The sequence below is a fragment of the Mytilus galloprovincialis genome, chromosome 8 (genome assembly GCF_965363235.1).
Source record: "Mytilus galloprovincialis chromosome 8, xbMytGall1.hap1.1, whole genome shotgun sequence".
Taxonomy (NCBI): Eukaryota; Metazoa; Mollusca; class Bivalvia; order Mytilida; family Mytilidae; genus Mytilus; species Mytilus galloprovincialis.
The window spans coordinates 78,432,564-78,504,652 of record NC_134845.1 but is presented as its reverse complement, the minus strand read 5'-3'; the positions used below and the strand labels follow the sequence as shown (position 1 = coordinate 78,504,652).

Sequence of the window (72,089 nt, the reverse complement as noted above, 5' to 3'; positions counted from 1 at the left end):
AAATCATAATAAAGTCAAATACACAATGTAGCTAATCACACTCTAGAATAACACACAGTTTGTCTACTGGACGAGTAAGTACATTGTTTCCAATCTTTACTTTCACTTGATGCACGAGTCCGTTGCAGTCTGGAATTATTTCAGTAATCCGCCCCATGGGCCATGAATTTCTCTGAGCATTTGAATCAACCACAATCACAATGTCCCCAACCATTAAATTTCTCCTCTCTTTATGCCATTTCTGACGTTCTTGTAACATGGGAAGGTACTCTCGCACCCAACGACTCTAAAATAGATTTGCAATATACTGAATTTGTCTCCATTTTCGACGGCAATAATTGTCCGTTTTACTGAATAGTCCAAGAGGTAAGTATGCTTTGCGTTTCATAAGCAACATATGATTTGGCGTCAGCGTTTCCAAATCACTTGGGTCATCTGAATTCATCGTAATCGGTCTACTATTGAGAGTCGATTCTATCTCACAAAAAACAGTATTCAGACCGTCATTTTCCAAAACCTGTTCTCTAATAATACTATTCATTGTCTTGCGTACACTTCTGATCAACCTCTCCCATACACCTCCGAAATGCGAACCTGTCGGAGGATTGAACTGCCAATCTATGTTCTTTTGTAGCATCGCATTCGCAATATGATTCAAATTGCATTCACTTAATGCGCTCTTAAGTTCGCGGTCTGCGCCAACGAAATTCGTGCCGTTGTCAGATTTGATCTTTTCTACTTGAACACGACGAGCAATGAATCGTCGTAAAACATTGATATATGAACTATTATCTAAGGATGCAGCTACCTCCAAATGAATAGCTCTACTAGACAGGCAAGTAAAAATCGCACCATAGCGTTTGATACGACATCTACGTTGTTTCACTTCAATAGGACCAAAATAATCTTCTCCTACTCTCGACAAAGGTGATTCATCCGGCGTAATACGATCTGATGGCAAATTAGCCATCTTTTGTTCACCTACGGGCGCACTTAAGCGACGACACACAACACATTTTGATATCAATTTTCTCACACTGAGGGTGCATTTATCAACCAATAAGTTTCACGAAGGTGAGCTAGCAAATGATTTCTACTACTGTGTTGTAAATCCATGTGTATTTGTCTAAGAATCAATTCAGAGATGTGGTGATCCTTTGGTAATATAATCGGATGTTTACATTTTTCCGGCATTTTTGACTCTATTAAACGTCCTCCTACACGTAAAAGATCACCATCTAAAACTGGGTCGAGTTTCCGGATATCACTTGTAGCCTTGACTGTTTTGTTACCGGAAAGAGTGTTAACCTCATCAGTGAATTCTTGTCTCTGCATGTAAACTTAAATTGAATGTTCGGCGTCTTTAAAATCCTGAAGTGATATTCGTTTAGTATCTTTCGAATCCGATTCCTTAACAAGTGTCATTATGTTATCTTCTTTCTTATTACTGACACGTCTAAGTAACTCCTTGCGAACCTTAAGTATCCACCCTACGCTTCTTTTAAGAGAATACCACGATGAATGATGATCTATGAGTTTGTTCAAAAGGTCAAACCAATTGTCCTGATGTGGTTGACTAGTTACAATTGTACTTACAGATACCTTTTTAACTTCCGGATCACTAGTACAAACGATATCTGAGTCACAGTTCAATGAATCGGGCCATTCATTTGTCGATTTCAACAGAAAGTCAGGAGGAATAATCCATTGATCCATTCTAAGAAGACCTTCTGCGGAAACAGCTCTTGAGGCTAGGTGTGAGGGATTCAATTTGGTACTTATGTATCTGAGTCCACGCACCATTGTACGCCTAATGCTCTATCTATTGGTAAAGAGTCTTGATCTAAATCTAAGTCCTTTATTTCCTTAGATCGTTCTTCAACAGGAACATAATTAATCACATCTCTGTCGTTACTAATCCACTTTGCCAAGCGAAAACCACCCTGCCTTAATAAACTTTGTATGTAACTGATTAAAGCAATAGCCTTGTTTGTGCTTGAAACTGATTTTCGACAATCATCTACATAAAAATTCTTCAAAACTTGATTGTCAAATGTACCCTTTAGTTCTGATGCAGTTTTTCTAAGCGCATAGTTTGCGGAACTTGGCGAAAAGGTGGCACCAAAGAGATGAACTACCATTTTGTACTCTACAGGCTGTTTCGAATGATCACCATTTTCCCACCAAAGTAATCTAAGAAAGTTAGAATCATGAGAAGGCACACGGACTTGGTTAAACATACTATCAATGTCTCCCATGATTGCAATTTCTTCCTGTTTGAAGCGAATCAGCGTACCAATGAGGGTGTTTGTCAGGTTTGGTCCTTGAAGTAATTGATCATTTAATGATGTCCCTTTGAATCTAGCTGCACAATCGAATACAACTCGTAATTTCATTTTCTTTGCATGAAATACACAATGATGTGGTAAATATCAGATACTACCATCATTTGGACAGTTGTCTTTCTCTGGTACTCTTATAGCATAGCCTTCGTTTATTACTTTATCCATGAATGTGACGTACTGTTTGTGAAAGTCATGATCTTGTGTGGAACGTTTTGAGAGCGCAATGAGTCTCTGTTCAGCTTGTTTTCTGTTGTTCGGCATTTGTACATCTTTTGATTTAAATGGCAAGTCAATAACGTAGTGTCCGTTTACCAATGAACTTGACTTTGACACAATGTCTAAAAACTGTTTATCTTCTTTTGACGGTTCATTTTCGTCATCAATTGTCCTCTCACTAAAGTCATAATTAAAATGATTGCGAAGTTGATCCTCTAGACTAGGATTTGCTGTGATCCGATTACTTGATACAAACATTCCAACAACTTGGTCGGTATTTACGACATTAAGGGGACCATTAATAACCCAGCCTAGTAAAGTTTTCATTGCAAATGGGCTATTATTAACACTAGTAATTACATCCAAGGGTTCCATAGCTCTTGGAACATTTATAACAATCAATAGTCGAACATCACAGTTAGCTCTGTTAAGTGGCACATCACACAAATGCGGCCACTTCTGTAAGTCATTACTTGAGACAATGTCGTTTCTGGAAACAGGCAAATTAGGTCTAGTAAAGATAGGTGGCAAGCTAATCGCATTGTTTCCATTTATGTCGCAAACTTCAAGCCCTGAAATTACTGAACTGTCAACAACTTTTTCTTGTCCCATTGTGAGCAGATTTATTTGTGTTCTTTTTCCTTCAACATTGAGAAATCTGACAACATTCTCTGTACAAAATGAAGCTGTACTTCCAGAGTCAAGAAATGCATATGTCTCAACATATTTGTCACAGTTAATCAATTTTAATCTGACTGGCACAATTGGTAAGGCTTGACATCTTGATTCTCCAGCCCTCGTATGTCTACTAGCATTAATAGACAACGTGTTCGTAGAGTCTTCAAACACACTCTTATTTGACTCTTCGTTTTTCAGTTGATCAATTTGCCGTGGGTTAATGTGTAATATTGTGGATGAGTTCTATGGCAGTTGGCACAGGTAGCCTTATGTTGACAGACAGCCTTCTGATGACCAGACTTAAGACAGGCAAAACAGAGTCCTTCTATTTTCAAGAAATTGAAACGTTCCTTTAAATCCTTTTTTACAAAGGTTTTACAGTTGTCAAGCGAATGATTCGTTCCCTGGCAAAATAAGCATGGTGTCACAAATGCAACCCTTATAGTACCTCTTTGTGTAGTTTGTTCATTAGTTGACTCGTTTATTCCTGTTGCACTTAAGTTTGTTCCGCTTAACTCTTCTTTACCATAAATCGGGTCAATTGCTTTTTTGTTGAAGGCCGTACGATGACCTATAAATGATAATTTCTGTGTTATTTTGGTCTCTTGTGGAGAGTTGTCTCATTGACAATCATACCACATCTTCTTTTTTATATTGATATGAGTATATTAAATAAACATGTATATACCAAGCTAAGTCAGTTTATATCTTGTTTTTCGTCTGACTATACAAAAGGCGAGTAGAGCTACTTTGATAGATCAGGTTGACTGATAAGCTGTCTATATAAAGTAATGGAACAATGCATGGCATGACGACATCACCAAATCACCGTATGCAATACTCAAAAAGACATCCAGATCCTATCATATAGTCATCAACTACCCACCAACAGGCCGTGAGCTTTCACCTTGATTGGCTCTTAACTCAAATCCAAGAGCACAGCAAAATGTCAAAATATTCTATTCAAACTGGGTGACCTGGGAGAAAAACATTGAAATTTTCCAAAGAAATATACACACCCCTCAACTTTTAATAAGGAGATTTGGTATTAATGCAAATGAGTCAACTATCCCACAAAGTTCAAATGAAGTGGATGTGAGCAATTATATATAGGCAACCATATAATCTTCAACAATGAGAAAAACATATGGTATTGTCGGCTACAATAGTCCATGAATTGAAAAATATGAAACAGTTCAATTGAGAAAAATAACGGCCTATTTTAAAACAACATGAAATACGAAAAACACATATAAAAGACATCAACAAACGACAACCACTGAACTACATGCTCCTGAGTTGGAGCAGGCACATGCAATATATTGTGGCGTTTAACATGCTTGTAAATAGCTGGGACAGTTTTGTTACAGCACAGCATAAGAACAAACTATACAAATCAGTGGAAAAGGGCTTAAAGCATGAGATCGATACAAAACAGAAGAAAAAAAAAGGTCTGACTAACAAAAACACATACCGAATATGGCAAACGTTTTCAAACAATCAAGGTACTGAAGTACTGAACATCGAATGACTGCAAGTTCTTTTGAATTTTCACAAGTACTTGTCTCAGAAAAAAAAATCACATCTCTATACCTGAAAGTGAAGTTAATGTACAGATATAATTTTTGGAAACTCAGTACACATATTCTATATCATATGATCTTTTTAATTTAATGCCAAATATAGAGTTCTGACCCTCAATTCCACGGTCCACTAGACATGGAAAATGATAGTGCGAGTGGGGCATTTATGTACTATGGACACATTCTTATTCAAATCCTTTATTAAAGAAGTCAGTAAATTTACTACAGATAATACTACATTTGTAAATCAGACGAACTAATCTAATTAAAAGGTATATCTCTGGTTTCGTTATACTTATGTGTATGAGAAAATTTTATATATTAATTTTAATAAGATTGTTGAACGAACGCGTTCAATCTTAGGATTTTATTCTTGTCAATTTTTCCGACTAGAGCGAGTCGAAAACAATTAAATAGACGTCTTTCAAGCCAAAGTTAATATGTTTGCTATACACACATATGTTCTAGATAATAAAAAATCATGAAATATTTGGTCTAGTAATAAAAAAAATCACACAAAAAAACAGTAGTTGTCGTTTGTTGATGTCGTTCTCGCTTCTCGTTTTTTAGCTCACCTGGCCCGAAGGGTCAAGTAAGCTTTTCTCATATGTTGGCGTCCGTCGTCCGTCGTTGTCCGTCGTCGTAACTTTTACAAAAATCTTCTCCTCTGAAACTAGCTGAGCCAAATTCAACCAAACTTGGCCACCATCATCATTGGGGTATCTAGTTTAAAAAACGTTTCCGGTGACCTGGCCAACTAACCAAGATGGTCGCCATGTTTAAAAATAGAACATAGGGGTAAAATGTAGATTTTGGCTTATATCTCAGAAACCAAAGCATTAAGAGCAAATCTGACATGGAGTAAAATTGTTCTTAGGTCATTATCCATCTGCCCTGAAATTTTCAGATGAATTAGACAACCTGTTGTTAGGTTGCTGCCCCTGAATTGGTAGTTTTAAGAAAATTTTGCAGCTTTTGGTTATTATCTTGAATATTATTATAGATAGAGATAAACTGTAAACAACAATAATGTACAGCAAAGTAAGACCTACAAATAAGTCAACATGACCAAATTGGTCAATTGACCCCTTAAGAAGTCGGATAGTCAATTTTTAACAATTTTCATAAACTTGTACATTTTTACAAAATATTTTCCACTGAAACTACTAGGCTAAGTTCATTATAGATAGAGATAATTGTAAGCATCAAAAATGTTAGTAAAGTAAGATCTACGAACACATCACCAACACCAAAAACACATAGACCAAGGTAAGCGACACAGGATCTTTAGAGCCTCTAGTTATATATATAGTTTAGACTTTTGGTTTTCCCGTTTGAATGGTTTTACACTAGTCATTTTGGGGGATCCTTATAACTAGCTATTCGGTGTGAGCCAAGGATTTGTGTTGAAGAGTGTACTTTAACCTATAATATTTTCCTTCTACACACTGTGACTTGGATGGAGAGTTGTCTCATTGGCACTCATACCACATCTTCTTATATCTATATATTATTTCGATATGTTTAATTGGGGTCTGGAGCTGGCATGTTAGTTACCGCTAGTAGTTCTTTGTTACTTTTTGAATCATATTCATTTTGTGTAGTTTCTTTTGTCTACTATTTTGTCATCGGACTCGGATTTCTTTTAAACTGAAATTTTCTGTGCATATTGTTGTGTGTTTGTTTATTCTACATGAGCTAAATATAGTTGTATAGTGGGAGGGTTGAGATCTCACAAAGCATGAGTGGTTGTTAAATGTAGACAGCTCATATTTACCTTTGATAAGACAGCGTTTGTTTGATCAAGCTAACCAAGAGTTACAATTTTTATTAGATTCTTCTTCAAAGTGTAGATTATATAAGTATGTTGTAACAAATGTAGTTTTGCAATTTTATTTACAGAAATGCATTCCTGTACTTTTTCGTAAAATATGTATCACAAGGACTCGTTTGTCTTCACATAACCTTTGTTTTGAACCTGGACGTTATGTTGGTACTAATAGAAATGAAAGAAATTGTATTTTTTTGTGATTTAGGAGTAATAGAAGATGAATTTCATTTTATCCTTCAATGTAGTAGATATACTGATTTGCGAAAAAAATATATAAAAAAATATTACTGGTCTAGGCCATCAACTTTTAAATTAATAGAATTATTGTCAGGTGAAAACACAAAACAGCTTTGTAACTTGGGAAAGTTTATACATTTCTCTTTTAAATTAAGAAACAGTTTATGGTAATAAAAGATATTTTGTATTGATGAAACTTCTGACGTCACCTTTTATTTATAATATTTGTAATATGCCATATGTATACACTGTACATGTACTTGATTATACTGATGAGCCGTAAGGCTCAAAGTTAATAAAGAATTTGAATTTGAATTTGAATATTTGTATTGTAGTGTTAATTTCACCAATGAAACTCTACATTGATTTTTGTCTTAATATTAAATTTCTTTGTAAACTCTAAAATTACCGTCTGATTATAATAAGACACGCCAAAAAAAATATTATTTGGCCTTCAATGTCTCAACCTTTTCAATGTGAGTAACTTCATTGTTCAGTTAGATTTCGATTTTTATATTGTTCTTGCAAGTTTCCATAAAAGATTTCCGGTAATTGTTCTGCATAAAATCCTACGGGAAAGCACATTGACTTAATTTTCCAAACGTTTATTGGAACCCAATGATTTGGCAAGGTGTTGCAACCTGTAATGTAAAGAAGCTACAGCCGATTGCATTGAGTGTGTAGGCAAAGGTAGCATATCCTTTGTTAGCTTGCTTGTATCATTAGGTTAGGTAAGCTACCCTCCTTTAAGAGTAGACTAGTTCGACAGATAACCAATCAATCTGTCTGTAGGACAGGGCTCCTTCTACAGGAGGGTGGTATATCTTACCTAGTTACTTCATAGTTCAGCTAACAAACAAGCGATCCAAAGATATTACCTTTGTCTACACACTCAATGTAATCGGCTGTAATGAAAATGCGGAGTTTGTGAGACCAGGCTCAAGCAGCCAGTCGGTAGCAGCCAGTTTTCAAATATATATAAACACAAATATTGCATAAGACTCAAACGTACTTCAAATGTTTTTATTAATATATAACCACTATATCATCAGTTTTTAATATATAATTAAGCAGTAAAAGACACTATTCAATGAATTTTAAAATTTCATTTCTGGTTCATTTAAGAATTGAATGCTTTTTTTTGTTACTTTATTGAGGTGTAAATCATTGACCGAAATACATTTTGTACGAAACGCGGAAGCGCTTCATTCTGAAAATGTGCGCACGGTCAACGCTTTTACAACCCTATGAAGTTACAAAAAGAAGCATTCAATATTCATAATTACATTTTTTATGAAAACACGATTTTTATCAAGTTTTTATTAAATTCACCTTTGCACTTTATTGTGGGACCTCGTGTCATCATGAATGATGAATTTCATTGTGTAATGCAATTGCGTAAGGAATTACATGAGATGTGCAGTTAGCCAATCAGAATAACGAATTATAATGAAACATATATCTTATGTATTTTTTTTTTAGTTATATAAAGGCAAAATCAATCGCTTTCGATATATTACACAGCGTACTGCCCGCTTTACATTTTGAATAGTCAACACTTTGAGTGTTTATAGAATCGTAAATAATTATGATTTTTGTTTTTATGATGGCAAAATTGCCCTATTGGGTGAAATAGCTTTCCTTATTATCGGCATCCTGTCAAAAAGTTCATGAAAAATAATAATAATTCTGCATTAAAAGAAAAGAAAGTTGCACTCGTGCTTTAACTTTTTTTTGCCACACAAAACTTTTTTTACAAAACATTCTACCTCTGAACTAGTGGACTTCGCTTAAATATGACTGGACAAAAGGTTTATTTTTTGTATTCAAAGTATGTTGGGCAAGTAAATTAATCAGCTTAAAAAAGATAGATCCGTTCTATAAATTAACTTGTAATTTTGATCAAGTTAAACAAATCTCTAGCTTACGTTCTCACCTAGTGAAGATACAAGTATTCCTGCAGATGTTTTTAATAACTGTCCGGTAAGGGTTGGGTAGGGTATACGACCTCAACTTTAGACCTACTTTAGAAAAAAAACTAAGCAGAACAACACCCTGGATTTTTCTACTGTAGACCCCAGCTACCCAGCTTCCCTTTGCACCTAGTGAGGACAATTTTTATTACATTTTCGGTAAGGGTTGGGTGTTCGACCCCAACTTTGGACCTATCTTTGAAAAAATATAAGCTAAACAGCAACCTTGATTTTTTTCTCCAGCAGACATCAGCTACCCAGCTCCCCTTTACACATTGTGCGGACAGAAGTATTTCCGTAGACATTTGTTTATTAACTTTTATGTAATGATGGGGTAGGACGGGTAACTGAGGTCCACTTGAAAAAAATTACAGGGACTCCAATGTGGTGTGGTCTATGCAGAACAATTACCGGAAATCTATGGTAGTTTGCAAAATAATAGTCTTTTTTTATAATGTGATATGTAAAATGTTGGCAAATAATGAAAGCACGCTTCTCAATTAATAAACATAGAAATAAAGAGAAACCGTATGATAACCAATAACAATCTCCCAGAGACAAACTCAAGTAGTATGATGGTCTGGATTCGGGGTTCTTAATTTCTGTATTTTTTGATATTTTAGGCAATATTTCTCTATTCTTTATACTTTTTGACAATTATTCTCTTATCATTATATTTTAACACCATTATTCTAGCTATTTTATTTATTTATTAGTCCATTGTCTCTATTATTTATATTTTTGTCCACTATTCTCAATTCCATAATCCCCCATCAACGGCCTCTAGTTAATGTCACCTTAATATAGTCTTCACAAATAAGCAAAATTAACACCTTATAGGCTCTAATGGCAAACCAGTTGAAGGCTTTAATATCCCAGTTTGAATTGTGAAATTGCGGAAATTTTTAAAAATTGATCAAGCAAAATACATTATCGTCCTCGTAGTTCGTAAAATACTGGCAGATGGACCTTGGTCATCAATTCTAATAATCTTGGATCGACCTTTCTAAACTTAAAAGTAATAAAGTTCACGCACCCTTATTGTTCCGATTGCTAAAGACTTTTGCATCCGTCGACATTATCTTCGATTAAAGTAGTATTGATCTGACAACCGCTGTGCATGTATACTTTAACGACCTTTAAATGAATGTCAAATGACAACATTGTCATTTTTTGAATGACAATTAAACAGTGTGGGGAAAGATAAATTGAATACACTTTCGTTTTTCATTTTTCGTTTTTCATCCATCCCTTAAAAAAAATTGATGAGTAAACTTTTTACTAGGATTATCCCACTAAGACAATGTTCATGCACCAAACTGACTTGTTTTACACTCAACCAAAGCCCCTAATCAAGGCAAGTAAAACAGGATTTTTTTTAAACCTCGCATTCGCCTCGGGTGACTAGGGTATCTTTTGTGTTATAACTGATTTGTCCAGACTTTTCAAATACACAATATGTATTTGTCTATAACTAGTTACTAATATTCACAAAATACACAACCTTTTAGATGCAAAATTAAAAACACTGTTTCAGCGCTTGAATTTTGTTTTTTTCAAAGATAGAACAAAATATTGATTTAATCTGATAAACTGGTGTTTTATAGTTTAGAAAATAATTCTATCATATATTGTTGTGAAACACTATACACAATATGGAATTTTATGGATGTGAAAAAGGTCAAGGCCTATTCTTCTTTTGCTATGTCATTAATGGAAAAAAAATCAGGAGGTTCCAAATCAACGCCATTTTGAAATGGCAGCTCTTCATATAAGTATTCAAATTTGTCGTTTTAGCATCGTTTGTAGCATATGCTTATGATTGAATCATCCTATTGAATAAATATCAGAAAATTTCTTTTTTTTCCCTTGTTGTTGAAATATTGATATTTTTAGGTCTGACCTTTGACCTCAATTTCACAAAAATGTGACCACTCTGGTTTTTTACGACCAAATTTTTCTTATTGTAAACATTTTCCTCTTTCCATCTATATATAATTTATGTGTGTGTTCTTCGGGACCATTAAAGTTTTAAAAAATGAACTCTGGTTGCAGTACTAAAACCGGACTTACCAATTGAGACTTTGAACCGATGAGCTGCAGTCTGTCTATTCTGAAGGATGAGATGCATGCAGTGGAATTTTTTTTTATATTGGATTTATTTAAATGAAAAATGTTATCTGTAATATTTCAGTTCCTGCAATTTTGTTAAACCGAGGTTTGAAGTAGAATTTCGGTTTATTTTCTTGTTATTTATAGTTTCAAATTGTCTTAAGCTTTGATCTTTTTCCTTTCCAAGTATGTGCTTTCAGTCTCTTGCTTATAAAGATTATACTTGAAAGTTATACCCTATCATACTTGTTTGTTTTCTCTTGTAATGTTAAGACCAACCGTTATAATCAAGTTAATATTAGTGCGAAATAAATGAAACAATCCATGAATATTTTTATCAGCCGCATGGAGTATAAGAAACAATTGGATTCTTTTTAACATTTTAAAGAACTGTACCTCATTTGTAAGCATAAAAATAAAAAAAAACATAGTCCAAAAAATTATTCTGATGTTCTATTATTTCATCAAAATTAATGAAATTTTATAATTAAATGTTTCAGCTTTATGTTTGTATACCTCTTTGGACAAAGTGATCAGCAATAATGCAAAGTAATTATAAAAGTAAACACAGAGAAAACTTTTATCGAATGTGTTCATTGATACAATGCAACGGAACAAAGGCATACCGCGATTTATTAAGTCATCATGTGTCAACATTACAAAGAAGTTTACCAGATTTTATCAATATTCATCAGCATGACTTGCTCCATTTATGTTTTCCTTATGCATGTTGTCTCTGTACCTCTGGAAATGCTTCTCAGAAACAAAGAGTATTACAACCAGCTCAACTTGATATTTTATTCGATAAACATGGACAACGACTTCCTAATCATAATGGCAACATCAAGAACAATAAAAATGAATTCTGCTGTTGTATGTCAAAACCGTCATTAACAGTAAACGACTTAGATTTAACTTTGATCAGATGTTTACTCGTAAATTTCTGTGATGATCTTTTTTGGGAATATTGCCTAGACGGGAACAATATAAATCTAGAGGATTTTTTAAAGATTCACAAGCACGAAGTATTTCATTTCTGGAATCAAAGTCCCTGTTCTTTATGTCCATTAAGTAAAACGTCAATAGGAACGTCTGCAAAAACTGGAACGATAACGAAACATAACTGGAATAAACTATATATTTCGAACCCTATACAATGCAATCCCAGCAACCTGTCTGATCCACAATACTTTATAGCAAAACCTGGGATATGTGTTCAAGATTTGCAAGTAGACGGACTATCATGGAAATTACAAAAACATTTTTGTCCGCTTCGCAAAGCAGCTGAAGAACTGGTTGAATTGCGGAATACTTTGTTTCATTGCGGTATTGACGAAATTGATGATATGACATTCAATGACGCATGGATGCGAGTGGAACGCTGCATCTTAATTTTATCTTCCCCATGCAACAGAAGTAATGCAGCAAAACAGGAAATCGAAGACCTGAAAAATCGGAGTTTAGACGAATCTTTATGCAACCAATATCATGCATCAATACTCCAGGAATTTAAAATGTATTTACAAATACATGAGGTTAGATAGTATACTTATGTTATCATATTTAACTACTCCTTATTTTTGAATAGTTACTTAATCAATAATGCATAAACTTTTTTTTTTGACTTGTTTGATTGGAATTGAAACAGGACTGGTATGTCTTCACTGCTGCAATGTGTTACCATCAGCAATCCCGATATCAAATTCAAATGAGTCGAACGTAAAGCTGATGTTCAGCAATTCAGCATTCAATGAAAAGACAATACATAAATTAAAATGTTGAGAACAAATTGACTTTATGTCATAAAAAAAGATACGTGAATCATTTTTATAATATACATTAACAATATCTGAATTGTCTGTTTTTAAACAGATAATTATAATTCGACTGAAACAAAAAACAAAAAAGATTACTTTTAACAGGTAATTACTTAATATATTAAACAATCGGACAAGGTTGAAAAAGACCTTCGTCAGACTTCATACATTCATTACATTGTACGTTAAATGCATAATAAAAAAATAATATCTTATACGTCGTTTTTTGTTTTTTTGCTTCCTCTTTCGTTTACGTTAACGTTTATTTTTTGCAGGACCTCCAGACAGCTATTGGGAAATATGATGTTATTGCTGAAAGAATGGATCAGTTTGAGAAGTTACTCTCGTTTGAAGGTGTGTATGCATTCAAGAAAACTTTTGATTTTAAATGAAACACTTACCTCTATCGAATTACAGTATACATTTCATATGCTGGTTCATATTCTGAACGCCAGTGTTTGCTCTTTTTAATTGGAAATTTGGATGTTTAACCCCGCCGCATTGTTTTGCCTGTTCGAAGTTAGGAGTCTCTAGCCTTTGTAAGTCTTATATGATTTTAATTTTAGCTCATTTATATATTTTGGAGTTTAGTATGACGTCCATTATCACTAAACAAGTACACATTTTGAAGCAGGCGGTAAGGTGTGGGATTTTCTCGCTGCGATATAGACCCATTGATGGTTATATAAACATCATAGGAATGTATAATTAACAATACGAAATTAAAAATCCTCTCTTTTATCATTAGTTTTGGAATAAACCCTCCCGTAAATGATAAATATATCAAGATTCAGGACAGGGCAGTCATCATTGTAAATATTAGCTTATTGAAAGTTAATTCATCAGAATGTATCTCTTTAGTGTACAACTGAAGTTGTCATTATTAAGAGTTAATATATCATTCAAATATCGAAAAGTATTATTATCTTTTTGCATAAGATACTGTTTCGATGGGTATTTGCTGATTTTAGTCATACATTGTAACTCATTTCAATATAGACACATGTCCGCAATAAGTTGTGCACAGTTAGTATGCATTGGAATTCCGATAACTTGCCGATAAACAGAATCTTCAAAGCGAAAAAAAATATCTGGTAAAAATTCAGGGGCAGTTATATATATATAATTTTATTTATAGTGCAACCTGATAATAACATTTTTTACATACATTAATACAAAGTCAATCAGCCAGCCTTCAAAGGCTTACGAAGCACTGTCCATTAATATCTATAATTTGCGCTAATATTGAAAATATGAAATTAATACTTCAAGAACATTTTAAAACAAGTTTATTTAAATATCACAATGAGAAAGTAATTGAGTTCTGATTTTTGAAATATTGAATATATAGTTTGACACTAGTTTACAGTCTGTAGTTAGCAATTTAATGAGTATTTCGTCATCAGAAAGAACGGAAAGGTCTATGTTGTTACGTTGCTGAAAGTCAGCAAAGACATTGTTTCTTTCACACAAATATAAGAACATTTAAATACAAAATGTTTTTCGTCCTCAACGGATACATTGTCATTATAAACTTTACAAAATCGTCTATTTGACGGGATACCACGATAACGCCCAAGTTCTAATTCCAACGGAAAAGTCCCACAACGCATTCTGGCTAAAGTCGATCTCTGCTATCGTTTCATATTAGTGGTAATGTACTGCTGTGTTACAAAGTTTGTTTCAAGAAATTAAAAAGTGCGTAATTTTGGCATGTTCACAATATCCAGTTTTCATTTATCGTGATGTTTTTGAAGGAGCAAAAGTTCTGAGTAATTGGCAATAAATTTTATACTTAGTTCATTTGTGTAGTTACAAAATGTATTGTTAAATAGTTCCAAAAGTTCACATTTTCCCTCATTGATTTTAGCTCGTTGTACCATGTTTTCTTATATTTTTCTGATAAAGTTGAATCCCATTGGAAAATACGATTTGGAATTCGACCTACGTGCATACTTATTATTCTATGCCAAAGTCTTATCATGTTTCACTGGCGACGGATATATGCAGGAGTCCAACCCATGTCACTACAAATAGCCGGAATCGGACTACATTTCCCAACTCCCATAAATTTCCTGATTGCTCTGTATTGGAGTCTTTAAATATTATCGTAAGGCTTGTAACCCCAGACACCTGATGCATAGTGCATGATTGGAATAACTGTACTTGTAAATAATCTTGTGTATGTTTCGAAATCAAAACCATCCACCAGAAAATATTTTGATAATAAGGCACCAAGTGCTCTACTACTAGCTGTGATGAGTTCGTTCACGCACTCGTTGTATTCAAGAGTTTCAGATATTGTAAGTCCTAGGTATCGATATATTGGTGTGTATTGGATAGTTTTGTTCCCCATCTTAAATACTCTGTCTGAGCACGGAGATGACTTTTGTCTTATGTGCATAACTTTCGTGTTATAATTGTTCACTTGCAAGCTCCATTTCACAGACAAGTTATCTAGTGCTGTTAATTGTTTTTGCAGTCCATTTTCTGTATCCGACATAAGCACAATATCGTCAGCATATAGTAATGTACTGATTTCAAAGTTAGTATCTAGACGGATTCCACAATTTAAAGCATGTATATCTGTAGTTAAGTCGTTGATGAAGAGTGCGAATAATGTCGGAGCCAAATTATCTCCTTGTCGAACACCAATCTGTAAGAGTATCATTTAGTCTAACACAGCTTTGAAGGTTTGTATACATGCTTTGGATCTTTCTCATCATATTTCCATAAACGCCCGCTTTAACAAGTTTATGCCAGAGGTAAGTATGGTTAACAGAATCGAAAGCCTTGCTAAAGCCTATAAAACATATGTGTGTATGAAGTTTCCTTTGCTATCTGTTTCTTAAAATGGTGCACAGTGTATAAATGTGGGTCTCATTTTTCTGAATCCATTCTGTTCGTTACAGAGAGTGTTATTCCGCTAAAAATAAGAGGTTAGTCTGCGGTTAAGAATAAAGCTAAACATTTTGGCAACAGTTGACATTAAACTTATACCACGATATCAAAGTGGATCACGATAGTCTTTTCCATATTTCAATATAGAGATGAATAATACTTTAGCACCAAGGAAAAGGAACTATACCATGAGGAAAGCACATATCAAATTACTTTTGTAACGGGACAGACAAAATTTTGTTACACAGAATTTCGTTTGGGAAATTGTCAACACCTACTGCGTTACCTAGCTTCACAAGTCTCATTGCTTCTGTTTCTTTAATTGACATATGTTCATTAAAAAATTCGGCCGCTTAAAATCTCATCATCTTCATCTGTTACGCTATCGAATTGCGCTCCAATTGTTCGTTAAGTTCGCTTAAATTCTCAATGAATGTATCGTTAACCAGTGTATTGTCTAATTTAAATAGTTTGTAAAATTGGCTTTTCCATCTTTTGAGAATTGTTTCCTGGTCTGTAGAAAGCTTCCATCCTTCATACGGACACTGTCAATACCTGGTCTATGTTTTTGCGGCCCTAGCTTATCGATTTTCTTTCCAAAATTACTTCGGATTTGAATCATTTAAAGTCTTAATTCTGTCACAGATCGATTAGTGCGTTCATACTGCCGTTATTGTTTGTCAAATTGTTTTCTTTTTTCGATAAAATTGCTTCTGAGAAAATCCCGTGTCCATTTTCACCCTTGATATTTTAGATAATCCTCTAACCTTAGTGAGTAGCTCTTTTAACTCAGTATTCCAATATGGTTTGTGTATTTGTAACATTTTCTCCGGCATCTTTAAAGGGTAAATGATTATCCATTTCACTATGAAGTACCGTTACAAAGTTTCCGTATAATTTATCTGTTTCGTTTTTAACATCAAGACAATTTTCCATTTGCTCAATAATACTTAAAATAGCTGTCGTGCATCGTTGATTTGCGAAAATATCATTCGGAACATTACATACATTATACTTGCGTCTTTTGGTACATACATTACTGTCTTTTCCATTTTCACTGTAATTGCTTGTATAATATCTAAGACTACATGAAAGAATAGAGTGATCTGGAATAGTTGCTTTTGCGGCCGGAGTTATGTCATATAGTAAAAGAATGTCTGAAATTAAATGAACTTCAAACTTTGAATACTTGTTAAAGTCAGTATATGGAACCGCAATACAATCAACCACTGATTTTCCCGTCTTAGAAACATACGTATAGTTGTCGGAATCCTTTTCTAATCTTCCGTTTAATACACATAGTTTTGCATCTTTGATTAAAATCCAAAAAATAGTTTCCAAATGCGTTTCGGACGTGGTCAATACTTGACTTTTCAGGAATGAAATCAATTTTATCATCGAATTTTGTACATTTCCAATTCTCCCATTACAATCGCCACATACAAATAAATTAGAACAACCACTGTACAAATATATTTGCGACAACAAAACATCATAATACTCCTGTGCAATATTGCCTCTACTAGAGCGTTCCGGTTGCAAATGACACACACATAGGTAAATAACTTAAGAGATATTCATAGAATGTCTTCATTATCATCATTTACAACGCTACATGTGAAGTTCTCAAGGATACTTTTCAATACTAAAAATCCCACACCACCAGAGCCTCGCCAAAAATTTACCATAAAATTGAGAAAGGAAATGGGGAATGTGTCAAAGCGACAACAACCCGACCATAGAGCAGACAACAGCCGAAGGTCACCAATGGGTCTTCAATGTAAGGAGAATTCCCGCACCCGTGGGTGTCCTTCAGCTGGCCCCTAAAACATATATATACTAGTACAGTGATAATGGACGTCATACTAAACTCCAAATTATACACAAGAAACTAACATTAAAATAAGACAAGACTAACAAAGGCCAGAGGCTCCTGACTTGGTACAGGTGCAAAATTGAAGTTTTATAATCCAATGATCAATATAATCATATAATATCACAAGATTTGGTAAGAGCAATTTTTCATACGTCCATTACATGTAACCTCGTTTTCGTTATAGTATCAAAGCATGTTCAATTAGCATACTGTTTTTTTGTTCGTTGTGGTAAAAAAAAATGACATAAAAGAGTTGAACATATATATTCGCATCCTGATTTGATAAATGCGCATTTAATAAGGTGTGTGAAGCTATTTTTTGTCTTTTACTTGAACTACCATTCGCGTCCATATCATAAATATGTATGTTATTTGGTTATTGCTTTTTTCACTAACGTATACTCATTTACAATTTAAATTCATTAAGGTCTTTCTAAAACCGGCAATATATCCTGGGTAATAGTGCAGGCGTCCGGTCAGCTATGTTGGATGTAAATGTAAGCAGCCATTCTCAGTTAAATTGTGGATATGTAATCAGATAACCGTGTAGAAAAAAAATCACATTCTCTGCGCACTAAAACTTTTTTTTGTAATTCACTTTTTCATGGTGCTTTCAGTTGAATTTTGGAAGGCAACACTTTCCGCATCGTTTATTTAAGACGACCTCTATTTGACATTAAACGGAGATAAAAGAAGTTCCTTAATGAAGTCATAAAAAAAATCGATCTTTTCTCGCTCTAAAATTGTTTAGATTAAAATCCCAATTAGCGTAAATCCCCGTTGATAACCGTAAAAAATTAGGCCCAATCCTAAATTCACGGTACGATAATAAAATAAATCTACAGCATTTATTGTTAACATGATTTAGTTCAAATATTGCATGAAACATTTGTCATTGGAAATTATGTTTCTTGTTCGTGTGTCTTTAGAGATGTTCCAAAACATGAAAACTAGTTTATTATTTGAAGACCTTTTAAAATACCAGAACTGTTGAAAAAGGGACGTAAATTCTGCTGAAGCGCGCTGTACAGTATTTTGATTAATATTAAAGGCATCATCGGAGCTTATTAGTACACAGTTATTTACATAGTAAACATTTAATTAAACTGTACTGTAAATGATTATGAAATACTTGTAACTGGACACTAAGCAATTTCAGTCAAACGTTAATTCCTATGCTACATATTGAATTTGCAATTATGATAATCATTAACAATCCGCATTTAACAAACTAATGATAATAAATGACCACTTCATTAACTGTGCCCCCCTCCATCATAGAATTGCCGTAAAGGTTTTTGACGTTAGTGAGGACATACATTTATTAGCGCTAAAAGACGTGAGACGTTCAGGCGTTTAACAGTGACATGTTTTGGCGATTAACAATTATCGGACACGTTTAGGCAATAGTGAATATTACGGACACGTTTGGGGACAATAAACACGTTTTGGAAAATGTGACACATTTGGGGGGATGAACACGTTTGAGAGTGTTACACATATATATATTATATAAATTATTCAAAATTACTCTAAATATCAGCACAACAATTTGTATTCTTCCCTCGCCGGGATATACTTGTTTTATCTATTGGCAAAATTATAACCTATCAATATATTTCTCATTTATTACAAGCATTTACAGTTTTTGAAATGATAATTTGATTTAAAGGGATTGTCTATTTCGTGCCAATTAAATTTTCAGCAGCGTATTTTAAACGTTTACCACATGGGGTCATTCGGAATAATTGCACTGTATATATAACTTATTAGGAATGGTACAATGTTTTACAGTACTCTTTTCAAATGATGAAAATAACTAACTCATTGTCATATTACCTTGGTTTGATTGCAACCTATTGATATATTTAACATATTACAACTGTGATTCAATACATGGGCAAGTCTGTGTATGTCGTGACATCTTCACATAAGAAGAAACATTTCTCCCCATCTTTTATATTGAATTTGATCCAGTCAGTTATAAGGTTCTTTTTTGTTTTTATTAAAGATGGCAGAAGAAGTATTGTCCTGAGATGGGACGGAAACAATGCGAAATGCAGAATAACTAAATTCATTGAAATTGGAAATGCGACAGGTAAGCAGATTTAGGAATAACATATTTATACTTGACGAATTTGCAAAATTCAAAGAAAACGGCGATGAAGCATAAACATTTCAAATTCAGTTATATTACATGCTTACTAAAAACGATATCATCTTAATTCGTATATGACCGATGTTGTATCCACGCTGAACCAGATTTGAAACATACTAACTCGCACGAACAGTCCATCGAAAGATAAGTCAACATCTTCAAAATCATTAATCTGGCTGACTCCGAGTTGACAAAATCTTTTCTCAAGCTTAAATGTTGCATGCTTAGCACATAATTCCCAATCACTGATTTTGAGGATGTTTGATCAATACTTAAGATTTGAGGCAGACGATACTTCCAGAACACACAATACACCACAAAGAAACCTTAAGACAGAACAACATGCATGAATCCCACAGAAAATTGGATCTGATCTTAAGTATTCAGAAAGCGTAAACAAATTCTGTTTAACAAGTGGTAGCTGTGATGTTGCTTATGGTTAGTAGAATTTCAGTAGTAAATCTCATTCGGCGATGAAGAGTTTTCTCAATTGCACTGATACTACATTTTCATATATCAATGTTACAATCAAGCTATAGAGAACAGCGTCGTCCGAACACGGATGGTTTCCGGATAATAAGTTTAGTTAATAGTAGACAGAAATCAATATAATATTAACATACAAGGTTTAAAACCACTAAAGAAAGGTTGGGATTGATTTCGGGGGTTTGGGTTTCAACTGTTAAGGAATTAATCTTCACAAGGGACGCAAAAGCCAAACATCTAATGGGCAATTATTTTTGAATACTATAAAATCATTAAGAGCTACATGTACATGCTCAACGAAGACCTTACAAGTATTGTCAAATTCATCTAGGTTTAACTTTGCCAGTTGGAATTTTAAGTTTCTACTAATTAATCAATGCAGGATTTAATAAGTATTTTTATAGTTAAGTCATATAAGTACCGCAACACTTACTAGTGCGCTAATGATATCGAGGACGTCTAGCCCAAACAACAGCAGTAGCAATCTATTTCTAGTAAACAAAGTTTAACACATTATACTTTTCTTCGTGGATCCGAAGCACGATACTGGATTTACTTTCATCAGGAACTCTACTCAAAACAGAATGGAGTTATTGTCTTAGATACATGATTTTGTTATTGGCTTTGAACTAGCTGTCAGTAACTGCGAGTACTCTCAGATCTGTACTTAGTGTAATTTTGTTGTTGGGATATACAATTTCCTGGCCATGTTCAAGCTATGTTTTTGCAAATGTTTTTCTATTTGTATCCATCTGAGTTCAGCCTTTTTCAACTGATTTTTATAGTTTGATTTGTGTTGTCCTGTCATACCACTGTCCCAGGTTAGGGAGAGGTTTATGATTCCTCTAACATGTTCATGATGTTTACTCGCCACAGGATGTATGTATATGCCTGTCCCATGTTAGGAGCCAATAAATCAGTGGTTGCGGTTTGTTGATGTTTCATATACATTTATTTCGTTCAGTTTTTGTGTACATGAATAAGGCTATAGTTTTCTCCTTTGAATTGTTTGTTGCTAAATATGCGGACTTTGCTAATTGTTAAAGGCCGTACGGTGACCTATATTTGTTGATTTCTTTGTCAATTGGCCTCTTGTGGAGAGTTGTCTTTTTGGCAATCAAACCACATCTTCTTTTTATAGTTATAGTTCGTTGTTGATTTTATTTACCCTTTTGATCGTTTGCAAAATAAATGATGTGGTAATTTCTGATGGTTTAATATTCAAAAAACAAAAGTTTCATATCCCATTCATAGAAGGCAAATTCAGATGTTACACAATTTTTCAGATTGGTTTATTTCTTTTGCCTTGTGTTCAACTTCGTTTCCAATTTGGCTTCACGATTGGCATGATTTGAGCGACACTGATGAGCCTGTGAAGACGACCAGTGCAAACGAAATTTATAGCCTGGTATTCATGATGGTTCCGTTACAACAACTGAGTCGATAATGTTGGATGTAGACGTTCCTTTCCTCAGAGTAACCCTGCTGTTTTGTCATTCTGTAGTGACAGTAAATATATTTAGTGAACATTTTCTTTTCGTGGATGGTTTGGCCTTCCAAATATTTTGATTCGATAGTCCCTGATGATTCGTATCTAAACGAACAGTGCGTCTGTCTTGACGATTAAATTTATAAATGATGATTTTAGGTGCATTTATACCATCCGAGTCACATGGGGGCCATGCAATGCAAACTAGTGTGCCTTCATCCGGAAATGTCTGTAATAAGATGATGAATTACGTCTCCTCTGCTGTATCCTGTAAAACATATGGAAATCAAGAATACGAGATTGAAGGTAAGACTGTTAAGGAGAATAATATTTGAACAGTCGGTTTCAGCCTTCGGGGCAAAACATACCATAGGGACAACACTATATGGTAGTGAGCACATACATGTACCTAATTAAAAAATTTCAATGTGAGTATGAATGCACCTGTTTATCAATTGAGAAATAAAATCGCCACATGATTAATAAGGCAGATGACATGATACTGCTGCGAAATATGAATTTGGCAGTGACAAAACTAAAATCGTCATGCCGTGGTCTCGAATTATAGTTAGAAGTCTTAGATGCCTTTTGGGTTACTTTACAATGTATAATTTAAGTCTGATAATGATTTTGCGTCAATCATGAAAATGTTTAAATTTTATTCCTTTCATACAGTCATAACTACAGATCACATACAGATTTCTGGAATATCTTTTCAGTTATTTTTACTGTTTCAAGAAGTCTAAACCCTTATTAACTAATTAAACAATTTTTATAACATGTAAACATATTTTATATTTTCAGACGAAGTAATCGGAACTCCGCATTCAACATTACAAGCCACAAATATAGGTACTGGATATTTCTTCTCAAAAGGAATAATTCTTGTCAACAAAAATTCAAAATTTGAGTGTATATCTACATCATACATAACATTTGAAAATCCTTTGTGTCTTGCGAATATTGAATATATGTTATGTAATTTAACGCTATTATGGCGATGATGGTCATTGTCAATGTTAGGTGGCTTATAGAAACATATTCTTTGTGACAAATTGATGTGAAACATATTCTGACTGTCACGCTTAGGAGACTATATTGTCTATATAACAGTATACGATCTCGAAAAAATTCTTAGTCATTGTCTACATCAAATTTAGAAAAATAGTTAAACGTATTTTATATACTTAAATGACTAAGTTTTACTCTAAAAGAAGTGAATTTAAACAATGTCGAACTGTTTTTCAAATGAAATCCTTTGTATTATCAAAAACTGCATAGATGGGCAGATGCTGAATTATTGACTTCCAAGACAGTATTTCGCCGATATTTTTCCGTATGCCGTGACCTTAACTACGATAACTCTCGTTATAACTTTGACCATCGAACAGCGCAAGGGATACACCGTGATGAAATAATATAAACACACTTGCTCTGTAAGGTAAATAGAATTCGAAGATTCTTAAAGAACAAATTTAATACAAAAACCATTTTAACAACCATCAAGGCATTATTATAGTTTAAATACATTTTGTAACAAATGAGAACGCATTAAAAATTTGAAATCAAATGGCATGGCAATATTAATTCGATTATCTGTCCCGCTTTCCACGTGCTATGTTTTTCAATGTGTATAAATGTACAATAAATTTCGACAACAAATTCGAAACTTGATTAACTTGACATGAGACAACAACTAAATTAAATATTATTTGTCGATAATACGTTAAAGCTGTGTAACAACTATAGAGAAAACGAACATGCAAGACTTTGTTTAGTAGAAATGTATGCATTGTTTTAATAATTGTGATAAAATTTAAATTTTAAGAAAGTCGTTTCATATGACTTTCATAACTAAACATACACCCTAAACATTACAAGACAGCAGAATGCTCTGATTTCCCTAACTCGTATATAGTATAAAATGTTTATCATCATAATCCATTGATGTAAATCAAAAGAGTTATAATAATAATATGTGTGAAAATCAATGCAACGTGTCTTGCAATATAAATAAACTAAGAAAAATCGAAAATATAGTGTGTATGCATAGCCTTGATTATGCAAAATTGTGCACATTGTTTTATTTCGATATCAGTATAACCGTCGATCTGTTCATTTACCGCCAATTGCTTACTACCATCCAATGTTAATTTTGACTTACTGGTAGTATGTCCTACCAATCCTAGAAAATCGTTTCATATGACTTCCATATCTAAACACAAACCTTCAACATTTAATTTTCCTAACCCATAAACATGAAATGTGTTTATCATAAAATATCCTTATCGGTGCATTCCGAATAGCTCTGTTACGAGTTCATGTGGCTACTACGGATTTCTTTTTCTTCATCTTGATTTGTGTATTATTAATATATTTACGAGATTTTAACATTTGAACACTACGGTTGCCTCTAATTTTAGTTTTGAAATTGATGTAACAATAAATATATATCTTTACAATTACGTAGCCTTTTTTCAATTTGCTTTAATTCGATTTGCACTTTGATTAAACACTGCCATATATATTTTAAATCTGTAATATTTTATTTTAAAGCTGCATTGTTGGTAATTTTGTCTTTAAGATAACAAGATGACACCACAGTTACATTTTGAAGGTGAAGAGGATGATGAAGACATAACAAGTAAGAGAGCTTTACATTATGTATTTTCCAAAAATGTCTCAAATTGTTTCGAATGCAGTTCATTTATTGAGGAAAAGAAAATAATCATTTTCAAATTAATACATGTACGCTAAAGCTTTGAGTGTTATAATTCTGGTGAATTTTTAAATATTCCCTCTGTCATACTTACTCTAGTACATGTACAGAAATTCAACTTATTTTAAGGTGGAGACGAAGACTCTAGTGAAGACAATGACCTTCATATCTGCGGTTGGTGTAACTGTGAATTTGTAGGGCTATCGCAATTTTTTAGACACAAGCTTAGATGTAGCAGTGTAAGTAGTAATATGATTTGTTTGACATGTATTTTATTAGTTATTATTTAATAGCAAAAAAATCAATATTGGCCACTCGACATGAAAACAACAATAAATCAGTAAACATGGAGCTTTCACTATGATCTGGATTGTCTTTTATCTTTAATTGTGTGTTATAAAAAAGAAGATGTGGTATAATTGCCAATGAGACAACTGTTCACAATAGACCAAAATGACACAGACATTAACAACTATAGGTCACCGTACGACCTTCAACAATGGGCAAAGCCCCTACCGCATAGTCAGCTATAAAAGGCCTCGATATGACAATGTAAAACAATTCAAACGAGAAAACTAACGGCCTTATTTATATAAAAAAAAATGAAAAAAAAACAATATGTAACACATAAATAAACGACAATCACTGAACTACAGGATCCTGACTTGGGACAGGCACATACATAAATAATGTGGGAAGGGGGGGGGGGGTAACATGTTAGCGGGATCCCAACCCTCCCCTAACCTGGGACAGTGGTATAACTACAACATAAGAACGATATAAGTCGTCAAAAATAATTATTGTCGTGAATGCTAATTTTCCTGCTCTTAATCAGTTGATGAATATTGTAAACAAGAAATGTTTTTTTAACATTCGGAAATATGGAATACTTTCCATATTGACTGTCCCTTTTGGTATCTTTCGTCCCCCTTTCAAAACGTATAATACATATATAATTAGCAGGGTGAATATATTAACGAAAATGAGGAGGTACCAATACATTTGATTTAAAGTGTTCATATAAATTATATTCTTTATATTTAGAACCAAAAAAAAGCTGAGGTTTGTTGTTCTGGTGGAACACTTGAAGCCGCAGGTAAATATTTAAAATTGAAAACAAGTATTCTTCGACAATTTTGTGTCAATTGATCCTTTCACACTTCATTCCTTTATTCGTGTTTAACTAAGCATGCTGAATAGAGGGCACATAGATTCATTTTGTTTGCATTTAACATTTTAAACACAGTGATTCTCTTAAACAATCGTCAACATGTGTTTTAATACATAAAAAACTTAAGTAGTTCTTTCAATTAATAATCCACTATATAAAGCATGTGCTCTCTATATGTTAATATATAAAATCAAATCAAATACTTGTATTGCCATATAAATCAAAAACGTGATCTGTGACAAACATAACATATATACAAAAATAAACAATACAATATTAAAATACAAAATGCATATGTAGCAATTCAAATTATTGTTTTGGGTCTCCCGTCCTTAGTTCTAATATAACTTTTAAATAAAATTTTCAACCCAACAACTTAGTAACTGAATGAAACTACAGAAAAAAAGCAAAATCACAAAAATAGTGAACGCCGAGCAAAATTTAAATCGAAAAGTCCCTTATCAAATGGCAAAATCAAATGATAAAACACATGAAACCAATGGACAACAACTGTCATATTCCTGACTTGGTACATGCATTTTCTAATGTAGAACATGATTAATGAACCTGGTTTCAAAGCGCTTAACATCTCACTACTATGACAGTCGCATCAGATTTTGGTAATGAAACAGTTAGATCTACTGCTTAGGTAAATTTTACCAAAGTAGCCAAAATAAGAACATATAAATGTAAATTTTATTATTCTTACTGTTCATGTGGGTACTTCAGATACAAATAACTGTTTTAGAAATTTCAATTATTTATATTATTGCAATTGTCAAGCAATTGACAAATACGAAATTTAATATTACAATTTGAGGATATGCGAAAATAACACAATTGCCTTTAGTTAATAAATTAAAAATTTCGTTCCAGGCGGTACTGAATATAATGGTGAAATCGTAATTGAAAATGTCAACTATGAATGGACTGAGAAGGCAGTAAAGAAAAAATTTAAGCTGCAAAAACACAACCATCTTGGTTTTCGTCTTACTCTTAAGGAAAAAGGTAGTTTGATTTTATGGGCAAAACTATCAGGCAGAATGCTGAAAGACGAATACACATTTACTTCATGTTTTGAGCAATTTGTGACACAGATTCTTCGGCAATGTCCGCTAGTAACGGACACGTATGTCGAAATTCGGATAACCATTACTATTGTGGAATGGTTAGCAGGTAAGTTTTACTTTTTGAGATTTTTACATACATATATCTTTGAATTAAATGTTTTGATTGAAATACGCTATATACAATTTTAGTTGAAATTTAATATATAAATGAAATACTGTAAACTGCATTCACACTTTGAAATCGTAAATTTGCATTACTAGTATATAATTTTTCTGTTTATTTATGTCCTTTAATCTAAATGATCAGATTTTGTTCCAATTTGATGTTTTTTTGTCAGTAAAATATAAATAAAAATGTCATTGTCTTCTTATCGTACAAATAACGCTGCACCATTTATGACATATACATTTGTACGTATACTTTTAGATTATCACAACAACAAAGATGATTTGATGAGATGCGGTCGATGCTATAATGAATTTCATTATCTAAATGCGTTTAGTGATCATAAAGGTCTGAAATGTCTAAAAAGAACAATTGAACAGATAGCGGAAATTGATGGTAAACATTTAAAGTTTAATGTAAACACGTTCCTGCGGCGGCGGTGTTATCTAACTTCTATTAAGCTTTAAACTGTAGAATGTGGAAAACCTGTATGCTTTATACTTTGTATAAAAATGCCTTATGTAACAGATTTTCCGTCTGTCACATTCCCATTGTCCTTGACCTGTGTCATTTCCAGCGTCAAATGATTGCTTATGGTACGCAGATTCTAAAAAAACATGTACATAGAAATCAGTTTTTAGAATCAGCGTACAATTAGCAGTCCAAGGACATTTTAACCCAAATTTAATATTTTTCATACCAAAATAAGATCTTCAATTGTTTTCTGAACAATTGGTTATTTAATAATTATTTTAGAATATTTCTGTCGTAATTTCTATTTCATGTTTTATTACGTTTATTTATTGGATTGGTTCAGATTATAATTTGGGTGATTAGATGATGCTATAAATCAATTTAACCTTGCCATTATCAATAAGCCTGTACCACACGAACGTATTCAGACTGGCATTTTGTCTGCATAACAAAAGTACGGGTGCTGTTCGAATGACAACAGAAGAAAGGCTAAATCACCTACAAAGTTTGAGAGTATGACAAATACCACAATACCAAAACAAAGGTTCCAACTACCACTTAAGCGACCAATGCTTGTAATACGAATACCCACTGATCCTGTAGTTTAAGTAATATTCTTTTGTTTCTTATATCTTTATGGTTTGGCCAAAAAGTGACTTACCTTTGATTTTAATGTTTTTATAATCTGTCTAATCAATTATCAAGTTTTTGACGCGAACTAGGGATTGAACAATTATATGAACACACGATCGTATGATCCTAACCATAGCCAACATCTGTATTTCATTATGTTGCTTAACCCTTTCATAGGCTAATAACCACACGTCTTGTTTTTTATATGTAGAAAGTGCTTTGAAATCGATGTCATAAGTTTTATTTTAAAGAACTTTTATCGTTCAGAAAGCCAATACTTAAATGAAAATAATTTTGCCAAAGAACAATGCTTTTAGTCTTCATATTCAAACTGGAAAATTTCGTTTAGATTTAGATATCGACTCTCGTGTACTGGAGGTAACTGACCGGATTGACGTAGACGCGAAGATTCAAACGGTAGGTTTATAAATCTCACTCGGTGTACATGTTGTTTTGATGAAATATGATAACGATTGTTTTGGAAGATATGTAAATACTTAACACTTGGGTAAAACTCAATAGCAATTTAAACTCTTAAAAATATATCTGGCTAAACTTGGTATGCTCAAATCAAAGCTTTAATACCAATTCAGAAAGCGAAAGATTGCAACATTGTAATTTGTTTAAGAGAAATGACAGCATAAGTTGTTTTCATGTAAGCACAGACGTTATGACTTATTTACTGGTAATTTACTCGTTGGCGCAACCTCTTGCTGATATCGATCAAGTGTTTTACAAACTCATCGAATATGCAAGGATAATAACTATATTCACCATATCAGCGATTCGCCACCTAAATATTTTTCGTCGCTGTTAACAAATAATTAGTTTAGATATAGTGGAAATAGGTTCCATTTGACTTTCTTGTGGTATGGAACTTCATATCATGTTACATTTTTTTAGTAATTTCCATTGAAGAAATGATACAAATCTAATAAATTTGGGAAATTATATACAAATAAACACTTGACAACTATAACAACAAAAGCCACCGAAATTAATACGTTTACATGAAGACTATATGTTATCTATTCATGATTACCTTGATTTGCTACGTACTGGTTTCAAGATATGACCTCTATGTTTCATCACAAAGAGACATCACTTGGATTTGTTACCAGTATATGTACACATAGTTGCGGATTATTTTGAATTATGAGTGTTTACCTTAGTAAAAGAAGGGGTAGTACAGTATAAGTATAAGTTTAAACTTTAAAACGTTCTGGACACATAAATGTTGGTAATATGCCACACAGCCGTATGTTTGACTTTTGAAAAAAATAGTAATGCATGTCAACTTTTCATTTAGGGATTCTTCACGAAACTCCACAATTTAAGCAATAAACGGAGTGAGTTCCTCTGAATAATTACATTGTCTAATTTTACAGAAATGCAACTTATAATGTCATATATTACTATTTAAATTAGATATGTATCATATATATTTATTAGGAGACAAATAATAGACTAGTAATAGCTGGAATCGACTTTGGAACAACGTACTCTGGATATGCATACTGTCTTCGAACTGATTACAGGGCTAATAAAACGAAACAAGAATTAAAATTTCCACACTGGAACATAGGAGATGGCCGCGCTAGCTATAAAGCACCAAACTGTATCCTGTTCAAGCCAGACATGTCATTTCACAGTTTTGGCTATGATGCAGTAAACAACTGTTTGAGATTTATCAACAATGAAGAAGTAGACGAATGGTTTTATTTCGACAACTTTAAAATGGTTTTATTCGATGAAAAGGTAATCTTACAAAATGCGTATGCATCGGGTTATATTCCCTATCAATTTGATATATATTGACAAGACTAAAAATTGAGCAAACAAGTAAAGGTTTAACTACTTAAAAGGGAAAGTGTTTTAGCCAAAATATTAATGAATTATCCTGATTTTAAAATTGTAATTGAAAACCAAACAAAGACGTCGATGTCAATAAAAATGTTTGTCCCTCCAAAGGAAAGCAACTCATAAAAAATGGATCTCAGGGTTTTTATTTTTAAGTGCGAAATATGTAAATATGCTCTTCTGCAATGATATGTATATGTTTGAAATTAAGAAAAGAGTAATCATAAAGGGACATGCCAAGCAGAACAAATATATAACAGACTAAATTAGTGAATAAGATATCAACAATTATCAAACGGGAAATTTTGAGGTTGGGAAGCAAAAAGTAAAATCATGAAAGTTGTGTCATTAGTGATATTAATCAGTGAACAAGTCCTACACCACTAGTGGTATCTGTATTTTACTGGTGACGGTTCTCATTCTTTGATATCCAATTTTGAACGCTTGATATAATTACTAATGATTATCTATTTTACAGAAAGCGTTAACAAAAGATACCTTGTTGTATGAAACATTAACATCTTCTGATGGTAACAGGAAGAAGATGGACGCCATTGATGTTTTTGCAGCTGTGATACATTTTTTCAAAGATCATTTGCTTGAATCTGTTAAAATGTTAGATATTAATGAAGGTTCTATTGATTGGGTACTTACTGTTCCAGCTATTTGGAGCCTAAAAGCAAAACAGTTTATGCGAGATGCAGCGGAGCAAGTAAGATTTGTCCGTTAATAAATAAAAGCAATTCAATTTCGTACCTATCGCTGCTTTCTGCCGTCAATGGATTTATAAATCAACTTGCCTAATAATGAATTGTCTACAATAGAGTTTTCGTCCAAAACAATGCTAATAACTAGGCTGGTTTCAGTATCGAGGCGTAAACTCTCACTAGCAAGTCACAGTTTTTAAGGTTAATAAACACAGAAGTTAAAGCTTTACATGAAAATGAAGTGTTTTGAATTGAGATCCCAAATCTTTAAATGGCTTATTTTTGTTGATCTATATATATAAAAATTTAATAGAAAATACATATAATATTATCTATATGCCCGGAATTTACATGAATATGTTAATGTATTTATGTGTTAAACTGCAATCATTAATTATTACGTGTTGTTATATTTTATTATAGTATTGTCATAAAAAAACGTAATTTTTGTATGAAATTTAAAACCCACAAGGGTGAATGATTGGTCTTATACAGAATGTGTTGTTTAGATATTAATGCGGATTTTATATGAATATATAAAAGAAGATGTGGTATGATTACCAATGAGACAACTGTCCACAAGAGACCAAAAATAACACAGATAGTAAACTATAGGTCACCGTACAGTCATATTTGAAATAGCTGGGTTTTTTTTTTATATTGAGTAATTTCCCACAGTGTTTGTTCTTTATAATGGTTTTAAACACTTTTTTAACAACAATGTTGACCGTGTAAGACTTTTTGAGGACTATATGTTTCTGTTTTTTGAACACTTAATAAATTATTACATTTGGTACAATATTTAAAATATCTTATCATTAGTTCAGATTCAAAACGATAGCTAGCAAAATCCTTTGCTATTAAACCCAACAGTGGAACATGCACTAAATGTCATTTATGTAATTATTGTTTTTCAGGCTGGGATCGATTCCAATCAATTAACCATTGCATTGGAACCCGAAGTTGCAGCGATGTACTATATACAAAACTCAAATGTTGCACAGGGAACAGAGGACCTTGTTTTGAACTATGGCGACAAATATATCGTGCTTGATCAAGGGGGTAGATATTTCTTCTCTCTATAATTAAAAGCATCGATCGATCATGTTCTTTTATAGATTGATTTAAGTTTAAAACAAAAAAAGACATTGTAGCTTGATAAGAATCAACGAATGGTTTTAGATGCCCTTTTCATTTGATTTGCAAATTTTACAAGGATTGCATGCCTCAATGCGGAGCTGAGTCGGCTAAACTTTATATTAGATCTGTTATAATTCAAAATCTCAAATCATTATCGTCGATTCAAAGATTTTTTAGGAGTTTTAAATGTAAGCTTTTGTTTGCCTTTCGTGACCTCATTTCTTATTATGCAATTAAATTTGCTACATAAGGAAGTGCCTGAACAAATTTAGGAATATGACCGTTGCTTTTTGCATTAGATGTGTTTCAGCTTTTGATTTTGACATTTCAAAAAGAACTTTCCGTATCCCTTTCAATTTGGTCTATTTCTTAATGTTGTTTTTTTTTTGTATGTCAAAAAATGCAATATTTATAATTTAGGTCATTTGATGCACGGTTTCATTGGTTATTATTTTCCGTTTAATATGAAGAAAAATATTTAGAAACTAAAATTTAAACTCATTCAAGGAACATTGAACTCAGATGTATTTGGCTATTCTTTTTATGTTCTTTTTATTATTCAGCACCGTACGAAGTAAAATCACAATAATACTGAACACCGAGGAACATTCAAAAAGGAAATTTCCTAATCTGATGGCTAAATCAAAAGCTCAAACACATCAAACGAATGGATAACAACTGTCATATTCCTGACTTGGAACAGGCATTTTTACATTTAGTAAATGGTAGATTAAACCTGTTTCTAAATCTGGCTAAAACTCTCAATTGTATGACAGTCGCATAAAATTCCATTATATTGACAACGATTTGTGAATAAAACAAAAAACCAAACAGACATAATAAGTAAAAATGTAAAACATAGAGGTACAATAGTCAACATTGTGTCATAATCGTAACCACTATAACAACAAACAAATATGTAACAAAGAAGCACAAAATTGCATATAGACCATGCGTATTAGCACACATTAATGACCAAGAATACACAAATTTACCAAAGTACAATCACAACGACGGGGTGTATAAGTACAGAGCCACGTCATACGATTTTGAGTACTTATAAGTCGTTAAAATTCTGTTCCTGACGAAGGTTCATCTATAATGCTATAAACCATCCTGCCTTCTATTAACGAATGTCTATCTTTTAGTTAATCAACTGTATATCAATAAGCACGTGAAAGGTCAACAAAGAACACTTTGTAACTATACGTTGTTGTTTCGGATTGGAAATGCGATTGTAAATACACAACCAATTTTAATTCAACATATATCAATCATTTAAATTCAAATATAAAGGTAGGAATCAAATACAGATTGAACAATAACATTGGTAAACGCAAATCAATAACAACAAAATTCCATGTACTAGCATTATATAATTATTATGTTAAACTTTGAATAAAACTAATAGAACAAGTTCTTATCATGGCTTGCTGTGACCCATGTAAAATATTTATAATGGATATTAGTATATGTCTTATAACATACTCAAACGTTTTATAATAATAGCTTGTCGTTAGGTAAATGACCATTCGTTTAGTTTACTTTGAGACATCAAAATGGCAAAGTGGTAAACTAAATATGGTTTCTCATTCAAACTAATCGCCAATATTTATTAAAAATTAGTTATATATAATTCTATATTACTATCTTCTTACAGGTGGAACAACTGATATATCTGTACACGAAGTAGTTGGAAATAACTGTGTCAAAGAAATATACCAGTCATGCGGTGGAAACTGGGGTGGATCGGCTGTCAGTGAGGAAATCTTCAAATTTATATCAACTTATTTCGGGCAAAATGTTATTAAGTGTTTCGTTGAAAATAGCCCGACAGAATATTTTGAGTTGATTCACAATATTGAACTAGTTAAGAAACGAATATCTCATTGCTTATCAAAGGTTACGATTCGTCTGCCTGCAAGTCTTTTGCACGCATATGAACACGAAAAAGCAATTTCTACAGTGACCTATGCAGCACATGGAAAGTATCAACACGTAGAGCTTCTTAGAGATAAGCTTAGAATTCCATATGAAATAGCTTGCTCTTTCTATGGACCGTCGATAAGAAGAGTCACGAACGAACTTAATGTTCTCCTCTCAAAAGAAGAATTTTCAGACGTTAAAATAGTATTAGCCGTTGGGGGCTTTTCACAGTCAACTATCATGAAAAACGCTATCACGGAAAAGGTAGGACCTAATGTTAAAGTCGTTATTCCTGATGACCCAGAGGTCGCTGTTCTCAAAGGGGCCGTTCTGTATGGATTTCAACCAGAAATGGTCACTGCAAGAATTGCAAAGTTTACGTACGGAGTTGCCGTAAAGAAGGTTATCTTCAAAGACAAAGGAGTACATTACCATCGTATGTTTGTGAATGCAAAATCAGACGAATTCGACATTCATGTAAAAAAGGGGCAAATGTTGAATGTCGGAAAATTTTTAGATGAACATGTGTACTTTTGTGAAGTGAATGAACATAAAGTATGTTTTCAATTTTTTTCAACTGATGACATTAATCCAGACTATACATCCTCCCAAAACTGTACTATGATAGGAATTCTTTGTGTTGATATTGAACCATCGGAATCCAAAGAAGTATTATTGTCAGTTAAGATTAACGCAAGTGAAACAGACTTTCGTGCTTCTGTGACAAACGATCAAACTGGAAGAGAATGCATATCGGCATTTAACTTTTACGTGTGATAAAGTAGTCTAGTTACGAGTTTATTTCAATTTTACCTATGACAATGAGTTTATACGCATACAATTCAAATTTTATATCATATCAAATTAAATTTTATATTGTATGATTCAAGTCGAGGTCCAACTTTTGACACTTATAAGCAAGTATCATAACGTAATACAACATACAAATTTCTTACATACACAATATACTCATATCAATATATTCAAAAATTCAATCTAGTAAAATATAAACAGATGTAGCTTGAGTGCTCTTTTTATAGTATTTATTATGATTCTGTTTGATAAATAACGAAATGTCCTGTCTTAAAAAAAGAGGAATCTAAACAGAAAATGTAATGCACTAGTGAACGTTGTTTTAAAAGCCGTCATTGTACTTGTGGGGTCTAACAAGAAAAACAAGATTCGTAGATATCATGACATGTTGAGGCACAGTTGGGACAATGTACTAAAATTGAAATAAAACTCAAATGTACACATGCTTAAACATTGTTAACATATTAACCATATCTATGAATTGGCAAAAGTTGATTGCAGCATTTAAATGTACTGGAACGTGCATATTTTATTAGACTTATGTACCATAAACCGTAATTTATTTTCGTTTGAACCGGTGATTTGTTTTGTATTCAAATTTAATTATACTTACTCTACCCTATCTATGACATTTTGTCAAACGTAACAAAAATTAAAAATTTACTCAACAGAATATTGAAATGAAAGACTGCTTACAAATGTGCTCCTAACTTTTGCTTAGGTAGCCACAACAGTTGCCATACTGTCATTAAGTAAAAAAACCTCAAAAAACTATTTTCATATAACATGTTTAACCGACTTTTGACATTCGGTTCTATTTTAAAGGAAACAGATGATTATGTTATGGGTAGAATACATTTTGAAAATTGAAACGAATTTTAGCTTGCGTATACCTCTCTTACTTAACCAAGTACCCGAATGTCTTACCACGGGGTAGGTAAGCTGTCTAAAATTATATAATTTGTAGTCAAAAATAAAAATAGACAGATTTTGCATTGAAACTTATCAATTAGTCAACATTATATCCCAGGTAGTCTAAAACGTTAATAATAAACGTCAAACTCGAATGGAATATCAGATCTGATCATTTTAATCCCACATATAAAAAAAAAAGAAGATGTGGTATGATTGCCAATTAGACAACTCTCCACAAGACACCAAAATGACACATAAATTAACAACTATAGGTCACTGTATGGCCTTCAACAATGAGCAAAGCCCACATCGCATAGTCAGCTAAAAAGGTCCCGAAATGACAATGTCAAACAATTCAAACGAGAAATCTAACGGCCTTATTTATGTACAGAAAATTAACAAAAAACACATATGTAACAATGTACGCCATTTATTTGTCTATTTTTCATGATAATGCCCGATCTGTAGATGCAATGACAGTCTATTCATTACGATAATGTCGGAGATTATTGTCCAATAACAGTGTAGTCATCATGATAAGGTCTTAGCTCTGGTCCCTATGACAGTCTATACATTATAATGTACGAGCTGCAGAGCCAGTGACAGTCTGTTCATCATGATAAAGGCTAATGCTCATCACAATAATATTATTCTGACAGTTAATTGGATGTGTAGTTCGGTGTTATAGGTCGTTTTTTTTAGATATTCCTTGTTGCAAGGACCCCGCTTATGAGCAGTGGGACTTGACGGAGACGATACGAAATCGGGGGTTTTCGATTTTACATCTCTGATAATAAGAGTCTCTATTACCCTCCTATGATTGCACACTTTGAATGCAATAGAATTGGTGTAGGTAAATAAAAGTGTGTTCTTACTTCCTGTGTTATTTTAGCTTTTTTTTATAATGCACAATCAGTTTTTAGTCTGGGAATAAACTTAAACTAACTGGTGTTTTGTTAACCCAAATTATTTCCCACCAAGTCATTTTTTTAAAAATAAATAATGCCGTCTGGAACTCAAACACCATCTATAATACGTTCAACCTCGTACATGATACTATTCTGCAGTTATTGCTTAACCGCGTAAACACAAAAAAACATGTGTAATAAATTTCTTTCAAATTTTGTCAACCACATTTATGATGTTACCTCACCAAATAGGGTGAATATACATGATTATAGAAAGCAGATGGGTTTGACAGTACAAGAGTGGTCAAATACAACAAAGGGACGTTAAAACTGACAACGCGATGGTCACCATACACACAATAGTTCACAGAACACAACATTGAAAAATAATAACGGAGCAACACCGCAGTTATCTCAGGTGCTCCGGAAGGGTAGTCAGATCCTGCTCCACATGTGGCACCTGTAGTATTGCAAATTATTTTCTGAGTTTGTTTAAAAGAACAACATATGTCCTAGACGTGTATTTGAGTGAGTTTTCATTTATTCGTTAACAAATTTATTTAAAAGCGATGCTGATATCTTTTCCATACCAACACCCAGGATATACCGGTATAATAATGTATTCAATTTAGCGCATTGGTGTAAGAGTGACGCTACATTGATAGAAGACACGCCTACTTATTTTGTTGAAAGTCTTTACATAGACTTTAATTTTTTAACGACAGCAATTACATTTTCTATATTAAGGTCAATGCTTAACACTTTATTTGACATCCCTTGTTCACATTGCGTCTTCATTGGGATTTACTCCCGTAACAACTGGTTGGTTTACACTGAAGATTGGCAGGCAGGTAACCGGCATGTGACAAATATGTGAGACATCAGAAAAGAGCTTCTCCGTTTGAACAAATAATTTTTTACAATTCGTAATTAAAGATTTAAAAGCACGTTTATGCTCTGATTCCTCTGTTAGTGTATTTTTTGTCGGAACCGGTATTTCTTTCAATACATACTTAATGCATGATGAATTGTTGACAGCTTTTGGTAACACAATTCAGTATTCTTGGAAACTTTAATCTATGATAATTCATTACTGTATATACCGCTCTATATTCTGAATCTAATTCACAGATACTACATTTTTTCTGATTGTGTATATCTTATAATATGACAGATGACTGCCAATTATGGCATCAAAGAAGACATAATTATCAAGATAATATAAATGTCATACATCTAATCTCTACGATATAGTTTAAATAATATGTTTTTCGACGACTTGTATGATTATAATTACTCAAGTGATAAACATTAACACGCAGTAAGCACCTCACCATCTCATTTCTCTACCGTTTAGGACACGTAGTAGAAACATGCACAACTGTTTAATTTTACTACAAAAACTAAGCATCAATCGGAGAAAAAAACTTATTCCAAAGATTTGGTTAAACGTGTTACCAAAGGAGTCAAAATGAAAATATAAAGCGAAAAATGAAACAAAAACAACACATGTGACCAGAACATTTATCTGCAACTCGTAAACAATTACCAGTTCAAAAATATCCTCTGGGAAATGATCTAGTGTTTCCAATGCAATGCAAATGTGTTTAAAGATATATCATTTCTGTGTAGAGGCGTTTTTTTATTACATGGTTATATATTCGTTTATTGTCTTTTTGTTTACCACATTGTTAGTCTCTTACTACTAATAAAGGAAGTCCTCTTGATGTTTTTTTTTAACAAACAATGACTAAGAAGGATACACGGACTGCCTTGGTGTTCATTATTGATTTGTCTGAGACAACTCAACATTTCATGAGAGTAAGTATAATGAATCTTATTGTAAGATATGTTCGCAAGTTTAAATAAGATAACCCGATTTTGCACCTTATGTTGGACTAATCATTTGGAATATTCGTGGTCATGGGAGCAATTTCGATCCTAGGTAAGACAGAAACGATTTAATGAAAAACAGAATTTTCGAGCGAATCGTTTAGTCTTGTGAATCATATTAAAATTGTACAATATTTTTGTTTTTAGATATGAGTTAAAGAAAATATCGGTTTGATTCCCTCGTTACAGAAAGGAATGCTCAATAATAATATTACTTAAATGACAGCATCACAACAATTTGGATGTAAGCAAATTTTAAAAAAAGTATACAATTACAATATAGGCATGCAGATTAAGTTCTCCCAAGTAATTTGATTTCACTTGCTGCCATTCTCCGATACATCAATGCTTCAACTTTTGTATTATACTTGTTATAAGTAACAACATTTTTTGGTGACAGTGTTTCTCCACCAGATGAGCCTTTCGACAGAAGAAAACCTCAACCCGGATATTTGATTTTCAATTATATTGGCGTTGAGCTTCATTGTTGATTGATTGATTGATGATCAACGCCACTTTCAACACTGTTATGCTATTTTGTGTCGGTCAATTCAAGTTGGTAGAGGAAGGCCGAATTGTCCGCCTAGAGCAATCGGTAGGAAAAGTAACAATCCTACTCAATTAAGATTGGAGTCGGGTGCACCTGCCCGGCTTCAGTTTAGACATCGAATTTAATTATCGAAATGCGCATAAATTTTGTAAAAGTAAAAAAAAAGATTAAATGATTTTTATACAAATACTATAGTTGAGGTTATTAATTATGATACTTTTATTTTGTCCATGATTATAAAAAAACAAATCCTTGTTTAGTCGATTTTATTCTAGTAACTGCGAGTACTCTCAAATAATATGGTTGTTGTAGTTTGACCTATTGATACAATTTGTAATTCAATTTTATTGTTTAAGATTTACATATCTTGTGTTTAATCTCGTTTCACTCTTTTTTTTAATATATACTAACTCTGATAAGTATTTATTATGACATTAAATATTTTCTAATGTTCTCGTACTATGAACAACAACATTATTGATTTTGTAAAAATATTTCCGGACTCCTTGTACTTCTTAAAACAAAATTATTTGTATTTACGTGTGTACGCTATTTAATTTAACGGTGTTTTGTTCAAGGTCATAGTTTTTTTTAATATCACCCCTCTTTTTTTTTATTAATTTTGTATTTGTCATGGATCAAACTGATTTTTTCCGTTTATGTTTATATATTTTTTGATTGAGTTAAGCCATTTTTATTTATCTTTTATAGTGTGTCTTTTTATGTTGTGATGTTAAACTAGTATTTCAGGTAAGGGTAAAGGTTGGTGCCAGCCGCATTTATTTGCACCTATTCTAAGTCAGGAAACTTTTATTTGGTGGTTGTCTATTGTTGATATGGCTTATAAGTAATTCCTGTTTCTCGTTTCTTACATAGATTAGACCATTGGTTGTCCTGTGTAAATGGTTTTAAACTAGTCATTTTTGGGGACCTATTATAGCTTGTTGTTTGGTCTTAGCTATTTTACTTGGCTGTAGAAATGACTTAAAACACTTTAGGCTAATTTAATATCCATTCGAGATTTATTCCAAATGGACTAATACCAAGACATAACATTTTTACATTCAACAAACTGTTTAATTAAAAAAAAAAACAAAGACACTAAGAAACCTCTGCAATTTTATAAGATGTATTAATAGTAAGCTCACTCCTTCTTAATAACCATAATTTATTTAACATACTTATAGGAAGTATTTCTTTATACAATTTTAGCTTTTACATTTGACTATATAAGTCTATATAATTATATATTCTTTTATATGTTATCTCATCCGAAATTTTGAATTTTATGCATTTTTAATGCATTTTTTATTTTTATGTATACTATTTTCTTCTTCTCTGTAACCTTTGTACTTGCATGGTTTTATGAGAATAAACTATCTAGCTACTTGGCAATATAGCTTTATTCCTTTCAATGTTCATTGTATGTATGATATACTTTCAAAAGGAAACACATGGTAAGTGTCAAATTAAAATAATAATTAAAATTGAGAATGAAAACGGAGAATGAGGATTATTGGCCATGTGTGTTTCATTATAAGCAAATAGCATTTAGTTACTCTTTAAAGAAACGTTTTATATAATCATTGATAATCGAACTGTTTTAAATGTTTTAAAAAAATAATGTTAACTCTAGTTCATCATTGACTTTCAATTTTGTATGGTTATAAATATTGGTTATTCAAAATACTTGTACATACGAGTAGGGTAGGGTGAGCAGTATACATGAAAGTCAGAGAATGACAGACAAACATTGTCAAAATAAAATATAGGACCAGACAAATGGTTTGTTTAAATACACACACAGCTAAAACTCGGGCAGCATGCATTTCAAAACTTCGATGTTAAAGTGAGATGTTCCGAACGGACACTTGATTGTGTGTATTGCTTTTTGGTTTGTCTTATCAAACTAACGAAAATACAAATATTTACGCCTAGTAGACAGCACCCAAAGAACCCAAACTCTCTTTAGGTAAGCAAACGGTCTTCAACAATATGCATGCTCAAAATTGACCCAACATCAAACAAAAGCGAAATGAATTACAGCGACTACATCATATCTTTCGTTATGTTTACTACTAGGTTTGAAAACGCTAATTTTGATAAAAGGAGTGAGATTTCTTTTCCTCACGTGGCATATTTTTTTTACCGGTTTCATGTAAAACAGCCTTTCAACGTTTGTATCAAGTTTAGATTCAGATTATTTTGGCCTCGGGGCATACATTGTCAAACTTATGTTATTCATAAAAAAAAATTATTTTTAGGATGACCGCCTTTTGTCTACGTTGTATACCTGGTTCTTCTGTAAAAAAAAACCATTATAGTGAATAATTTGTTTTTTTGTGTTACATTGTTTTTATTCCAAGTATACCAATATATCATCAACTGCATTTATATATTCTATTATGTTTTGTTCAAGGTTTAACCTGTTTTGGTTGTTTGGGTATTACACATCCAAGATTTTGCAAACATGTGGATAACTGTAACAGTGGAGAGGTAATGATACTAAATTCAACTGTTGTTTCGAATAACCATCAGTGATCGATATCGATTTTATAGGCATATACAAAACGCTGATCAATAATTCAATTGTATCACGAACAAAACGTCTAATTTGTGTTTGAGTGGGCAATAGTAAGAACTGATAATTACTATAAATAACTATCGATATAGAAGTGTTATCTCTGCTTTTTTCGTGGTTGTGAAAATAGAAAAAATAAAATCTCTCATTTTAGATTTTAAAGCGGATTATTTTATGTCACATGTACTTGATAAATTTGCATTTATGTAAAAATTTCAATAATAGCAAGAAATACAAACACGAAATTTGGAATTTGCAGTAATATAGAACTAATTGATTCCCTGTTTTTGCTGACCATGCACTTTCAGAAAAAGATCATTGGAACAATGGAAGTTTACAACATTCTTATAGAGTAAAATACTTTGTTTTGCAGGAGACAGCCTACAAAATATTCCTCGACAATAGAGGGATAACTATCAAATAACATTTTAGGAGTCCTGTCATCTAGTTAATAAAAAATCGACAACTCAATAAAACAAAAATTAAATGACATATATTAAACTGGAGAATGGAAATGAAGAATGTGTCAAAGGTACAACAACCCGATTAAAGAGGAGAAAACAACCGAAGGCCACCAACGGGTCTTCAATAGGTGTCAGACAACCAATTAAAAATCCCTAGCTGTTCAACCAATGTTTGCAATTGTCACAGCTTGAAAGACTTATAGGTTGCACTTTGTAAATACAGCTGTTTCTCAAAACACGCCTCTTTTGGGGAGCTCTTGAATATTCATAGAGAATTAATTTTGTTTACATACTGGTTCCCAGTTATGCTCTCTGTGTACTATCTCACAGAGACATAACTTGGGAATGTTACCAGTAAATAAACATGTACATATTGTTTACATTGAAATCTGTGGTAACCTTTCATTCGAGTTAGGGGTGTTAGTTTAAACTCTGAGAAGTTCAGGGCATATAAACGTTGGAAATATGCCGCACAGCCCTATATTTTGACCTTTGAAAAAAATTGTGGTGCATATGAACTTTCAATTCTAGGATAAGATTTTTTTTCAAAACTTCACAGTAAAAGTGGTACAGTTTTAGCCAAAAATCCAGGGCCTTAAATATGATGACTCGGCATAAATTCACAGTTTACAGTATGCATAGTTTACTTAAAGTCCTGAATACAAAATTAATTCATAATATTTGCATATTTGTAAGTTAAATTGTTGAGAAGTGCTTTTATTTACTCTACGCAGTCATTGAAACTCATAGATCCTTCCTGACTATTATTTATGGGGTATTTGTGTCCTTTCGATAACCCAAAAGTAAGCCGCAACACCTAAATCTGCTTTTTTGTCACCAAGGCATAATAAATACAAGCTAGAAAAACTAAAATACCTCAAGAAAGCTTACAATAGTGTGTTCTATCCTACATATGTACTAAATATTCCAAATTGCTAGAAACAGCAGAATGATTTAGGAAATTTGAGGCCCCAGGGGCAAAAATCATAGAAAATTGCCTACCCCCTGGATCAGAAAACAAATAATTTAACTTGTAAATGCTATGATTTTAAGATTTAAAAGTTCTTGATATAGAAAACAATAACAATGCTTGGAAGTTATGCAAACATCAGATGTAAGCAGTCGTCTTTACAACATTTTAAGTGAATTTATATCTCAGACTGGTATCTGCATACATACAACTATTGCAAATATGGCTTTGTTTGAACACTTCTAGTATATATATTAGCTAAATTGTGTCAGATATATGGTTACAGATGATACTGTTGTGACAAGAATTCTAAATTGACCATTTGAGGCAGAAAATGTGTTCTTTAATTGACAATTAGGCATACAGTAAGATGTGGACTGGAGACAGAGGCTGGATTGGATACTTTATATAATCTTGAATGTTGTACTGATAGACTGCTAAACAACATTTATAGTATTCTGATATGCTTTCAATATGTTATCAAAACAGTTTTAAACAGGTTCTAGGCATATCTTTTTTCTGAAAATATGCAAATAGGGTAAGCTGGCAATAATTAAAGTCTTGTTTTCAAATTCTTTAAAAACTTGAAACAGGGGAGGGGATATAAAATGTATAGTAAAGAAGATCTTAGAGAATACGCAGTTACCAGTTATGCTATCTGTGTTCCATCTCACGGAGACATAACTAGGGAATGTTACCAGTAAATAAACATGTGCATATTGTTTACATTGCAATATGTGGTAACCTTTCATTCGAGGTAGGGTTCGTTAAGAAAATTAGTGTAAGTTTAAACTCTGAGAAGTTCAGGGCATATAAACGTTGAAAATATGCTGCACAGCCCTATATTTGGCCTTTGAAAAAAATTGTGGTGCATATGAACTTTCAATTCTAGGATAAGATTTTTTTCAAAACTTCACAGTAAAAGTGGTACAGTTTTAGCCGTAAAAGGAGTTCCTATGGGAAATTGCATTGTCAATATTTACATAAATGCAACCTACAAGAAATATCTGACATTGAAAACACAGGTACCAAAATAATTTCTGGTTTTCTGGAAACCTAAAGTAAATTTTTGCTAAAAAATAATCTAACTCTTTTTCTCTTTCATCAACATTTTAATTTCTGCAAATTTGTTGTTTAGTAAACAAGGACATCAAAATCACTATTTTGTGTCAGAGTAGAACTACTTTTAATGGAGGGAGCAATTGGTGGTCTGACACCTTAAAACAGCGAGAAAATTCCGCATCAGGAGGCGAGCTTCAGCTGACCCCTAAATAAACATATGTACAAGTAATAATGGACGTCATACTAAACTCCGAAATATATAAAGAACAACAATTAAAAATCAAACAAGACTAAAAAAAAGGCCAGAGACTCCTAACTTGAGACATGAGCCAAAATGCGGCAGAGTTAAACATGTTTTTTTAGATATCAACCCTCTTCCTTTACCTGTAGCTAATATAGAAAAAAACAAAACAAACAGCAATATACACAGTAAAAGTCAACTAAACAGAAGTCCCTTCCGATGTCAGAAAAAGTAACAAAAGATACTAAACAAAATGACAATGATACATAAATGAACAAAGGACTACTAGCATTTACTTACATGCCAGCTCCAAACCTCATATAAACTGATTGAAAAATTATGTCTTGGGTTTATTACAAAATATCAAACACCATAGCAAAAAAAAAAGATCACACAAACAACAGTTCAAACCCATTATCAATAATGTTTAATTTGATAATGATATTGAGCATAACGAATCCAACGAGAACGTTAGGTTGTTGTGTAATAGTCAACATTTATCATGTTTATGTCGTTGCTTAATGTTTTATTAGATATGTGGACTTGAAAAAATGGTGTATCCATCTGGGGAGACAACCTTTAATGTCGGATGTTTCCAATCAAAGGTAACATTATATATTCATGTTAAGTAGAATTATGAAAATAAACGTCAATTAAAAGCAACAGGAGTATACCGCTGTTCAAAAATCATAAATCGATTGAGAGAAAACAAACCAAAACCGAGGGAAACATCTATAAGAAGAAAACAACAAAACAACAGAAAAACTGAAGTGACTCAAAAACAAACGACAATGCAAAATTCATAGACACGAACTATTAGATTAAAACTGCCATATGTATGACTTGGTACTGGACATGTTAAGAATTTTTTTAACTAGCCTTCTAAATAATTGATTGTATCCTGTGAAATTTAATTTCACTTTTCCAAAACAAACGATTCATTTGTTCAATATTTTTTTTAAAAGTAAAGCAGCGTTACATTGTCTTTTGATGCAAAGTTTTCGAAGTGAGTTTGTTTCATTTTGTTTCGTATTGATATTTTACTGATTTTCTTTGTTTTTTGGCTCTTTACTGCATTTTATCACTGTCCAATATCAATAATGCCACAATATGGTTTTTTGTTTTGATAATAATTGAGACAAATTATCACAGGCGAACTGATTTAGGTGTTGGGATCCCTTCAATATCTTCAAGATGGAGAACATATTGTTTTGGGGAATCTGAGGTTTAAATGTTTGATTTTCTTCTAGTACTTTGCATCACTCAAATATTTCCGTTTCATTTAATATATAATAGTATTAAGCGTAATTAATTGATCGTTAGAAATGCCTGTACCAAGTCAGGAATATGACAGTTGTTATCCATTCGTTTGTTGTGTTTGAGATTTTGATTTTGTAATTTGATTACTGATTTTCCGTTTTGAGTTTTCCTAGGAGTTCGGAATTTTATTATTTTACTTTTTGCAAATTTCTTTACTTCCATTATTTTTTAAGGGAATCCGAGGGAATGCTCTGACATCCAGTTTGACAAGCATGGTGTTTTTACAATATATCCAAAAGGCGACCTCAAACCTAAAAGTGTGTACTGTATGATATTAAACGGCGTAAAATGGACGGTTTGTAACATTATTGTTATTGCTAAAGGCTTTTAGTATGTACATGTAAGCTTACTCAAGGCTGCACTTCAGAGTGCTGCTACCATCTTACGATTTATGTAATATCATCTTTATAATCTTTTTAAACAGAAAGAGATGTGGTATGATAGCCAATGAGACACCAAAGTCCAAATAAAGTTAATGTAAGCATTTAAAGGCAACAGTATGGCCTTCAACAATCAGAAAACCCCATACCGGTTAGTTGTCTAAATAAGGCTCTGACATGAAATCCAATCGAGAAAACTAACGGCATAATTTATAACAAAACAATACTTAGTCTAGTAATCGAAAAACAATTATGACAGACATGAACCAACGACAACCTCCGAACCACAGGCTTCAGACTTGGAACAGGCATATACCAAGTTTGGTAGGTTCATACATGTTTTTGAGCGCTCAACCCTTACCATAACCTGGGACAGTGAATACAACACGACATAATAAAAAAAAACTATACAATTTAGTTGAGAATGGACTGCTAGTAACTCATCATTAAACAACATAAACCACATTCGACTTGGAAGCATTGGTTTCCTGGGTCACCAAAATACTGAACAACAATTCTCTATTCCAGAAATATGCGACGGACTTAAATTTGATTTCATAGAGAAATTTGTTACACAAGTGGATAAAATGTATGCTTACAATTATTCAAAACGAGTTAATGCCGAAACATGGTATTCGCAAACTTATATGTTAATAAAATCAACGTGTTAAACATAGAGCCGGTTTTGTAGAAAGCGTGCACAACTTATGAAATTATTTTATATTTTAGTTTACTGAAAATAATGAAATCTTTACTTTTTCACGCTTCATTTGACTTAACTTAATGCAAAATGTTAACGATAGAAAAAAAATAAAACGTCTTTTAACATGTTTGACCCGTCCCCCTTAAAATGTTTATCGTCTCTCGGATCTCGTTTGTTGTTTGTCAAAAGCAATCATTTATATCTAACACATCTTACTCTTCACATAAATAATACTTAAGTTGCTATTTTTTTTAAGTATGAAGGTGGGAAGAAAGTATTTTACTTTAGCACATGTTATGCAAGGTCGTTGTCTGCTTACGGTTTAAATAAATACTTTTTTTTCTTCAAGTAATTGATGGATTTAATGATATTTGATATACAAACATATATATAGATATATATATATATATATATAATATATAACAAATGCGAAAGAATGAAGATAAGTCTGCATATAACAGCATACAAAATTGTATTATAATTGATAGAAAAATATTTAAGGTGATCCAAAGGCGATTTAACGGCTCCACCGATTTTGATAGAACATGGAATGCATACAGAGAGGGTTTTGGGGACGGTAATACGGAGTATTGGCTAGGTACATTGCTTAACATATTTTGAAACTAATAGTAGAAGGATCGTAAAACGTATCTTTGCTTTTTCTATTATCATGTTTTAAAGATGAAATTTCTCTAAACCCTTTTGATTCCTGATCGGTGTAATAAACGGTAAATTGTAATGCACCAGATGGATTACACTGGATTTTTCTAATAGGCTTTCGAAAACAAAGACTCTGTCAATAAAAAACAACAAACTTTTTTGAAAAATAGTATTATCAAAATATGGAAAGTAACATAAAATAACAATAAATCAAAACAAATCAGATTTATGTCTAGTATAGAAGAAAAGGAAAAGGAAAACAAGAGGAATTGCAAATCATTATTGATGTTACAATACATAGACATGTGGTAGTTATGTTCCCTATCTGTTTATTTTCATCTCATGACTTTGTTGGATTTTTTGTCATATGTTTAATCGAATTTTACGTTTTTATCTATTTAGAAAATGCATATTTACATCAGAAAATAAGATTAAATGACCATTTTATCTTTGTAAAGATTTATGAAAGCAAATGTACAATACTACCTATATTTCTTATTTAATGAGTTAAAACTTGAAAAGTAAATATGTAATATTGTATCAGAAAAAATCACTAAGAGTACTTATATGTTTTTAGGAAATGTGCACATCCATTCACTGACAGCCAATGGCCAACACAAGCTACATATTCATCTTGAGGAAAAAGATGGTACTGTAAAATATGCTGATTATTTATCATTCCATGTCAGTAATGAGGATTCTAAATATTTGTTAAACGTCACAAATTACAGCGGTATAGCGGGTATATATTATACTTATCTTCATATTTTATTGATTTAGCTAACTATAACAATCAGTAGGACAACCAGAAGCGCCTGAGTAAGGATTTCGGCTCTAAGTGATACGGTTCACTAGACGACGTTGTCAACACGTAATGGCGGCCATTATTTGACGTCGGATTTGGCATTCCACGTTGAAAAGTTGCATTTATGACATTCTTGGATGCTTAAACTTTGTGCCACACAACATATAAGATAAAGCTTTATTCCAGATATTGCAGGTAATTATTTTCAAAGAAGTCGTATCCCAAGAAATGATTTAAACGGCAAAAATAAAGTGTAAAATAATATGAAACATGCATGCACATGATGCATGAATATTGAAATCCCAGTTTTCATTATTTCCTTTTCATGTTATGAATCCACTATTTACACCAATAACTGGTGAATTACATTCGGATTTCGGTCTGGGGTATCCGCCCTTGTCTCCGGAAATATTATACCCACTGTCAACATCCGTTTTCAAACTGGTGAGACAAAATTAAAAAGTGTTCTTCACGATCTCCCTGGAAATAATTCACTCTATCACTTTGTCCGCATATAATAGAACATTGTAAACATGAAACTGCAAATACGGACCAAAACAAATCAAATTTGAAAGCATGGTTGATCATGTTTCATGCCGACTGTAAGTTCGCTAAAAAGGAGGGTACGGCATGAATTTTGCAGCACGTCAAAGACGTCCATGTACTAAATCATTAGATTGTAAGACATATTCACTTTTTAAAACTGTTGGCTACTTTATACCTGGTCTAATATAAATAAATTCCCATTTCATCTGGGAACAATATACATGTCCCTGATTTCATATATGTCATATGCCAGATTTCATGTCTTGGCAAGAAAATAAAAAAAAAAAATATATCTTTTTTGTCCATCAACCTCAAAAGAAGTAGAAAGCTTAGGGTCCTATTTTAAACAGGCATTTTTATCTATAAAAAATAAATCTTTTATGAACACAAATTGATACAATTCAAAGGGAAAGCGATTATAGGCACTTGTTTCTGACAATGGGGGTTCACTATCCATACTCTTCTTTCCCATATAAAAAAACAAACCAGATACATGTAGCATCCACATTGTAATTAACCAATCTGACACCCATTTGAGAGCTTACACATACATTTACATGCCCAGAAACTAACTAATTTCAGTGGTGAAACCAGAACTTTTCATAAAGTGGGTTGGGGGGGGGGGGGGAGGTGTTTGGGACAGTCATGCTTCAGTGATTCCCTATATAATCAACCAAATATTTTCCAACAAGGTCTCAATAGTCATGACAGTGGTTCCTGGATTTAAATTGAGAAAAAAACTGGGTTGTGAGTGCCCCCAAAATGTATATAATTTTAGCTTGCATTGTACATGTTGTACATGTTATGATATTTATGTACACTATAATAATATAATTGAATATAAAAATGTTAACGAAAGGATTGTTAACACATAAATCTGCTCCATGTTATGATGTTTAACAGTGTTATACCTAAAAAATAATTTTTCAAGACTTGGAAATATTTTCTTTGCCCATTGTTGCCTGTAACTATTATGTATTGAACAAAATGCTGGAGGCATAATTATTTATCATACTTAGTAAAAACATGTATTTTCTCGGTAATTCATATGGCAAATTTGTATTAATGTGTTGATAATAACAATGCAAAGTTTGATTTTGCTTTGAATATTTTAGTATATAATTAATTTAGTAATTGTATGTACATTTGCTTTATATTTACAGGATGGAGAAAGATGTTCACTATGAACAAAAATTCAAACATAGGACTTTTATATATCAACAAAAAACACTTGTACATGTGTATGTGTGATATACATACAACAAGAAAGCAGGAATCAAATGGAATGTCAACGACCAGTAATGTTGAAAGCAAAATGATTTTAATAGAAAACAATAGGACTAGAATATATTAAAGGTAAGTAATCCAAAAGTGTTTGTTTAGAGTAAAAACAGTCGGTTATTTACAGTGTGCTATGATTTCAATCCCACAAACATGAGACAAAAACATAATAAACATGGTATGCAGACTGTTTTCATAAGTAAATAGACTGAAAATATTTACATTTAACAGTCAGACATATATTATGTACTAAATTATTCAAGGCAAAGCTAATTTTGGTATCATTTTAGTCTCTTGTGGACAGTTGTCTCATTGACAATCATACCACATCTTCTTTTTTATATATAAAAGTTGCCAATTGAATAAATGGAGGATGGAAATTAAAATTTATGAGATATAGGTCAAGGAATCATACACAGACGTTATGGTATTCTTTTTAATAGTTTAAAGATTTTATTCTGTTATCTATGCTGTATAAATGTAAAGACTAAGTTACATTTAAATTTAAAACCAAATTTCAAGAATGAAGGGTACCATAATTTAAATTTAATTTATGATAAAAAAACAAACAATATAAGGGAATTAACTCTTACATGATGTGCATCATATCCATGCAAAATGAAGGGTTTTAATAAATCTGACCTTTTTATAGATAAGAGAACGACTTGAGCAGACTGTATTGGGGTCATATATGGCAATAACAATAAAATACAATATATTATAATTATCATTCTTCATTACTTTTTGATTGAATTTACAAACTCAATTTAATAACAAAATATTTCATTTTCAGTAGACAACACATCCTGTCAGAGGAATAATTTTAATGGAGGATAAAAATTTTGATACCTGGAATCAGCAGAATCATTTACAGAATGGTAATCAAGGTGGTTCAAGTGATTATAAGCAGACATTTTTGTTGAACCAATGCAGGATTTAATAAATGAAAGTGTAACCGACTATGGGCTCCAAAGTGTAGTAACAAGAGGATTTTCTAAATATGTGAGACTCATCAACATTAAAATGTGCAAAAGTGAAATATCACCATATTTATTAAAAAAAATAAGATTATTGACTCAGTTGTTTTCATGAATATGTTTTTAAAGCAATTTCACTGTTATATAATTAATAAGATTCCACGTTTATTTTATACTTCTGACAACCGAATATATCTTCCATCTGGCCTCAAGTGTTTCCCTTTTATTTTGCATCAGTGTAATTTAAAGAAAGCTCGGTTTTAGTTTTGGGCAAATTCAAGTTTTGCCATTCCAGAATTATTCCACTTTTTCCCTGGTAAATTAGACATGAACCCAAATGTTGTATTTGGCTTTGGTACTTTTACAAGAAATTGTGTGGCAAGGCTGAATTTTATCAAATAAGCTCATTTTTGGATATTTTTCAGATATCACATACTTGAATAATCTTTAAAATTGAGAATGGAGATGGACAATGTATCAAAGAGACAACAACCCAACCAAAGAGCAGAAAACATGAGCAGTACCAATAGTATGCTTATATTGATTTACTTCACTTTTGCCTTGTTGTTGAGATTGGGTGAAAAAAAAAATTGTTTGTTTATTCCTATCAATTTGGGGGTTGGGACCAGTATTCAACACTGCATAACTACATGTATATCCTATCACCAGTTATGAAGCAGCCAACCATACAAAATAACCCCCGTCACTAAAAGGAGAAAAAGAGATGCACAACATACAAAAATATTCCATATTGCTACATTGTATCATTTGAAATATTTCATTTATTTTTTTTACATGTGAAATTTTTTTTTTGCATTAAGTAGTTATTTATTGAAGGTAATAAATACAGTTCCCTTTCAGTTTCCTTGCTGGATTACAGTTCTAAAATGAAAATTAAAAGTTGGGGTATGATCAATGCCAATGAGACAACTCTCCACTAGATATCAAATGACGAAAAAGGTTAATAAATAAAAATCTCTGACAGCCTTCAACAATTAGTAGAACAAAAAGCGGTTAGTGAGCTACATGTACAAAAAAAAAACCCTGTTACATGACACAAGACAGGCTGATAAGGAATATTCTGCATCTGTATGCAAAAGTGAAAATATGTTTAGAAATAAATGCATGTGTAGCAATGGATGCAAATAAATAGTCAATCCAGAAAAAATCCTATTATCTCCAACGTTATGGCGTATGCGGTTTATGCACAAAATTGTCAACAAACTTTTACATACTCCATTCAAATAATTTACATTAAAGAGACAACAAAATAAAAAAAAAGAACAGGGCGAATGGGTATAATGGGCAAACAAGTACTATTGTAAACAGACCAGGATTTCTTTTAGATTCCCACCACCTACTTAGAATAGCAAATGATCAATCCCTCCTATGCATAAATATATTGATACTAATATAGTCATTATGTCAATGCCCGAAGAAACTGCCAGTTGAATTTATAATAAGTTTTTAAAGTCATGACGAGTTTGAACCTCCACTGTAACCAGAGATTGCGAACCATGAGCCCTAAAAATGACACATGCCTTCAAATGACAAAATTAAAAGAGCATGCCCCTGCCAACGCCCCCTCCCCCTTTTAAAAATAAGAAACAAAACAAAACACACAAGATTAGCATTATATTAACGAAAGAAATATCAATAGCTTTCTATGTCCTAATCAGATAAGATGTTCATTAAAAACTAAGCGGCAGGTAACAATATTCACGGAATGAATCTGTTTTTTATAAGTTCAGTTGCCTGAGTTGGGGTCCCATGATGGTGTAGGCCTAACACCCTAGTGTACCAAGTATGGTATAACGTTGGTATGGATTCAACATATTGCATGACTTCCTTGGCATTAAGATTAACAAAACAGCTACAAAGAAGAAAAGAATCCAACTTTTAATGACATTTTACGTTGGCATTTTCGGCACCGGAAATTAACAACGTTGAGCTATGTACTGATACAACTTCGGTTGAGGTCGATTCCGGCAATTCTGCTTAAAAAATCACAAGCAGGTAAAATTTATTGATGTCTTAACATGTATTTGTTATGTTTCAACTATTTTTATTGGATAATTATTTTCGAGAGATGAATTACTATCGTGTACTTCAGAAACCAAGTTAAGGGAGGACCACGCCCCCATAGTTGGGACATACAAAATAAAGATGACCGTTCTCCATTTCTACTCGGCAGAAGTGCCTAATTTTTTCATAACACATACATTTTGTACCAAAGATTAGCATATGAAAGTATAAAAAAAATTGAGGCGGAGATTTTTTAGAAACGCCTCATATCTTTAGCATATCAATAGACGTAACGGAAAAATAGACGAAAATGGGGCCTTCTTCAATTTCGAAAAAAATCTATAATTTTACAATACATTGACATATATTGTTATATTTACAGGGGTTTCATACCTAATGATTCACCTTTTCATAACATTTGAATGAATATTTACTTTAAAAACAGAAACTCTTCCAATTTTCAAATCTACTGACTATGCAAGGGAAAACCTGTAAAAGATTGAGACCCCTACTTTAAAATGGGAACAACTTTTTGCCCTGGCTTGGACACCCCTATTCTTTACGAATTTCGATGCCAAAAACTCGCGAGAATAGGATGTAGAAATTTTAAGCAAATCGAAGGATATGTATTTTTTTGTTCCCATTTTTGATATAGCCATTTAATCCTACAGTGCAGAAAATCAAAATCCGAAATTTTATGTTCAGATGTAAAAAAATAAGATTTCCTTATCTTTCAATGATCAAAAATAAAAATAATATGTAAACTCATATATTTTTCTCATGCAGTCATGCTTAAAATCGACAGTATTTATCGTCCACACTTTGCCGCAAACGAATTTAAAAAAAATACAAAAGCGCGCCATTTTTCAGTTGACGTCGGCCGACGCAAAATAGTCCAATTTTCGGCGTAGGACTACTGAGCGCCGCCGAATCACATTTTGGCCGAAAAGGCACATTAGGTTGTCCTACTGAATGGCATAGGATTCTTTCTCCTGGTATGTGTTTTTAAATGATTTTTTTCTAGCTTTTATCATCGGTTTACAAGTCAATGTTAACCTCTAACTTACCTGCATACCTAACAAAACGAAACGATTGCACTCTTAACTGAATAAAATTGGTTTTTCAGTTGTTTATTTAAGAAATAGTGATCCGACAAAATCCCAAAAAGATAACAAAACTAGAAAGACCGTTGAAACTTTGCTTAAACATTTCAAAGAAGCAAATATAAATTTCAGTCCCTTAAATAGTGTTATTTTTTTAAATGCGGAAGTGAAATAATTGGTTTTTACCACTTACAGTAAATTGAGGTATTTTGACATAGTTGATTGGTGTAATGATGAAATTTACCCGAAATTGCACGGATGATTGTGACTTTACTTGATTCATAGATGTACATGTATGGTTTATTCTATTCGCTTGAAAATTGTTGATAATAAAAATGGATACGAACGATACATAAGTCTACAAAACTTAGTGGTATTAACAGTTCGCACTGCAATTTGAAATGCAGAATATTTTCAAAGATATAAGGAAAACCGTTTTGCTTAGTTCTTTGGTTTCAAAATCAGATATATTGAAGATTTCCTGCCTCTCTTTTACCCACACATCAGTCAGTCAGTACTTACATTTCCCAGTTAGCTTGTGATAAAGGATACTACAGAAACTAGGAGGGCGAATTTAAGTTTCCAATTGTCAATTTTGCCTTGTCTCATTGTACTACACTTATCTGCGCCATCGTATAACGGCACATATCTCAAATGATACTTTCCGCTCGTGCATCTTGAGTTAATACCGACTTCATGAACAGGGATGTACCCCTGACTACTTAAACCAGGCCACAAATCCTGACTCCTTTAAACAAGCCACAGATTCTGGTCACTTACAACAGGCCACAGATCATAACTACTTAAAACAGGCCACATATTTTAAAGGGATATTCAAACATATTAGTCGATGATAATATCAAAACGGTATGTTAAAAGTAGTAGAGCGACGTAAATGACAATATAAATTCGGCAAAGCTCTACATAGACCACCAAAGATCAACACGAAACATACTGATACAAGGGGTTAACTCGTGTGCCCCCGGAAGGTTTAGCAGATAATGTTTCGATTGGGACACCTGAGTGTCAAACGTGAAAATTTAAGTTTGGTGACCTGTACTTAATTATCAAGAGGAACGAGCGACTAAAATATACACATAATAGGATTCTATATCACCGTATTACGAATAATGATACCTTGCCAAACCACGAAATCAAATATAACCACGAAAATGCAAGTTTTCCTCATTCCACGAAAATTGATACCCATGAAAATAAATGAATCCACAGTATACAGACCAGAATGTAGGGCATAACGACCACGACAATCGGAAACATTCCGCAGACTACAGTCATGTGATCATGGCTAGTGTACACTATCGATGGGGATCAGAGATGGGATTTTTCTTGACTTTTGTTTAGAGACATTTTGAGTTACAAGCAGCTGGACAAGACGTTTTTTTCAATAGAGGAATATTTTGACATTTGTCCTGGAGATGCACTGATGTTTCAGTTGTTTCATGTTCCCCATTTATTTATTGATATGGCCAAAGTGTATTTTGCAATGACGAAATGTTCGAAATTGATGTCCAATGAAGCTTGATAAAAGCTCGCTATATGTGGTACACACAAATTTGACCACCACTCTTTTGCAATGCAAAACACGTTAAATGTCCGAAGTTTAACATTCATATTCACAATAGTATTTTAGGATACGTGGCTTAAGAATTTTGTCGTGTTCTTTAACGTATATGACTAAACTTTAGTTTCCACTCCCATTGAGGTATACTAGATGGGTATATAAATAAATACATATTTGTCCATATTTTCTATAAATTTTGTTAAGTTTTGACGGACGTTGTTCCTATTACCTAAAAAAATTCATCATTTAAAACTGAAAAATATCCCCCTTTTTATATAGTCGAATACGTGTGCTCGGAAATCTCATTTAATGATGGGTTTTCTGTTTTTTTATGAAAAATTGAATAAGGAAGAAAATAGATTCAAATGTTCAATTATTCCTCTATAAAAAGGGTATTTAAATTGGAGTTAAATATTCATTTTTTTCCCCTTGAAAGCGACATGTGACCTTTGATCAAGATTTCTGAAAAAAATGCACCATATTTTCTTTTGTCGACCAGAAGAATCTCAAATACACATATTTCCCGAATGATATATGATATAGCCGTATACTATTTTTGACGATTAAAATTTCTTAATTCCGACTTTGGTCACCGGCCTGTGTGTTTCGTTTACATCCTGACGTCAAATGTGCGATTCTACGTCAGAGTTAATGTTAATCTTACTCAGTACTTAAAATGTTTCAATCCTCTATATATTAATACAAAAATAAGAAAGCAAAGAATGAGGTTGTCAAATTTGATATTCCTTTTTCTACTTCTTTGTTAAATATTTGTTTGTATTTATAGTGATTAAGATGATAACACAATGATGACTGCTGTATCCCTATTTTTGTCATTTTTACCTATTATGTACCATGTGTGTTTGTTTGTTTTTATTTACGAATCGTTGTCAATATAATGGAATTTGATGTGATTATCATACAAGTGAGAGGTTTCGCTATCTATGACACCAGGTTCAATCCACCAGTTTCTACATAAGAAAATGCCTATACCAAGTCAGGGATACGACAGTTGATATATCCATTCGTTTGATTTTATCATTTCAGTATTTAAATTTTTCTGGTAGTATAATTTTGTGATTTAACTTTTTCAGTCAATGAGGATGAATAAAAAATATAACGACTTTATATTCATGCCTAAACTGTAATTGGCACTATAACAGTAAAACTTATTCATGGTAATTGCAGATTAATATTTGTTCATTGGATGTAAAACGTAAAGTATCAACTCCAAGGTAATGGCACCTTATAGTGGGAGATATTATGGACATAATTGTGGAAATCGTGATACAACCATGAACATTGGTATATGGGTGGACTGAATGATAATAATAATAATTCAGCTGCTGGCCATCAAAAAAATTATTTTTTTCAAGATGGCCACCGCTCATTTGGCAAAGGGCGTCATATCCAATTGGTTACATTTCGTAAATCTTTTGAAAGCTGTGTAAGGGGTTTTATCCTATGTAAGTTTTGATCTTAAATTACAGTTCCCAAAGTACGAAAAAAACAATACCTACATGAAGAAATAGATTGACTTCCGGTCTCAAAATAGCGGCAAAAACAATAAACATGTCAATTTTATCATTTCTATCAACTTGACAAGAGATATCACTGACTTTGTTAAGTTCAAATGCATATAAAGTTTGTTTAGAAAGACAGGTTGCTTATCTTTTAGTTATATGACAGTTACCAATACACAAACATGTACACTGAAGGCCATAACGGTAGCATTTACAGTTACCAACACAGCTGAACTTCTTGCATCCGCATTTAAAAAAAAATCATTACACGAGGATCAGCGGCCACCAAAGAAGTCCATTTTGGTTTCCAATTGTCAATGGTTTTTTTTCTTTAACCCAACTCCTGTGTTTATGACTTCGTACATGAACCTGTCGAATGCATAAATCCGGACGAGCCCAAACATGTCCATCTTGATATGCTTCCCTTTTGATGTGCTCCAGAAGATTAAAATAGTTTGCAAGGAAGCAGCAGCCTTATGATGTTATTCCGCCTATCACAGGTAATGAAAATGATTGTGTGGTAGGCGGAATAGCATCAGTAGGCCGCTGCTTCCTTACAAACGATTTTAATCGTGTCTCCTTAACAGCAAACGATGATGTTTCAATACATGATGCAAACAATTACTACTATGATGTCCATGCATGCATGTGTCTTCATACAAAATCGGGCAAAAACGACCGTTACATTTGAGAATAATTCCAATGTCTGCCAAACTGACCTCTTCACTTTCCGATGAAATGCCGACACAGTGTCACATCCACTAAATACATGGAAAAAAGGAAAAGCTGCTAGACGAGGACTAAACGCATTGTATATGACATGTACAGGAAGCCATCGAAATTCTTTATTCCTTCAAACACCTATCCACAATTTGTCCACATATAATCTTGCGAGTACTGCAATTTCTAATACTACTCCATCTATGTCAGTACTACTTAAAACTACTTTTTAAAACCATTTTCAGCAGCATGCATATTATGTACAATCATTCATGTATCTGCTTTTTCATGGCGACCAGGGGATAGCTGGGAAGTATCCGTATTGAAATTGCAAAGAACTTTTCACCTAGAGTAGTAAAATCATTTTTATTAGTCTCTAAAGAACTAATTTTGTCGGCAAGAAACTTTAACAATTCCGTATTGTTGTCATTTTCACAGAGAGAACTACTCCTTTGGCTTTCTACCAGAACCAACGACTTTCCGTCTAGCACCAGTGCTTTCCCTTTTTTTTGTCCCAGCCTTTAAATACTTAATTTGATCATCAAATCGATGTCTACTCTTGATTACTTATAGAAGGAAGATTGTATGTAAGGCAGTATGATATCATTTGCATAATCATCAAACATGTTTGCCCCAAGTTGTTGCAATAAATTAACCATTGCTGCCCCACCAACGATAAATGCGTCAGAATTTGAATCAGTTGATTGCAAATCGCAAAATGTTTCAGGTATACCATTTTGTTGCGATTTAATACCACATCCTGACACAAAGATGGAAGAGCAGTTTTGTTTTATGGCTAAAGAAGAAATGAAAAGTCTAGAAAAGAGATCGCAATCAGTGTTCAGGTTCTCTAGCTTTGTTTTTTGACAAAGTACTTTCCAGTTTCATTTTACGGCTTTGATATGGAAACGTTCTTTTTCATCAGGTTAAAAAAACAGATTTTCCTTCACTTCGCATTTGCGTCAAAAGATCGTACTGTTTGGACCCAATATCTTTGAGTTTATGTTCATATCTTACCTCTTCTGAATGAACAGTTTCCTTAAAAGAGTAAATTTTGTACAAATCTGACGACTTTTTCTAGAAATGGATTTCCAAATTCGTTCATCACATTAGAAAGCTTTTTAGAAGAAATCCTTTTGTGTTTTCGTAGAGTCTTCATGACGTAGTTCATCTGTTGTAGAATGACTCAAACCACTAAATCTGTCAAATTCATCTACCAGTCTACTGACTTTTGGTCCAGCTACCATCCATCGTCTCGAAAGAATCTACGATCAAACGTATGGTACCAACATCGCCGTTCACGACTCATTATTCTGTATTTGTGCCTGATCAATTATAATATAAGAAATTAACTTGCTGTCTTATTTACAGTAAAAAATGCCATTTGCAAATTTCATTGCCACCTGTAGGTGATGTTCGTGAAGGGAAGCCATATATATTGGAGATGGATCGGTAATCATCGAGCATAATATACACGATTAAGACTTAGATTGGTATCATGCTTTATATGAACTGTTTGTAAGGTATGATATCTGACTCGAGAAATGAGCGTCCTACCAAAGACACAAGAAGTTCTAATTCATAAATGAACACCAGAAATTAAACTGTGGTCGATATGACTCACTTTCCTTACACCTGTTGATCAAATACGTGAACGTCACAAAGTCATGCACTATATTTTCTGTGTTTACGCTTTCATAACGGCTGGCATTATCAATTCAAGCAAACCACATGCAGTTATCTGATGCGCGTGTCTATTCCTAATTACATTTGAACAAACATGAAAAACGTCTGCCATACTAGGTGTAGCAATATCGGATTCAGTGATGGCACATGTGAATCCACTATCACGCAAGATATCACTCACTGAGAATTTTAAAACAAGCCATTTTAATGTACAATCCACCAACCATGACGAAAAACTTATGTTCTCCGTACAAATGTGGCCATTCCAACGTAAATTGATTAGCCAATACCAAAGGGTTTATCTGCAGCTAAAATTGATGTTTGGCCGATATCTAGAAAGTTAACCACCTTTTTCACCTTATCCTTCGAATGCAGTGGCAGCAAAGAAGTAACACTTTATACTCGAACAGAAGAGCCTAGATGCTTAAAGGAACAAATGACAACCAAGATATGTTTAAGAAATTAAAATCCTCATCTGTAAGTTGAACTTCAATTTCAATCATTGTGCCCTTGTAGTGCGTGTATTCGTTCTTTATTTATAAATAGTTTGCGCATGCGCGAAATTGTTAAACGCATGTGTATCATAACCTTAACAAATGTCATCAAACAAATTCATAACATCATTAAAAATTCAAAAGCGCTAAGCATGTAATAAAAAGTTCAAATGTTTGTGTTAATTTCGTAACATTTTCACGCGTGCGCAAACCCAGAACATGTCAAATATTAATTTCTAGTATATGCGTCACATGTAAAGAAGGTATACACCAATTCTGATAATATTTTTTACTCAAAGAAGGTCGACGAAAACGTTTTCCAAAAAAAATAAGTATTTCAATCTTGAAAAAACAGCCATTTTAGAAAAGGTGGTGGCCATGTTGAAAAAAGGAAATTTTCTTATGGCCAGCAGTTTTTCTCAAAAAGGATAATGCTTCGTTCCAATTTTCATGCTTGTATCATCATTTGCACAATTCCCTTGATATTGCTTGCTAATATCTTCCACTGCCCATTTTATTTTATACTGCAAAAAAATTGCTAAACTAAGAGATAACTTTATAGGAAATGTAATTAAACATATGCCAGATTTTATGTCCTGGCAAGACAATGAAAAAAATAAATATCTTCTTTGTCCATCAACCTCAAAAGAAGTAGAAAGCTTAGGGTCCTATTTTAAACAGGCATTAGAACTGAGGACAGGGGACTCTTGATTTATTTATAAAATATATTTATATATCATATAGATAGATTGTTTTGCTTTTTTGCTTTTTTTGTTTTCATGGTTTTGTTTGTTAAATGTATTTTGTGTATGTTTATATTATTTGTCACAAACTTATTGTTCAGAGTTTATATGACAATAAATATTTGAATTATTTGAATTATTTGAACTATTAGCGAAAAATTAGTTTGGAAAATAACTCTGTACAGATTCTGTCCAGTGGTGTTCAATTATTTGTATTCGTCATCACCAGAAATTTGAGAATGTCGATATACAAAATGTCTGTACCCTGAATATGACACTTGATAATCTATTCGTTTGATGCGTTTAGAATGCCATTTGAATCGAAACCGTTGAATTTTCAAATTGTAGTCCAATTATTCAACATCGCTCACAAATACAATTCAATGTACCTAATGTATTATCAGAACTAAACCTAACGTTTAGACGTAATAAATAGAACTTCCTTTGATTATGTCGAGAAGTACGTTAATCCTGGAGAAAACTTAACGTTTGTGAGGCCTAGCATTGTCCTGCTGGATCCGCGATCATAAACAAACTTGAACTTAGACGACATTGAAATCAAACCTTTTGCATGCTCTAAATCATCCCCAGAAAACATGAGAGTTCTTGTAAATGATTGACCGGAGGCCTGATTACTTGAACAAATCAGCCAATCGGGTGGACAACAAGCTTTAATTGATAGACTCTATTATAGTGGAGTTAATCTAAAGGGATCAATCCAGTCAGTTCTATTAAATTTGTTTTCCGCGCCAAGAGATTATATGTAGGTGATCTGACGACTATCATTTTATTTATGCTATTTCAATTTTCTTTCTTCGATCCAGCTAATATAGTCTCAACATGCTCAAATTAAGATATATCATTATCATGTATAATTATGTTTATAACACAGAATTTTGTTACTGCAATGAAATATAGGATTACTTACCTTTAATTGTCAAATTCAAGGGAATATTTTGTTCGACCCATTTTCGTATGCAACCGGGTGTGACAGTACTGTCAAGTTTGGTCATAAAAGAGGGACGAAAGATACCAGAGGGACAGTCAAACTCATAAATCGAAAATAAACTGACAACGCCATGCCTAAAAATGAAATATAGACAAACTTATAAACAATAGTACACATGACACAAAATAGAAAACTAAAGAATAAGCAACACGGACCCCACCAAAAACTAGGGGTGATCTCGGGTGCTCTAGAAGGGTATGCAGATAATGCTCCATTTTTGGCACCCGTCGTGTTGCTCATGTTATAGCCAATCCGGTAAATAGTATAATTCGGTAGGTCACATTCATGAAAGGGAAGGGGATTGTAGTTTCGACGTAAGGAACATATCCGATATCATCTGTGAAACGGTTGTTCCATAACGGTCAACCAACTCGTAATGGCGTTCGTAAAATTTACGAAGGATGATTTGAACTTCACCATTTGGAACTCATGGTTTAATAGCTTCCTTGTGAGCAGCAACCCTCTATCAAGAAATTCATGATAGGAATTACAAGCACGGGAATATCGTATCAATTGGGAGATATTTCATTGCATATAAGAAAATAACCGTCACCGGAAGTTAATCAATTGAAGGTCACCTCTTTTTTACCCGAGTACAAACTGTAGTAAGTAACCGTGTAGCCTCATGTTTCCACAATCTTCTATAGGGACCAACAATAAAAAAGTGGTGCATGGAAACACTCACGATATATGTTTATGACCAAGATTTTTTTTTACTGCAATGAAATGTGGGATTTATTACCTACAATTATCAAATTCAAGGGACTATTTTGTTTAATCATTTTTCGTGTGCAACCGAATGAGACGTACTATGATTTGGTTGTTTGACACCTACAGTAACGAGAGTATCACAAGCTCATTAGGGGACGACCATTTGATATTCTGGGGGGGGGGGGGGAGCAGGAGGATTTTGAAAAAAAATAACTCAGCCTTAATAATCACAAAAACTAAATGGTTTATTCTATGGTAGTTTGAAAATAAATAACCTGACTTATCAATGTATTGGATAAAAATAACTCTGCAGGTCTATTCGAAAGTATGAGATGGCACCAGATTCTTCATAAAATTCACCTTTTTTTTTAAATCGGGAAACACTTCCCAAATATTTATTTAATTAATTATACACATTTTTAAAATATACTTGAAATGCCTAAAAATGGGTTTCATTTAACTTGAGATTTCTTGTGTCAGGAACACTTATCTCACTTTTATTTAACAGGGCAGTAACTACATTGAGGCAAATGCCTCATTAGAAAATTTCAAAACCAAAAATTTGTCTTCATAATTATCAAATTGTTTTCACGGCGAGTGTCTTGCAAGAAACAAGTTCTGTTCACAATCTAAGGTAGCCCCTGTTTTTTTTGGGATCATTGTTTCTTAGTTTTTTGTCTTTTGTTCATTGATTGCCCCTCTGTATTCTATTAGTGTTGCTTTCCTTTTGTAATTTAGTAATTTTCTTATTAACTTGATCATGAGTATAAAAAAAAAAACAGTCACATACTTAACTATGTGAATTAAATTTTTGCTTTACCCTACATATTGGGCTTTTGATGGTGTTCCTAAAATCTTTAGTCATACACTGAATCTATACATGTTGCTTTGAGACCAAATTATTGGAATTTGATGCAACTGTCATACAAGTGAGAGGTTTAGCTAGCTTTTAAACCAGGTTCAATCCACCATTTTCTACATAAGAAAATGCCTGTACCAAGTCAGGAATATGACAGTTGTTATCCATTCGTTTGATGTGTTTGAACTATTTATTTTGCCATTTGATTTGGGACTTTCCTTTTAGAATTTTCCTCGGAGTTCAGTATTTTTTTGTGTTTTTACTTTTTATTGTGAAGTGTCAAAAAATGATGAACTCAGAACTTGCATTTTCAGATTAAGAAAGGGTATGGGGATACACCAAAAGAGCACGATTAAATGGTACATAACGACTTGACTTTACGTGTATTATTAATAATAAAAAATGAATTTAAAAATTGTATGTCTCAAATATTATAAATATACACAGCTACTTTTGCATAGGTGCTATTTCTGTACTATTTCTGTACTGAAAATCTGTAGTACTGGAAATTAACTTTTAATATTTAGTACAATTTCTCTACTTTAGAATTATTGTAATATTTAGGTACTTTTATTTTCCAGTACTTGATGTGTACTTAAAATATTGGTACAAAAATAATACCAAAAATGATCACAGTATTCCATGTTTGAGCATTATAACTTTAAGAGAATTGAAATAGACAAACTTTCAAAATGCTGAAAATGTAACCGTGCAACCAAAAATCTGTAGTACTTAAATTTAAATTACAAATCAAGTACTGTAAAATACAGGTACCTAAATTTTACAATAATAAGTATAATAAGTAACAAAATAGTACTGAATATTCAAAGTAGATTTCCAGTACTACATATTCATGGTACAGAAATATGCAAAAGTAGCTGTGTAGTTACTGTTGTGAAAATAAATAATCAGTCCCTTGTTTTAATGAAAACAAAAAACTTCGCTTCAAAAGTGAAGAAAATAAATAATTTGTCCTCTTAGTTTACGAAAATAGTGACTCTGAGTGACTTTTCTGGATTAACCTTCATTGTGAAAGTTCTTACTCAAAAATTTGCATGACTGGGATTTATGAATACTTGATAATATGGATGCTGTTCGTTTTTATTTGTTGATATACAACTTTTAATTAAAGATTGTGCATCCCTCATGCATAGCTCTGATTCCTTGTCCGGATTTGGGTTTACTTGTTGTCCTTTTTTATTTAACAACCTGTCCAGGTTTTAACATTTTTGTGACATCTTTGACATTTAAATATTTAGCCTTGATCAACACTGAAGAGACATTTGTTGTCAAGATAAGATTAAAATTGTTAATGATTATGATAAGGTACTAGTTTGGTGCGTCGATATTGCTTCTTTGATATTTGTTTACTTTCATCAGGGAGGCTCAAGAAAAAAATGTATGCAGAGGATACAAAAGTATTTGATGAGTTCTACCACCAAATGATACATCAATAAAACAGTTTTTGCTGAACTTGTCAATATGTCATCCTCGTTGTTAGATACTTGCACTTTTCGATGTTGTATTACCTTCAGATTTTGCCAATAAATGTTTTGTTTTTATTTTAAGGAGATTGTCTAAATAATAGAGAGAATAGAATGGCATTTTCAACAAAAGATCAGGATAATGATAACGTTGGTGCGAACTGTGCCGAATTTTATTCAAGTGGATGGTGGTACAACGGTTGCTATGATTGTAATTTAAATGAGTACAGTGCTTATGGTCCAATTTGGCGTTATAATTTAGGGGAACGTTTTTTGGAAGCTACAATTATGATGATATCAAAAGTATGAGCTCAATTTCAACATACATCATGTACATTAATTAAAAGGAATTTGTTCTTACTTTTTTAAATCAATTTGAGGTTTAAATTTATTTCTGTCGAAGATTTCAGCTACTAACTACTATATAAATCTTAAGCTCTTATGCATTTTATAGCTATATCATGTTGGAAATCCAACATTCCCCTATAGTTCAATTTAGTGCAGAACTCAGTACTCATGCTATAAACTGTCCAAAGGAGGAAGATTACAAAAGAAGAAGAGAAGAAATGAAAACGCACCTTCATAAACGGGGATATAAAAGGTCGTCAACTGAAAATCAATTGAAAATAATCGACATGTTAAACCGGGACGATCTTTCACAACACAAAACAAAGAAAGAAAATTACAGAGAGCTCTTGGGACTGCTTATTCTGCAGCGCTTCATTAAATACATTCCATTCTTGGAAATTCTACATCAATTTAACAGAATATAGACAATGTTCAAGGATCCTCCTATTGTAGCCTGCATCGCGAATACAACAGCAAAGACATCTTAGCGCGCAAGAAATTTATTAATTGATGAATAGAATAAAACCTGTGGATCATGCAGAACAAATTGCTCATTAAATTTTCAAACTTAAATGAAACCAAAGCATTTTATGATAACATCAGAAAATATAAACATTTCACGCACACATAGACTGTCAAATTATGTACCAGGTGCATGCAAAACACTCTAAGAAATGCGAAAAGCTTGTTTATATAGGATAAACACAGTTACAACGGATAATATTGAACTTTTACAAAAATAAGAACCAACTGCATTTCTGAATTTATATTCAAAAAGAACAACCATCTATCGATCAAGAAATTTAAAGATAAAAAATAAAGGACAACATAGTCTGAAAAAGAGACATATTTGTACACAAGATGTCAAGCTATGTATCGTCCAAAGAGACAGTATAACAAACAAAAAAAGATCACAGGTATAATAGGTAACATAAACACATAACCACATAGGAAACTTTATATACCTGATCATTAAGTATAACCGACGATTGGGCTCCAGGAGAAAAGACTATCAGGTGCTGATACTTTAATTATGAACCAATCTGACATATGGTAAAAAGCTGAAATACAAATAAAATATAATTTTACAATGTGTTGAATTAAGGATATGATAACGAAATGTGAAAAATAATTGATAGCACAGTCCGTTGAATGCGAGAAAATGTACCAGGCAGAAGCCAGCGAACAATAGCTAGCGAACAATAAGCCAGCGAACAATAAGGCGATATATCGAGAAACCAAAAAACAGAATAAGACAACAACGGCCGTTAAATCAAAAAATATTCAAAAAGGCAGAAAATCCGTTAAAATATAGCAATTTTAACTCAATTTTGAAATGGTTTCTATCCCATCTATTCATAAAACAAGTCACATCTCTTTTTAGGCTAATATTCAGTACCACAATAACTCTGCATCTATCAACAGATTATTTGTAGGTGTAGAGCCACCAATACACCCTCTTCAATTTAGAACGTATGTAAAAGTAGTCCTACCCTGTAAAATATAGCACCATTGATGTCATTGTTTCATTAAACTAAAATACACATATGCAGAAACGGGATCGGCCTATTCCAGGGCTTCTAGAGAAAAATCATGAGGCTTGTCACGGGGTATGACTATATAGGTCTTGTAGAGGAGAAACAGGCGCTTCTTTTGCGCAAGGTATCGAAAGGCGCTATGTTAAAAAATCCGAAACTAGAGCTCAAAATTTGAAAAAATGGCAAAAAAACAGGGGATTGGTCTATTCTAGGGCTACTAGTGAAAAATAATGAGGGGTGTCACGGGGTATGACTATATAGGTCTTGAAGAGGAGAAACAGGCACTTCTTTTGCGCCAGGTATTGAAGGGTGCTATGTTCAAAAATCTGAAACTAGACCTCAAAATTTGAAATAAATGGCAAAAAAATAGAGTGGTCGGCCTATTCCAGGGCTTCTAGAGAAAAATAATGAGGCTTGTCACGGGGTATGACTATATAGGTCTTGTTGAGGAGAAACAGGCGCTTCTTTTGCGCAAGGTATCAAAAGGCGCTATATTCAAAAATCTGAAACTAGAGCTCAAAATTTGAAAAAAATGGCAAACAAATAGGGGGGTCAGTCTATTCCAGGGCTTCTAGAGAAAAATAATGAGGGGTGTCATGGGGTATGACTATATAGGTCTTGTAGAAGAGAAACAGGCGCTTCTTTTGCGCAAGGTATTGAAAGGCGCTATGTTCAAAAATCTGAAACTAGAGCTCAAAATTTGAAAAAAATGGCAAAAAACAGGGGGGTCGGCCTATTCTAGGGCTACTAGAGAAAAATAATGAGGGGTGTCGGGGTATGACTATATAGGTCTTGAAGAGGAGAAACAGGTGCTTCTTTTGCGCCAGGTATTGAAGGGACCCGTGTTCAAAAATATGAAACTAGAGCTCAAAATTTGAAAAAAATGGCAAAAAAATAGGGGGTCGGCCTCTTCCAGCGCTTCTAGAGAAAAATAATGAGGGTTGTCACGGTGTATGACGATATAGGTCTTCTAGAGGAGAAACAGGCGCATCTTTTGCGCAAGGTATCGATAGGCGCTATGTTCAAAAATTCGAAACTAGAGCTCAAAATTTGAAAAAAAATGGCAAAAAAAAAGGGGGTCGGCCTATTCTAGGGCTACTAGTGAAAAATAATGAGGGTGTCACGGGGTATGACTATAAAGGTCTTGAAGAGGAGAAAAAGGCGCTTCTTTTGCGCCAGGTATTCAAGGGCGCTATGCTCAAAAATCTGAAACTAGAGCTCAAAATTTGAAAAAAATGGCAAAAAAATAGGGGGGTCGGCCTATTCCAGGGCTTCTAGAGAAAAATAATGAGGGGTGTTACGGGGTATGAATATATAGGTCTTGTAGAGGAGAAACAGGTGCTTTTTTTGCGCAAGGTATCGAAAGGCGCTATGTTCAAAAATCCGAAACTAGAGCCCAAAATTTGAAAAAAATTGCAAAAAAAACAGGGGGTTGGCCTATTCTAGGGCTACTAGTGAAAAATAATGAGGGGTGTCACGGGGTATGACTATATAGGTCTTGAACAAGAGAAACAGGCGCTCTTTTTGCGCCATGTATTGAAGGGTGCTATGATCAAAAATCTGAAACTAGAGCTCAAAATTTGAAAAAAATGGCAAAAAATAGGGGGGTCGGCCTATTCCGGGGCTTCTAGAGAAAAATAATGAGGAGTGTCACGGGGTATGACTATATAGGTCTTGAAGAGGAGAAACAGGCGCTTCTTTTGCGCCAGGTATTGAAGGATCCTATGTTCAAAAATCCGAAACTAGAGCTCAAAATTTGAAAAAAATGGCAAAAAATAGGGGGGTCGGCCTATTCCAGGGCTTCTAGAGAAAAATAATTTAGGAGTGTCAAGGGGTATGACTTTATAGGTCTTGTAGAGGAGAAATGGGCGTTTCTTTTGCGCAAGGTATTGAAAGGGGCTTTGTTCAAAAATCTGAAACTAGAGCTCAAAATTTAAAAAAAATGGCAAAAAAATAGGGGGGTCGGCCTATTCCAGGGCTTCTAGAGAAAAATAATGAGGGGTGTCACGGGGTATGACTATATAGGTCTTGTAGAAGAGAAACAGGCGCTTCTTTTGCGCAAGGTATCGAAAGGCGCTATGTTCAAAAATCTGAAACTAGAGCTCAAAATTTGAAAAAAAATGGCAAAAAAACAGGGGGTCGGCCTATTCTAGGGCTACTAGAGAAAAATAATGAGGGGTGTCGGGGTATGACTATATAGGTCTTGAAGAGGAGAAACAGGCGCTTCTTTTGCGCCAGGTATTGAAGGGCCCTTTGTTCAAAAATATGAAACTAGAGCTCAAAATTTGAAAAAAATGGCAAAAAATAGAGGGTAGGCCTATTCCAGGGCTTCTAGAGAAAAATAATGAGGATTGTCACGGTGTATGACGATATAGGTCTTCTAGAGGAGAAACAGGCGCTTCTTTTGTGCAAGGTATCGAAAGGAGCTATGTTCAAAAATCTGAAACTAGAGCTCAAAGTTTGAAAAAAATGGCAAAAAATAGGGGGATCGGCCTATTCCAGGGCTTCTTAAGAAAAGTAATGAGGGTTGTCACGGGGTATGACTATATAGGTCTTGTAGAGGAGAAACTGGCGCTTCTTTTGCGCAAGGTATCGAAAGGCGCTATGTTCAAAAATCTGAAACTACAGCTCAAAATTTGAAAAAAATGGCAAAAAAATAGGGGGGTCGGCCTATTCCGGTGCTTCTAGAGAAAAATAATGAGGGGTTTCACGGGGTATGACTACATAGGTCTTGTAGAGGAGAAACAGGCTGTTCTTTTGCGTAAGGTATCGGAAGGCGATATGTTCAAAAATCCGAAACTAGAGCTCAAAATTTGAAAAAATGGCAAAAAAGCAGGGGGTCGGCCTATTCTAGGGCTACTAGTGTAAAATAATGAGGTGTGTCACGGGGTATGACTATAAAAGTCTAGCAGAGGAGAAACAGGCGCTTCTTTTGCGCAAGGTATCGAAAGGTGCTATGTTAAAAAATCTGAAACTAGAGCTCAAAATTTGAAAAAAATGGCAAAAAAATAGGGGGGTCGGCCTATTCCAGGGCTTCTAGAGAAAAATAATGAGGGGTGTCACGGGGTATGACTATATAGGTCTTGTAGAGGAGAAACAGGCGCTTCTTTTGCGCAAGGTATCGAAAGGCACTTTGTTCAAAAATCTGAAACTAGTGCTCAAAATTTGAAAAAAAATGGCAAAAAAATAGGGGGGTCGGCTTATTCCAGGGCTTCTAGAGAAAAATAATGAGCGGTGTCACGGGGTATGACTAAATAGGTCTTGTAGAGGAGAAAAAGGCGCTTCTTTTGCGCCAGGTATTGAAGGGCGCTATGTTAAAAAATCTGAAACTAGAGCTCTAAATTTGAAAAAAAGGGCAAAAAACAGGGGGTCGGCCTATCCTAGGACCACTAGTGAAAAATAATGAGGGATGTCACGGGGTATGACTATATAGGTCTTGATGAAGAGGAATAGGCGCTCCTTTTGCGACATGTATTGAAGGGCGCTATGTTCCAAAATCTGAAACTAGAGCTCAAAATTTGAAAAAAATTGCAAAAAAATAGGGGGGTCGGCCTATTCCAGAGCTTCTAGAGAAAAATAATGAGGGGTGTCACGAGGTGTGACTATATAGGTCTTGTAGAGGTGAAACAGGCGCTTCTTTTGCGCAAGGTATCGATAGGTGCTATGTTCAAAAATTCGAAACTAGAGCTCAAAATTTAAAAAAAATGGCATAAATACAGGGGGTCGGCCTATTCTAGGGCTACTAGTGAAAAATAATGAGGGTGTCACGGGGTATGACTATATAGGTCTTGAAGAGGAGAAAAAGGCGCTTCTTTTGCGCGAGGTATTCAAGGGCGCTATGCTAAAAAATCTGAAACTAGAGCTCAAAATTTGAAAAAAATGGCAAAAAAATAGGGGGGTCGGCCTATTCCAGGGCTTCTAGAGAAAAATAATGAGGGGTGTTACGGGGTATGAATATATAGGTCTTGTAGAGGTGAAACAAGTGCTTTTTTTGCGCAAGGTATCGAAAGCCGCTTTGTTCAAAAATTCGAAACTAGAGCCCATAATTTGAAAAAAATTGCAAAAAAACAGGGGGTCGGCCTATTCTAGGGCTACTAGAGAAAAATAATGAGGGGTGTCACGGGGTATGACTATATAGGTCTTGAAGAAAAGAAACAGGCGCTCTTTTTGCGCCATGTATTGAAGGGCGCTATGTTCAAAAATCTGAAACTAGAGCTCAAAATTTGAAAAAAGACAAAAAAATAGGGGGGTCGGCCTATTCCGGGGCTTTTAGAGAAAAATAATGAGGGGTTTCACGGGGTATGACTACATAGGTCTTGTAGAGGAGAAACAGGCTGTTCTTTTGCGTAAGGTATCGGAAGGCGATATGTTCAAAAATCCGAAACTAGAGCTCAAAATTTGAAAAAATGGCAAAAAAGCAGGGGGTCGGCCTATTCTAGGGCTACTAGTGTAAAATAATGAGGTGTGTCACGGGGTATGACTATAAAAGTCTAGCAGAGGAGAAACAGGCGCTTCTTTTGCGCAAGGTATCGAAAGGCGCTATGTTCAAAAATCTGAAACTACAGCTCAAAATTTGAAAAAAATGGCAAAAAAATAGGGGGGTCGGCCTATTCCGGTGCTTCTAGAGAAAAATAATGAGGGGTTTCACGGGGTATGACTACATAGGTCTTGTAGAGGAGAAACAGGCTGTTCTTTTGCGTAAGGTATCGGAAGGCGATATGTTCAAAAATCCGAAACTAGAGCTCAAAATTTGAAAAAATGGCAAAAAAGCAGGGGGTCGGCCTATTCTAGGGCTACTAGTGTAAAATAATGAGGTGTGTCACGGGGTATGACTATAAAAGTCTAGCAGAGGAGAAACAGGCGCTTCTTTTGCGCAAGGTATCGAAAGGTGCTATGTTAAAAAATCTGAAACTAGAGCTCAAAATTTGAAAAAAATGGCAAAAAAATAGGGGGGTCGGCCTATTCCAGGGCTTCTAGAGAAAAATAATGAGGGGTGTCACGGGGTATGACTATATAGGTCTTGTAGAGGAGAAACAGGCGCTTCTTTTGCGCAAGGTATCGAAAGGCACTTTGTTCAAAAATCTGAAACTAGTGCTCAAAATTTGAAAAAAAATGGCAAAAAAATAGGGGGGTCGGCTTATTCCAGGGCTTCTAGAGAAAAATAATGAGCGGTGTCACGGGGTATGACTAAATAGGTCTTGTAGAGGAGAAAAAGGCGCTTCTTTTGCGCCAGGTATTGAAGGGCGCTATGTTAAAAAATCTGAAACTAGAGCTCTAAATTTGAAAAAAAGGGCAAAAAACAGGGGGTCGGCCTATCCTAGGACCACTAGTGAAAAATAATGAGGGATGTCACGGGGTATGACTATATAGGTCTTGATGAAGAGGAATAGGCGCTCCTTTTGCGACATGTATTGAAGGGCGCTATGTTCCAAAATCTGAAACTAGAGCTCAAAATTTGAAAAAAATTGCAAAAAAATAGGGGGGTCGGCCTATTCCAGAGCTTCTAGAGAAAAATAATGAGGGGTGTCACGAGGTGTGACTATATAGGTCTTGTAGAGGTGAAACAGGCGCTTCTTTTGCGCAAGGTATCGATAGGTGCTATGTTCAAAAATTCGAAACTAGAGCTC

The 72,089-nt window shown here is 33.4% G+C and overlaps 2 long non-coding RNA genes across 3 annotated transcripts; both read left to right on the top strand.

Moving 5' to 3' along the window:
• The first annotated feature begins 45,455 nt into the window (after positions 1 to 45,455).
• On the top strand, positions 45,456 to 65,009 carry LOC143042631 (uncharacterized). Its single transcript, XR_012968069.1, has 4 exons — positions 45,456 to 45,580; positions 46,870 to 46,966; positions 47,606 to 47,770; positions 64,662 to 65,009. It is a non-coding gene; the product is annotated as an uncharacterized LOC143042631 (long non-coding RNA).
• On the top strand, positions 48,051 to 50,739 carry LOC143043546 (uncharacterized). 2 transcript variants are annotated; one of them, XR_012968455.1, is made up of 3 exons: positions 48,051 to 48,512; positions 49,543 to 49,735; positions 50,454 to 50,739. It is a non-coding gene; the product is annotated as an uncharacterized LOC143043546 (long non-coding RNA). The 2 variants fall into 2 exon arrangements; XR_012968456.1 differs by having other exon boundaries at positions 48,056 to 48,435.
• Positions 65,010 to 72,089: the final 7,080 nt, after the last annotated feature.